The 72089-nt window shown below is 41.2% G+C and overlaps 2 protein-coding genes across 2 annotated transcripts; both read left to right on the top strand.

Moving 5' to 3' along the window:
- Window positions 1-16015: 16015 nt before the first annotated feature.
- Window positions 16016-42483, top strand: LOC132975420 (receptor-type tyrosine-protein phosphatase epsilon-like). The gene is made up of 21 exons (XM_061039949.1): window positions 16016-16269; window positions 24140-24375; window positions 30394-30465; window positions 31307-31403; window positions 31897-31970; window positions 32414-32550; window positions 32721-32811; window positions 32984-33060; window positions 33144-33180; window positions 33284-33381; window positions 33986-34105; window positions 35132-35295; window positions 36915-37050; window positions 37251-37400; window positions 37842-37935; window positions 38305-38381; window positions 38520-38654; window positions 38886-39011; window positions 39166-39317; window positions 40333-40468; window positions 40597-42483. The coding sequence occupies exons 3-21, from the start codon at window positions 30399-30401 to the stop codon at window positions 40669-40671; spliced, it is 2043 nt and encodes a 680-aa protein (XP_060895932.1). The 5' UTR covers window positions 16016-16269; window positions 24140-24375; window positions 30394-30398; the 3' UTR covers window positions 40672-42483.
- Window positions 42484-42690: 207 nt separating this feature from the next.
- Window positions 42691-43955, top strand: gnrh3 (gonadotropin-releasing hormone 3). The gene is made up of 4 exons (XM_061039950.1): window positions 42691-42778; window positions 42946-43088; window positions 43314-43394; window positions 43717-43955. Exons 2-4 carry the CDS (start codon window positions 42951-42953, stop codon window positions 43768-43770), a joined length of 273 nt encoding a protein of 90 aa, XP_060895933.1. The 5' UTR covers window positions 42691-42778; window positions 42946-42950; the 3' UTR covers window positions 43771-43955.
- Window positions 43956-72089: the final 28134 nt, after the last annotated feature.

The raw sequence follows: 72089 nt of genomic DNA, 5'->3' as shown, positions 1-72089 counted from the left end.
AATTACACTTTGCAGGCATTTATCAGCATGAGATGGTGTTTCTTTCTATCTCATTATATGCTGTCATTTCATGAATTAATCATTCTTGCAACATATCTGCCTGATCCAGTTACATTACTCTTTGCATGACCAGTTAATTTGATTTCTCATCCGGGCATACCTCTGACTGAACGTTTAAAATTCAGGCATGTGATGCTGAAGGATGATTCATCAACTGAATAGAGTTGAACTGTTTTTCACTCACACCTTCAGCAGAAAGCCTACAAATAAAACAACTTCCTTAGAAACAGTAACAGAGTTTAACGTCCAAAGTAACAAGAGGTGACCTCCTCGTTAAAAGAGCGCTGACTGAGTTACAGGGAAGTTTCAGTGGTTCATTTGTGCCTTTTAAAAAAAATGGATGGGAGGTCGAAATATTTCCAGGAAATTGTGAAGCATTATCGAATTGCTATTTTTTTGCTAAACAAAACCTCAGTATGTTCGTTAGCCATGTTCGACTTTGTGTTTTGTTCCACATTGTTTATAATAGATTCTTAAATTATCATCTGGCATGTTAGAAGCACATCTGCTGCATTTGCAGGTTGCCCATTTATTGTTTTGTGACAAATGATGCTGCTCTATTGAGCTGGTCTGTTATTCAGTGCTGTGTTGATTACTGTTGTTTTCCAGTCAATGACTTCCACCAATCCATCACGTAATGTGCTTCAGGTTGAAAATCTTGATCTCAGCAACAAAGGACATAAATATATAAATATATGTACGTATATAATGCATTGTACTGTAACAGGAGAGCAGCAGAATAAGATTGTTCCACTTGAAATGACGTCATAAAGAGTCAGCTGAAGCATTGTGCTGCTCTAATGTTAGCTGTACTGGGGCTGGTAAAAGTGCTGATCTTTTTCTTTTCTTTACTTTTTGGTTAATTCCCCTGTGACATCATTAAGGGTGCACGTCTCGTGTAAAATATAGCTGCAGTGGAAACAATGCAATGGTTTTATCAGCTGCTGTTACGAGGTAATATGATGAAAAGCCCCAATCCAATAAGTGTAATCCTCTGCAGGTCATCAGTGTCAGCAAATAACAAAATCGAGTCAAAGTGAGCCGGAACCAAAAACAACAACAAAAAGGAGAAAAACAGGCGATTAAAGGTTTCTATTTAGGGGGATGGCATCAAAACAATATTGTACTGATTGTTACTTAATGACTACTCTATTACCTTGAATGTATCCACATATGTGGGACAGTAAGTCAAGTCAGATTTATTTAAAAAGCACATTTAAAAACAGCAGCAGCTGACCAAAGTGCTGTACAATGCAAAAAAACAGAAACAGTGTACAGGAGTTTACAACAATTATTAGAACAACAAAGAAAGCAAAAAAGAAAACCTGATAGAAACTGTCTATTCAGAACCTGAGGACTCAAAATGCTAACATATTAAAACACGTTTTGAGACGGGACTTAAAAGGGTCAACAGAGGGGGCAGACCTGGAGGAAGGGGGAAGGCTGTCCCACAGTTCAGGGGCTTTGACTGAAAAGGTACGATCACCTTTGATCTTGAGCCGTGAGCGAGGGACAGTCAGGGGGGCCCATGTAGGCAATCTAAGGAGATACTAGGGGATCTAGTAGCACTTAAAAAGACAAACATAACTTTATTTAATCTTGTTTTTAATTTGATTTTTTAAACTTTTAATTACATTTATTTGTGTCCATATGCTTATAATAGTAATTAATTTTAGTCTAATACTGAAGTCCTTGATATTTGTGCATTCAGATTACTATTGATTTGCAAGTTGAAGATTCTCTATCAAACTAAACCATGATATGTACAAGCGAAATGTTGAATTATTTATGACATTGAGATTGAATCATCTATTAATTAAATAAACAAAGAAGTCTTTAAACAAAGCCTGCACGCTTTGTCTTAGCAAAGAAATTTCAAAAACACGTTTAAAGTAATAAAATGGTTTACAACTTAAAGGTCACATATTACATCCTTTTCAACAAGTCTCAGAGCTCCCCAAAACATGTCAGTGAAGTTTCCACTCTGATATTGTATTTGATCAAGCCTATAAGCCCCTCTATTTCAGCCCTGCTCAGAACAGGGTCTGTAGCTGTGTCTGTAGCTTTAAATGTAAATGAGCTGGTTCTGACCACACCCCTCTGGAAGGGCTTTGGGGGCTTGTGTTTTCTTGCTCCATGCCCTATTGTTTAAGATTAGAAGTCAGACTCAGAGGGTGGGAGTGTGAACCACCTGGGGGAGGGGTAACATCCCTTTGTGATGTCATGAAGGGAAAATCTCCAAATAGCCACCCTGAAGAGTGGAGCAGGTAAAAGAGGGAGAGGATGGACTTTTCTCATAATCTGGGGTATGTTGGGGGTTACTGTATTTGTGCATGTTAAACAAATCTCAGTGTGTTTGGCATAATATGTGACCTTTAAAAAGTACACTTTCTATTCTGATTTTATGTAATTTAAATGAGCAGAAATAGAAGTCCATTCCTGGTCAGGGGTCTATTTGGTGTCAAGTGCTTTGATTTGTATTAAGTTGTAAAAAAAATGTGTTTCTCATTTGAAGTCTGATTTATCAATTCAAGAGTCATGATGAAGATTTCCTTTAGAGGAGGATCTACATTTAATTGTTGCCCCAAGGCATATTGTTTAATTAATTCGTCTTAACTCTGCCCTGTTCAAAAATTACATAACTTTGCTCAGCTTATGCTTTAGTGAAAGAGTGTCTATGAGTGTGAGTTTTGCTTTGATACTGCTTGTGTGTATGTGAGGCATTTTTTATATGAAGTAGTATTCTGCTGCTGGATTTCTTACAGAGAAATCCCAGCAACACCTACGATCACAGAGATGTGTATCAATAAACCAGTGAAGGTCAAAACCTCCTTCACTCCACACCAACATGTAGAGCTGCTCCTGATTCCTGGGCTCTCTCAAGTACCAGGGCTGTTTGCCTCTGACCCCCACCCCCCTGTTTCCCACCAGTAAAGTGTCAGAAAATCCAAGCTGGGAGTGTTTGAGTGGGATGCAGATTGTATGGGATGCTCTCTCTCACACACACACACACACACACACACGCACTGAGTGTCAGACTGGGAGTGAGGCGGCATATGCAGTGGGATTTTCTCTCTTCTTGTGTTGGAGCTCATTCGCTGACACATCCCGTACATGAGTCATGCCTTGCCTGATCGCTACTTCATGGAGTTTAGCGCATACTCGCGGTGTTACTAGATGTGAAATCCATTCAATATTTAAAAAGCCTCTACAGCAATCCTGGATCTCGCTGACAAATATGTTAGTGATGAATAATTTAAAGGGAACAATTTACAAAGGCTAGCCACAGCAAAGGTTATGTTGCTCTCTTTTCAGTGGCGTCCTTGTGATATTGAGGTAGAGAGAGACTGGGGAAGAGGATGTGCATGAGTGCTTTTGTGATACAGTGTCTGCACATGCTTTAAAATACATGCTTACATGTGCAGGTGTGCTGGAAAAACATGTGGCATCAAGGGCATGAAGGAATTCCTGCTGTTTGCTGCACAGGCACACTCGATAATGTGTCAGTGTTACGCAACACATTACAAGGTACTATTTCTGTATAAATATTTATGAAAGCTGAAATCCAGGATCTGCTTTTTTGATCAAGAAACCCAGTGTTTCGTTTTTGTATTTTTTTTTTTTTTTTTTATGAAGTCCAATGAAGGCTGTCCAAACTGTGTAATCATTGTGTATGAAACAGGGAGGATGCGGCCAAACATTTTTCAAGGTGAAATGCATATTTCAAAATGTTGTTCATCACAGCAGGAGAAGGAGCTCTGCCCGGTAGACACTGCTTACCTGTAAAATTTATATTTGTCTCATTACACGCTGAGATATCTGGCTTGTAAAAGCATCCTGTAAAACCACTCTCGATGATGGAGCGAGTCATGGGCCAGGAGGTTTATAAGAGACAATGACAGGGAGAAGGTGGGGAAAAGAGAGCGAGAATCTATTTTTCATGCCATTGATTCATTCATACATGGAAATGGAGGCAAAACAGTATTTCATCAGAGCGATTAAAACTCAAGAGGAAGATGGTGCCCCAGTGTCTTCCATTGGCCGCTGCCTATTCATTTGGTTTCATGTCGAAAGAATAATTACACATTGATTATCCATGTCCGACACTGAGGGCCAATCGTTACCATGTGAGCGGAGGAGAAGACCACCAGTGTCTGCAGACCCTGAAAGACAATTACATCCTTATCAGAGGAAAAGAAGGTTCGTGATGAATAACACGTTGAAGACGGTAATAATGGTTTTCCGATGAACAATTAGCGATAATTAATGAATGTGTCCACATTGTAAAAAGGCGACTAAGCTAGTTGGTAGTGTTTGCCTTTAGTAAATAATGTAGTAGATAATTCCGTCACTGAGGAGAGGAGAGTGAATCTTCTTTCTAAATTGCTGAAGCTACATGTATTGCTTTCAATGGCCTGGTAATGCATTCCACCATCTTTTGGGCAAGGTGACCCATTTAGTAATGCAAAGAGTGCGCTGATGTTGAATACAAACTTCTGACACTGGTCACACTTCAGGCACTTGCAATTAAAAAGTTGTTTATCACAGCTCCCAGTCATTGTATTGAAAAGCATAGCAATGAGCTGCAGAGCTTTAATCACACTTAGGCAGTGCTAAGAATTAAACTATCCGGGTGAAAGATGATAGCCAATGCAGCTTTTTACTATTAGCTTCATGACACCCGCTGAATAATTAAGACGTTTTACTAATTACCCTGAAACCGTTTATCCCATCAGTGATCTAGGAGAGAATTCACCTCTGATCTTATTTAGAGCGATCAACAAAGAGTGTGTTGTGTTTGCACAAGTGAGCCGGTAATGGGAGACCAACAGAGGACACTCAGAGATACAGTAGTTAAGAGGTCAATGAGGCAAAGACTTGATGTGGTGCCTCTGCAAAGAAAGCCTAATGATTTGGAGTTAATCGTCATTAGAGGATAAGCTATGATACGTTTGATCATTTAGAAGGGTTTAGCACATTCACTGTTCACCTCTTCAGAGTAGCTAAGAAATGAATAGTTCTCTATTTGGAGAAAGGCGCGTATTTGAAACATAGAGAAGAGTAAGAGTAATCATCAGTCAATCAATCATTATTTGTATAGCGCCAATTCACAAGTGTTATCTTGAGGCACTTTACAAAAGAGCGGGGAAAAGACCTTACTCATTGTTAAGAAAAATGGGATAAGATGCAGGAAGGAATTTCTCTTTTGTATTCCTCGCGTTCCTGTTGTCCACACTTCCTTGCTGCTGAGGTGGAGGTCGGAGCAGGCCGCGCATGAATGAGGACGCCGGTGGTTGTGGGGACAGCACAGTCTGATGGTGGTGTCTGGGCGTCAGGGACGTCGGGTGGGAGTAGTGCCAGATCACCTCCCTGAAGGTAGGGGGAGCTCCGTCTACTTCCGGCCTCTGCTGCTGGGAACAAGGCCTCCTGGGCTTCTAATCAGCCGGTTAGCTTAGCTAAGCCTAGCATAACTGCAGGAGGCAGACTGAAACAGCTACAGTGTAGCCTTAAATAGTGTTGGGCATTTGTAATGTATTAAGTTATACAATTGTAATAAATGGTAAGCTATGGAGGTTTTGGCATTAATGCTAAGCTAACCCAACCATGATTGTTACTTTGAATTAAAGGGGAAAGATTTTTTTTATCTCAGACCATACTTATCAAGTAGAGCTGGGTGATAAATTAATTTTATCCATCAATCAGGTTTGTGGAAAGTAGTGATTTTGAAAAAAGGACTCCGTCACTCCCCTTGGGTTTCCGTAGTTCACATCCTCCCCCGTGTTTACTTCTTACTGCTGGGTGGCTCCAGGTATGTGGTAACCAGCCACATGTATTTCCTGATGTTGCTCTGCCTCACCTGTACTTCAGCTGTACCTTGAAACGGCATAGTGACATTTTAAAGACAAGTTTACAGCTTGCACTTTAACCCCGTAAGAGAAATCAGGTCAATCCGTGAAGGTGATCAAAAACATGCTTTTAGTCAGTCACTTTCTCATTTATAGTTGTTGTTTTTAAGAAACAGAAGGAAACAAATCGATTCAAATCATAAACAGATATTGATGTGAAAAAAAATCTGTGATTTTATTTTGAGACCAAATCACCAAGCCCTACATTAAAACAAATAACTTGTACCTCAGTATTCTAATATGTCATTAAACTATTACCATGTGTTTGACATCTCTTACTATCAACATTACAGCATTTAGTCATATTTTCTGCCTTTTATCTTCATATTCAAGTCTTCGACCTTCCCACACTTATCAGTTTACTTCAGGTCTTTGTGCACAGCTCCAACTTGCAGCATACTAAGTTTTCCTTTCTCTCCTCAAGGACACATAGCTATATTATCTGATGTGTGTCTGTGTGTTTGGGGTTGGCGGTGGGGCGGGTGGGGGGGATATGCAAAAGTCTCTTAATCGCTCTCATTTTGTTTATCTGCCTACATTTTTGGATCTCTATTTTTATCCTGTTGCCGCCTCACTCTGTCATGACACTCAGCAGGGTTTTTTTCTCTCAACCAATATTCTTCATTACTTCTCTTCTCCCCTGCTGCTTTTACCCTGCAGACATCTTTTTTCTTCTTACCTGGCATGTTCTTGTATTTCTCACCCTTCCCTCTTCCCTGCACACAACTCTCACCTGCACTCCTCAAAGCTACAACAAAATGAGTGACGAGGCCGCCTTGTAACTGAAAGTCTTTGCAAACCAGAAGTCAAATCATCATCTGTCACTTACTTCCATTTGAAGCTTATTGACATTTTCTTTCATATTTGGTTGTGATTGGCTGGAGTTTCAGCATTGCAAAAACATATCCATCTATTTTCAATGACAGCTTCACACAAAGCTGGCTAAAGGATGATAAAATCCTCAGTGATGCTTGATTCTATATGACTTGTGTTTTATATTCTGCAGCACATGTCTCCACATTTGGTCATACTTGACGTTGTTTAGCATGTGCTAACAGTAGCATTTCACTGTGGCAAAAAGTTTTAGGAAAATGTATTACATCAAATCATTAGTTACAGGTTTCAAAAGGCATGTAACATCAGCAGCCTTATTTCACTCACATCTGTATTTATGAAATAGCAAATGAATGCATCGCGTGTGAAGAATCCGGATACAGGTTTATATAACAAAAGAAACATTTCCAGAATCATATTCTGCTCTGCCTCACTTCTAGCAGCACCTGTACAGATGCATAAATATCAAGTATGGGCGTCCTTTTTTTTTCCTCATTGTCAGAGGGAAATGTCAAAACTACAATGAAAAAGAGATACAGAGGTTAGAGCCACTAACACAGACACACATAGACACACAAAAAAAACATTCTCTGCTATATTTAATTCATGCTGACTGAACAAACTGTCCAAATGATGGTGCACCTTTGTTTATTTATGTGAAAAAGAACAAAAGTGTGTTTGACACAGTTACAGCTCTTTCATCTCCAATCAGATAGCGCCAGATGTTCAGGTTGGGCTTGTGTGCCATATGCTCTGATGCCAATTTTCATACATTCACTCTGCATCAGTCGTAACACTTTTGCAGCTGCAGGTGTTAATAAACACATCCAAGTTTAAAAGTAAAATAAGTTCTGCTTGTGAACAAAACTGCACCATTGTAAAGGTGAATGTCAGAAGATCGCCTCTACACAGATAAGACAAACTGTGAAGAGCTGCGAGATCTTCAGTGTGGACAAGCTTCTTCTCACAAGCCACTCACAGTGTTACTCCTGTAATGGGTTCAGGCCGTGCGGTGACAAGTCTGCTGATGGATGAGGTGATTATATCCCTCTTTTGCTTCACTCGAGGACAGTCCCCACTTTCTAATTGGTAAGAGAGCAGACGACAAGAGGAAGAGACGTCTCCCCTTCGCTTTCTTTCTCTCCCCTCTCACTGTCTCTCTCTCTCGCTCTCTTACTACTTCCCCCAGTTCCCAGTCATTTAACTAATCTTGTTTTATCCCCTTGTCGACAGGCACAGGACTCGGGCAGTAAAATGGAGTGCAGTAGAGATAACTTGCATGGCAGGGCCACAGTAATTTAATGGGAACAGATGTTTCCCCTGCTAGAGTGACAGCAGATCCTTCTCCAGCTCCCTGCAGGGAGGAGCAGACACATTACAGATGGTTGTTGTGCCTGTGGTCATCATTACTAAAGCCCAGGTTCAGACTGGGCACCCATTCTGTTTAAGATATGATAGCAGTGATGGACAGAAGAGCCCCTGGATGAAAAAACGTCTTTAAAAAAGGCTATTAGCTTAACTCTTGGAACAGAGGCAGTGATACAAAGGCGTGTAAGACGGAGACAGCAATAGAGAGAGGTGGGTAAACTGTTCTGTGTGTGTGCACATATGACACACTGTCTGTACCATCTCATCACTGGAGGTGGCCTCCACAGACAGCCTATGATCAGACCAGCACCGGACACAGGTAATGTAAAAAAAAATTAAAAACAATCCCATAGCAAGAGAGAAATGTGTCTTGAGTGTATTCCTCTTTGCCTTTTTCTCTCTCTGTGTCTCTTCACAGTCAAAGATGGATCTCTCTGCATAACCTTCTCAAGTTGAATTGCTCCCTTTTGTGTCGTGCAAAAATGAGAAAACATTTCATCAAGTCTTTTTTCTTCTGCCTCATGCTTGAAATTCAAGTTGTCAGCTGTGCTCTGCAGGTCAACAAAACAGCCCATTTCCCTGGATGTGGCACTTCTTTTCATAACCCCCCTCGCCCCCTTTCACTATGTTTAGACAAATATTAAGGTTTGAGCTGATAAACATGTATTTTTAATTAAAGCTACTAGAATTTTTTCTGCAGTTTTCACTTTCTCATTGAATGCCAAGTTTCATCAAAATTAAGACCCTAAGCAAAAGCTTGTGTGTAATTAAAAACTTGCATTAATTAATTGAAGTGTTATTTATAGAGAGTCTAAGAGGTGGAGCACCAAAACATACATGGATTAAAAGTGATCAATCTGTTATTCATTGGAAAAAAAAAAACATGATAGGAATAGACTTGAACTCTTGAATCGGCACTTGTCAAGAAAAATAAGAGTACTTACTTTAAACCTTGTGGCCCCTATAGCGAGGATACAAGCTCCATATAAAAACATCCACTCGAGCTCTTTGTTTTGATAGCGCTGCAAGTTCATTCTGTACCGAGATTTCCCGGTGATTGCACATCCTAACTGTTCGGCTGAAAGGTAATCCATTCAAGTAAACAGTGATTTTGGCAATCACTCTCTGTGCCTCTATTCCCAACCCCCCTACCCCCCCTGCACAAATGCATTTTTACGATACAATCTAACCACAGTGTACAAAGAGGGAAAGTGGGCATTTTATTGGTATGTTGTGAACGTTGTGTTTTGCTGTGTGTCTCCCATGTGTGTATTTCTTTCAATATGTCTCCAGCAAATCACTTCTTTCAGGCCAATTGTTCACATAGGGTTTCAAAGTGTTGGGACATTTTAGCTGTAACCTTACAGCTTCTTAATTGCAGCATTTGTGTAGAGTGTGTTTTAGTATAATAATAACAATGACAATACTTTGGACTCAAAAAGCACTTTTCTGAATACTCAAAGACGCTTAACAAAAAATAAAACAATTCTGCATTCTAAATTTACCGTTAATATAACATGACTCTTATCGTTAATTATTCACCACCCGGACATTGAAGTAAGCCATAATTTAGCATAATCGCAGGCATCCGATGGACTCATTTGCCAGAATGAGCATTTTTGTTCAGAGAACTGTGCAGCAGAAAGGCGATCACAATGGGAGCATCGTAAACTTCCACTCAGAGTTCACACTTCCATGCAAAAAGCAGCGTCATACCAATTGTACTGTATGTTCTCACTCCGACTGAAGATGCAAGTTATGTGCATATTAAATGCAAGATCACTCCTGGTTTGGGGGAAGAAAAGCTGTCATATTCGTAAGAGGATGTGCCAATTGGAAAGGTCACAACTGTCTATAGAGAACAAATGAGGCCGGTAATCGTTTTTCTGCCAGCCTTCTACGGGCACATAAAGGACCAGGTGCTTGTCTGAATCTTGATGATCCCCTCTAAGTGAAATCATTGACGCACATCCAGCTCAATTAAGCAGCCACTATGGTGAGCAAGAAATTATCGCATTCTGTAGTAGTTGGTGAAAAAAGTCACACTGCGTGATGACAGCATCATGGCGAGGCGTTGAATTACTGGTTATGATTGGTTGTAATCTCAGTGACAACTCTGCAAGGGGCTGTAGAGTTAAGAGAGCTCTTTAAATCCTGCTACAAAACAACTTTTTTTTTTCCCCACCGCAAAAGCCAGCAGCCAAAGTGCCTCCGACATTTACTACACCTCTGTGAGAACTCAGGCGCTGTAAAACAGTGTGTACTGTAACACCTCAAGGTCGTGCGTGGCAGCGGGTGAGGAGGATTACGAGATCTTAATGGACAGTGCGCGACTCTAATGAAGAGCACTGATGAGGAGGCAGATTGGTCCCCATCGACAGATCAGATACTGCCATCTCCATTTTCATGGGTGCCCTGATGCATCAAGGGGAGAATTTCATGGCTGAGTGCTGATCCCTAAGGACGAATTCTGCCTTTTCACATGTAGTTTATGTATGTGTGTGTGTATATGTCACCAAAGTTTTTGTGTTTACAAAGTCGACTCGGACTAGAGCTCGGCAATATGGCAAAATAAAAATCCCAAAATATGTTCTGTCCATTTTGATCAATATCCACATTTGCCCACATGATAAAACCAAGTCACACAGTCTGAGGATTACCCTTTACTTAGTGATGGGACAATATATCATTGTCATTATATTCTGAATATCCATATTTGACCAGGACACCGACTCAAACTCAACAGGAAGTTAGAAAGGGTAAAACACTATTATTTTTATAGTTTCAGGTCAACTAGAAGACTCTACTGAGCGGACACAGTGTGCCCACCTAATAGTCGTCTAGTTGAACTTTCGGTAAAGTAAATTTAAGTGATGTCCCAAGTTTGGTCAACAATTTCTTTATCTCTGAAGCTAGCTGGAATTAACTTCATTCACTTTGTGCCCTTTAATTACACTTTTTCCCACTTTCTCTCACAAGACTTCCAATAGAGGGCAAAGAGTGGTTTAAGCAGGCAGATAGAGTGGACGACCTCCTTTCTCTCTCCCTGCTTCAACCGCTCTCTGCTGTGGGGGGTGGACGTGTACTTGGGTGTGTACTTAACACACATTCAGTTATAAATCACTGCGTGTTAAGTCATTTTGTCGTCGCTTTTAAATGTGTTAATTAATATTGTGTACAGGAGGAGTGCAAGTTATGTTGCTGTGCCCCCTATCCAGATCAGGACGTGTTTAGACACGAGTTGAGCCGGATTTGTCACATTCAGCTCTATGATCCTGGTCTTGTATCCACACGCTGTCATGCCTGGGAACTCTTACATGTGATCCTTTCAGAAACACAATGTATTGTAAATGGATTTCAGGCTGTAGCTAAGGCAGCTTTACACATATATGGCTTATATGAAGAGTTATTGTAAAGCTGTGAGGACTTCCTGATGAGAAATAAAGAAAGCCTCTGACACAGCTTTTCTGTGCAACCTGGAACATGAATTGGCTCATGGTTGCGTCCATGATACTTAATCATTTTCTTATCAGCGGTTGCTGTCAGAGCCCAGCTAAGGAATGACCCCAAAAGAAAAGAGGAGAAATGAAGGACGGAGGGCACCTCCTGCTCGCCCATTGCCTCCTTTTGAGCTGAGTGCAGTGACACATCTGCCTATTGACACCGGTGCTTTATTCCACCTGAAATCCCCTCCTGATACTCACTCTGTGAAGGTTAATGGGGGATAAAGCATTTCGTCATAAAGCTCACAGCAGCAGCACCTTTTCTTTGAGCCAACAGGCGGGACAGAAAGAGAAATTTATATCACCGCCAGCGGTCACTAGTGAACAACTTGTCATCGTGGCCTATTTGGGGACAATGTACCCGCTGGTGGCAAGCTGTGGAAGCTTCAAGTACAAGGGCACAGCTCAAGATGTGCAGTGCAGCTTTGTGATTGGATGCAGACAAGATATTTCTGTTGTGCTCGTTAGCATTTCTAAATGAGATCAGTTTTGTCATTCACTGCATTCAAGTAGAAAGAAAGCATACAAACTGTGTCATCAAATGCTAAAAAAAAACACACTGAGAATTCCCTCTCTCAGGTATGATAACATGAAGTGATAAAGGTCAGATTGGGTTGTTTCTTTGTCTCTTTGACATGCAGGTGGAAAACATTTTCCTCCTTAAAGGTCTCTTGAGCCTTGAGGAGGCAAATGTACCTACAGCATAGTGCCACTGTCCATCCACAGTAATATTTTTACTCAGTTAAAGCGGTACGTTTTTCATGTATCTGGAAAGTATCATGTAAAATGGGCCAAAGCAATCGAATATCGTATTGACAAACCTTTTGTTTGTGGTTTGTGTTTACCTCAGTATGTGGTCATGATGTATTTGGGAGACATTTTTGTTCTTTTTTTTTTCAGCAGGCTGAAGAGTATCTTCTTTTGAATTCAACCACAGCCTGCCGAGCTCTCCACACGATTCACACACGCTGCATTTTGGTGAATTAAAGCCGAGCATGACGGTCGATCTCTTCAATGTGGAGTGAAACTAAAGTAATTCTATTAGATGATGAGGTAAATTAGGTGAGTGATTGAGTCACACACTCACACAAGCACACACGTATGAAACATAATAAATCCCAAAAGCAGTGTGTACAGCATTAGTGGACGTTTATTCTGTATTTGTGGGGAAACACTGCCCTCAGCTGTAACATGGTGAGAGCTACGCATGCTACAATCTCACTGGAGTGTGATATTCAGGCTGATAATTCACAGCCAGAGATGAAGTGAGGCAGTAAATGGAACAGAAATTCTGCTTAGAGCATTGTTGGCTGGTGAAAGATGACATGTTCTGTTCGCAGCTTTTCAATGAACAGATTTGTTCCATCATCTCAAGCACTGCAAGTTAGTGAGTTGCAATATGGCTGCAATTAATTCAGATAACTTTGGCACAATTATGCATGGGATATAGTTAGTAATCTCTCTATTGCATCTCAAGATTGATTCAGATCACTTCAGCATAAATAACTAAGTCTTCTAGATCAAGTAGCCATCCTTGCTAATGTGAATTCTATATCACGCATTTAACAACAGTGGGTTTCTTGTAAACTCTGACACTTACGTCCAACTTTCTCATCTTTAATCCAAATGATGTAATGTTTTGTGATGCTAATGACTTATTGCATATTTCATTTTAATTTAAAAGCTCAGCTTTGTTTTCAATTTGAGATAATGCCTTCTTGACAGTGATACAAAACCTAAGAAAAATAAGGTTCTTCATTTCCCACTGGCATCCCTCTTTGGGCATCTGTGGCATTAAAATAAAATTTAATTAGCTTTTCTGTTTAAAAGTCTGCATACAGTAGATGTTTTCCAATATTTACATCTGAGCTGCGAACTGTTTTGTCCCGCTTGGAAGACTAGCCTCCATACATGGGGCGCGTGCATCAACCACTGTGCCACCAGAGGCCTGTAAACATTCATTTTAGAGCACATTTAGACTGTTTCATGTATATTGTTGTGGACAGAGGCAGAAAGGATGGGTAGGAAGAGGCGGAAGGATGAGATTTCTGTACAAAGTGAGGATTTTATTTTCTGAGGGCAAGGGGACAAAAATCTTTTTTGTGTGCCTTTATTGTAGAGAAAGGACAGTGGATAGAGTTGGAAATCAGGGAGGGAGAGAGTGGGGAATGTCATGCAGGAAAGGAGCCACATGTTGGATTCGAACCTGGGCCGCCCACTTGGAGGACTATAGCCTCCATACATGGGACGTGTGCACTACCCACTGCCCCACAAGCGCCCTGGAGACAAAGAAATCTTTCCATTTGCTTAGGGCGACTAGCTTTTTACCATCTTTCTTTCTTTCAAATGTTGTTGACATTTGAAGCGTGTTCATGAAGCTGTCACGTGTGGAGTTCAGAGACTGTAGGAAGTGAATGCATCCTGGGGTTATTTTATGAAAGCAGTAAATATGTCAGATCGACACCTGTGTTACTGATGGCAGTGTTCTGTACGTGTACGATATCAAGACTGTGATTGATGAGGATTGCGACAAAGGTTGGTTGCGTGTGTGTGCTGCCTGCGGGTGCAAATGTGTGTGCTGAGCATTCAGATGAGAAACAGACAGGGATACTGCAAGTTTGTTAGTTATTGGCATTGTCTATGGTCTACAGTAGCCTGTGTTCAGTTTAGACAAAACTCGTGCTAAACTGGATAACGTCTTGTGGCTTGATTAAGGCAGAATGCTACAGTATTTTTTTCTCTTGATCAATAATTCAAAATTTCAGACGACTCCTCCTGAATTCCATGCTACCCCACGTGGGGTCAGGACCCCAATGTTGGGAAAGCCTGAGGTAAGTCATTAACTCAACAATGTGCTGAAAAGGAATACAAATCTCAAGGACATGACTGATTTTTGATCGATGGTCGATGTCTTCCATGATGTGTTGAATCTGGACCTCCAATCTTCAACACATTAAAAATGTTCATTACACCTTTAATTATTGCATCACAGTCTGATCTGAGCTGATCTTACACAGACATTACGTCATCATTTGTAAATGATTTCCCCAACCTCTTGAATTAATTTCTTTGGCAGCGGTCCGCCCCCCCTTAAAAGAAGATGGACTCACTTCATTAACTGAATGTAGCGTCCACAAGAGGTCAGCAGAAACATCCCATTTACACTGACTGCTCTGTTTTCATGTCTGTGGAAAGTCAATAAAAGCATGCACAGGGTAAAACCCCACATACTGCTGAACATTTACACATCACACATTTTCTATCCCTGATAGACAATGTTACAAAGACAGTCATTTTTTAGTGATATTAAAAGGCCTCTGAGGACTGGAGATGTGCTTGTATAACTGCACAGCCTGGGAACAAAGTGGCTTTTTCATACAGCTGCCCTTTAACAGAACCGCCCTCCTGTTTGCCTTGAAGCTCATATTTCTGACTCATGAGTCCCTCGTTGAAATGCCACTCGTTGTGCACAAGTATAACACTGTTGGGCACTAAAGCTGTCATGAAGCAGTAGAATAAGAAAGGCCTATAAAGTCTGTATATATACAAAAAAATAAAATAAACTTACACATAATGCCCCTAATATAACTTTCTTAAAATGTTCCCTGAACTCTCGATTTAATATTTCCATGACAATGCCTACATATGAGGGATAACCTCATTTTACGGTTTGATAATCCAATTTACCACTTTTTTTTGGGAGCACATGAGGGCAGCATGACAGGCTCATCATTGCCAGCAGATGGCTCTACTTCAAATAATGGCAAAAAGTGAAACGTTTAGTAAGTTCTTGTTCTTGTTCTTCTCCTTCCTCTCCATCTTCTTCTTCTTCTTCTTCATTATTAATATTATTATTATTATTATTATTATTATTGCACCGTAAAGGTTGTCTATGGGACTGACCTTCTGGGAATTACATTTCCACCGTAGCTCCTGAGGTTTATTGGAAAACACTAAAATAGGAAAACCATGTCTGTCTGACAAAAAAATGGCATCTAACATGCACGTTTAAAACAGATTTGACGTAAAAACAAAACAAACAAAAAAAACGAAAGTTTTCATAAGGTCAATGTTAAGTCGTCATTTGAAACCCCCAGAGGACCACTAGGGGAATGTCAAAGCGTAAAGCCTTTTTTATGTATGTAGGCTATTGGACAAACGTCACATACGTAAATGTCAACCGTGAAAACTAACAAAGAAAAAAAAAACAGGAACAAACTGAGCCTCTTTACGCACTGTTATGCCCTTTTACCGTCCAGTGATGCAGGAATGTGAAGGATGCTGAGTGTCCACCTGATACACTGCTCTGCGCCCGGGGGAGGAGGGGGGGGGGTCTCCACTCTCCACTTCGGCTGCCATAACACGATCCGCTCAGCTCGTGCATGCACGCAGGCGGGCAGGCATCCTCAGAGAGATCTGCCGGGAAGTCCACGATCGTCAGGGGAATCTGAGCGCATTATCCGAGAGCTCCGTGTTGTTTTTGTGTTATTCTCCAAAGGACATAACAAGAGGAAGGAGGTGGATCCGAGCAGGAAAGACAGATATCGACATCACCAGCCGCTGCGCCGTGTGAGGCGAGGTCACCGCAAAGTAGCACGGTAAGATGCGGGGAAAACAACAGCAGAGAAAAAAAACCAGCCGGGCTACTTACCCATCTGTGTATTTACGCGTAAACAGCTGCTGATGTCTGCCTACCTCATTTTGAATCCCACTCCCTGCATGCTGTGTGCTTTTGATGCGCAGTACTCCTCTTAATTCGCTTATAATTAGAAGAACTGCTGCGTTTCGCTTAAAGCAGAAAATGCCACGACAAATCTCCAGGGAGGGGGAAACGAATGCAAAGATGTGTCTGCTTCGTCTATGCAGCCATTCTTGAGCACAGACCAACACGGGCCACATACAGTAAATATGGGTTAGTGGAGCAAATCCATACGCCCTGCGACCACTAGGATGCTATGGGATCCTTCTAGCTGTACCCAAATAACGCTTTATAAACGGACTCTAACAGTGATCAGATACATTTTTAGGTTTAAACCCCGATCAGATGATAACAGGAAGGGGCATGTTGGGTATGCAGCATCCTCTCTGGTCTAGACAGAACACGCGTGGGGGCGAGTAGGCTCCATGTAGTATTCATGTAGACAGGCCTGTGAGCTGCATGCTAAACACTGGATGTTGCACAGGCTTGCAGCGATGAAGGTTGTTTTGTGAAGAGTAATAACGTGACAGTCATTCTTCAAGCAACTTTCATTCAAACAGATTTTTAGCTCTCAAAATACTCTAGACATAGATGCAAAATACACAGCAGTTCCTACATCATTTGCATTCATAGAGTGTGTGTACCATTTTGAATAGGCACTGATAGCAAACCTCTTTAACTGATCATTACAGACTCTAATAATAATGTGAGAGTGACATAAGGCTTTGCTGTAATTGCTTCAGTATATGGGAAAGTGGTGGAAAAAGCCATGTGTTCATACATGAATTATAAATGCCGACATAACCTCATTCACAATAACTTCACCTTCAGCTCTATTCTGATTAAATGGCCTAATAAAATCTGATGTTAATTATAGAATTACCTCAGACTCCACATCTGTGAGCTGGATGTTTGGCCACGTAACCCACATCTCGTTCTCCTGGGGAATACACGAGCTATAGTTAGACCCATGCTAATGCAAAGTCTAATTTCCTGATGATGACTCCAGGTGAGAGTGACGCCCATCCACACTGGCCTGTTTCATACCGCTGTAGCTTATAGGTTAGCATGCTGCCCCGCATTAACCCTGACAACATGAATGCTGGACATTGATACAACTACAGCCCGGGTAGAAAAACATGAGTCACTGTTGAGTCAACGTGGGCCACTTCCCTTGGTTCAAATGTTATCCATCTGCTCGGGGGATAATTCTGAGGTTGCCATAGATGTGCTATCAGGTGACGGTCATAAAACTTAATTCAGTGCTTCCTTGGCGTCATCAGGTGAGGAGATCTTTTTCAGTGTGACTGCTTTAAAAGTGAAAACTAAATAGATCCTATGTAGTATCTTTAATTTTTCCATCACAGAGTTTTGTTTTGAACCAGTTTAGTGTCAGCTTTGCAAAGTCACATCCAGTTTGTGACTGTAAAACTATGTTGTTTAGAGATTTTTTAAACAGATTAAGTTGTTTCCGAGAGTTAATGCTTTGTGTTAAACCCAGAGAATTACATTTTATACAGTGTTGGAAAGCAATTCTTTAATCCTCACTGATTTAAATATCATCTTGATTACTCCATTACATCGTGGCTGGCACGTACAATAACATGTGGGCTAACTAAAGCTTGACACATTTTTCATTAGGTGACTGGATAATTACCCTTTCCTGATTCGCTGATCTTTATTGTCAGACTTTTGTCACTGCTGCCTTCTTCGTGAGTTGTTTGTTGTCCTTTCTGCTGCAGTGGTTCTTGATTTAAAAACACTCTGACTGTCCCTGCAGTGTTGATTATAACAGAGCAGGTAGGATGGACATTACTGTATTTGTCGTTATACTGGATGTAGGCCAGCCTGGTCGGGGATGTTTAACCCTTTTTGTAAAGTTATTTTTTGACCTTTTTTGCAGCTGAAGAGAGACAGGGAATGTTGGGATGAAAGAACGGGGGGGAGACATGCAGCAAAGGGCCGAGTTTGGATTTGAACCTACGGCCGCTGCGATGATGACTAAAGCCTCCGTACATGGGGCATGGGAGATACAGCTAGGCTATCATGGATGTTTAACTCTTGTTACAGCCTCCAGATATGTCCACAGCACCATCACAGCCAAGTTTGAAGAGTCACTTTTGCACATTTTGACTGGAGGCTAGCTTTCAGTTATATTGATTATATTAACACATCATGTGTGTTTGAAGCTCAGCTTCTTTCTTGCCATGTCAGCTTGCTAGGTCGGTGTTTCATAAGTAAACCATGACTTGCGGTGTAACTTGCTCGGAGGAGAAGAAGTTCTTGAGTTCTCGGGGGGGGTAAGGGAAGATAACAGAGTGTTCATTTTGTATGAGGGCTGCAGCATCTAAACTCAAGGAGCTGTGTGAGTAAACACTAACACTGAACGACAGAAAGAAGCATTCACAAACAGGTCAGACTGAAGCAACAAGACTGTTCAATCCTTCGCCACTAACACGTTTTGATATGTTCTGATATTATTTCTTCCTTTCCAGCACCAACTCTGGTACCTGGTAGAGGTTTGCTAATCAGTCACTCCCTGATAAGTGCTAAGGCTAGCTATTTATCTCAGTAGAATGCCAAATAGAGCAACAAGAAATTCAGTCAGTCTCACAGATGACTGGAGTAGATTTAGAATTATGTGCTAATTCATATATTGACTTTGAATCCATGGATTAATGAATCTAGAATCGTTTTGAATCAAAAATTGATTCTGAATTGAATCATTACCCCCAAGAATCGGAATTGAATCGAATCGTGAGACACCCAAAGGTCCCAGCCCTAGTACCTAGACATGCATATTGTCCAAAACGAAGTACCCCAACGATACAGAGAAGATAAAGCAGATCTTAATTTTTACATGTCCATTTTTTCCCATCAACCCTCCCTGGATCTGATATTCATTGCTACTTGGTAATTGGCTAGCTAGGGTTAAACATCTTGTCAAATATTTAAAAAAAAGATGCATACAGAGAATGCCATGAAGCCCTTTTTTCTAGTTTGAGTTTCAAATAAATTTTTTATGACAATAAAAATAAATAAATAAATCCAGGAATATATAAACATTTGGGATCAGCAAAGGAGAAGATTTATTCTGGGCTTACAAATGATAGCATGAGATCAACACATAGACTAATATACTCCCTGATATTGATTTAGGATGCATCAGAAGCTATTTCTAGTTCTAGTATTCGTATCTGAGCATCTTCAACTGTGTAAAAGTCACATATTTAAGTATGTGAGGTTTAAGATAGAGATGATCTAGCACTGTTTGCTGCAGTTTGATCTCATTCTCGCTGGACTCCAGTGAGAGAAACACACTTCCTTCCCCCTTGTGCAGTAGAATGAGTGCTGAAGCTGTAATTGCCTTGATTATTATCTCTTGTCCCTGGTTTCACCTTTACTGTGGCCCAGAAGTGTCATTTCCAGAGTCCTCAAACTTGAGGCTGGAGATTACTCTGCTCATCTCCTGATATGAAGGCGTTAAAATAATATTCCTCGGCTATTTCCCTCGGCGATGACCACTTATTTCACGGCGTGAAGGTTCTGACACGCTCAGTAGACCAGTCAGTGTGGGTTCAGGACTCGTGAGTACAGAGTTATAGCCTCTATGAAGTCTTAAAGTGAAATTCCTCTTCATTGATTTAGCAGAAGACACCATTGTTTAACCTTTTAGTCTTGTTTTCCAGATAATTTCTCTGCATGAACCATCACAGATCAAATAGAATCAAGACACGCCTGAGCCTGTGTGAAACCAGATTTTCCAACCTGACTTACATAATTCAGTCCCAGTTTGCTCACCAAATAAAGCATCATGAATGTAGGTTGTCCTGCATGCATCTGTGCCAGTAGTTCACTCCATTTCATATGAAACAGCACATTTGTCATCTCAGGAAACCTTGTGCTTCTTTGGTTAAGAGTCCCATCAATATTGGATTCATGCAGCAGGAAGTTGGCATGTGAATAGCGTGAATAGCTAGCTTCAGCTTCATTGAATTCATTGGATATGAGGAGTATGCATGTCGCACCAATTCGTGCAAATATTTGAAAAATATTTTTTAAATTCTCATCAAAGGATTTCACGTTATCTCATAGCAATGCTTAGCTACAGTAATCAGTGTTGTCTGTTGTCTTATGAATTAATGAGTGAAGCACAGAGCGCTGGGTGATGACTGCACTCCCATCAATCTTTAATGGCCTGCATGATTCTGCTCTTTGTCAATGGACGGAGCGGCGCAGGAAGGAAGCGCTTGTGCCTTCAGTAATCGCATGTCATGAGGATGTTTCCATCTTCTGTGGGCTCAATGTGCAGGACTGAGTGTATGAAGATGGTCACATTAAATACCTCCAAAGAGTTAAATTAATACACTACATTATGAATGCAAATTGATCTGTATGAATATTTTATACGTTTTATCCTTTAAACCTTAGAGACAAATTGAAAGTAGTTTGAGAGAGAATGCTTCTTTTCCCCTAAAGAATATTTACATTGATACTTCATACAAATATATACATTTACAAAACCTACAGTAAACTCTGCGTACTGTACAAAGAACACAACTTGTATTCAAAACCCATTCCTTCTTCCCCCTTCTATCCCCTTTACCAGACGGAGTTTCATTCTGCTTTAGTTTAATACTTCAACTCTTCAGTAAAAATCAGGCGCATGCTGGAAGTCAGGTTTGTATTTAGGTATGAAAGATCGATAAGAAACAGGGGAAACATCTAAAATAATAAGTAGGAAAGTGAAAACAGGGTTGGAGGGGGGGAAAATAAAACTAAACAAGAATAATAACTTATTTGCATCATATATTGGATTTAGAACTATTATAGTATGTTGCAGTTGCAAAAAGCTGCAGTTCCATTTATCTCAGAACTCTGATCTTGTAGGGGATGACGTACCACCAGAGTTAACCGCGTTCCAGTTGCGAGGCGAACAAGCAACATGGACGACTCCAGGAGTGCATATGTTTTGCCAGCTCGTACCTGACGATAACAACACTCTGCATGATAGTTTGCATGCGGAAATAACATGACAACATGTGTACTGATGGAACTTAAACGATTATTTCGTTGGGATTTATTTAATTATGCAAAAAGAATCACAATAGTTACAGCTTAAACTTTACTGTTAATGCACGTAGCAGCCATGTTGGATCAAATGGAACACACCTTTCGCTCATAGAGGGTGTCATTTCCTCAGTGTTGCACATTACCTTTCTATCTATGATTAACATCTTTATCTCTCTGCTTGGTTACCAATGTTTTCTCAAACCTACTTAATAACAATGAGCAGTGAGAAATGTGCTCACATCCGCTCAGGAACATTTCCTCCAGTGATTCATCTTTGATTGACACATCCAGTAACAAGATTAACGTTTAGCCAGCCGAAGGTCAAAGTCACATGACCTGTGTAGTAACTGTCTTTTTTTCCCATTATATGTTTTTTTTCTTGACCTTCTTCGTGTCGTCTATTCATTCATCAGTTCCACATATATAGAGTATAGCAGAGTGAGTTTTTATTATAATTCTGTTTAAATAGAAAAATATACTTCCTATACTACCTTAAAGGAAGACTTCATAACTCTACACATCATGTTACTGAGCATTACAGCACACAGCCAGTGGAAGCAGTTGTATATTGATTGTCTGTGGTTCAGCGGGAGCCCTGCCTGAGAAAATTACAGAAATTACATCTTTTTGGTCATCTTCTCTCATGGGTGTGGAGTTTGAAATACATGGGTGTTAACCTCGCAGACGTTCTGTGAAAGAGTTACATTAGAGTAGGTGGTGGAACTGCTGTCTTCAGTACTTAACCTATACTACAGCAGGACATGTCTGCTGCTGCTGCTGTATTGATTTCTTGTGCTAAATAAAGTATAACAGATGCAATGATGGTAAAAAAAAAAACATAATGCTGATGGGGCGCTGATAGCCTAGTGGTTATGTCGCGCGCTCCATGCATTGAGGCTGTGATCGTTATCGCAGCGGCTGTGAGTTCGATTCCGGCCTCGGCCCTGTGCTGCATGTCATCCCCTACTCTCTATTCCCCAACATTTCCTGTTTCTCTTCGGCTGTCCTATCTAATAAAGGCAAAAATCCCCTAAAAATATAACTATAAAAAAATAATGTGATATTAATGACAGGAGATATATGGAGCAGTAAACTGTCTTAAATATTATGTCAAGATTTGAAACTCCTCATTAGTAGGTAGATCAAAATTAAGAAATTACATTTCCTTAAGAATAAATGTATCTAATTTAAGGCCTTAAATCACACTACAGAATTGTATGTAGCTTTTATGCTAAATTGAACATATTTTGAATTTGTTTACTGTAGCGGTAAATACATATTTTTCTAATTTTAGTAAAACATAAAAATGTATGTCATTGAGGGATTAGAAAGCTCAACTGTGACTTGGTATGTGTATGAAAGACAACTGGATTTTAATAAAAGCTAATAAAATACCACATATCTTGAAATATGTACTAAATGAAGCATATGGAAACATTAATAAGGATCCATGAAGCCTTTTAGGAGACATAAACTAAGTTAATTATTTTGTGTCGGCTAAAATCATGATTTGTTTACCGTCACAAAGCAGCAGTTTAACAACAGTAACACATCCACATATTAAAGATTGGCCATCATGTCTGGCGCGTGCTCTTTTTTCCACTGTCCTTTATTCCAAAATGAAAAGAAAAAATGTTTCCCAAAAGTCCCCCTCTGCAGGTGCAACACTACACTGCATTCTAAAGCTGCACTTCTTAAGAGCCTTTCAAACAGGCTTACAGTTCTGGGGGTTATAGGGTGTGCTTTTAATGGCAAACATGTTTATGTTCAGATGCCAGAGACTTTGCATCATTTGGAAAAGTTGAGCATGAGCTCGTACAGCAGCGCGGCAGGGGAAGGAGAGGTGTTTTCCATACCTTGTTCATTCATTCTCCTCAGACTGAGTGGGCTCGTCCAGCTGGGTCATGGTGACTAACGCACCTCTTCTTCTCTGCTCTCTGCTCGGCTGCGTCACAGCAGCCAAGAGTTTACAATATGGCTTTGTGTGTCACACCTGTGGGCAGGGGGACTCTGAGAGTAGGCGTGAGGGGGCAGAGGAGGCATGCTTTCTTTTTTTCAGACTAAGACAAGGAAAAAGAAAAACATCACAATTAAGTCTCTGTGTGAATATTGAAGAATTAGTCTCAGTCATTCTCTCAGATATATATGAGGCTGTGTTTAATTAAGCAATGCTGTTTGTTAAACAGCCTTCTCCTGATTACTTCCATTACATTTGAAAGTGATTCTTACAGTCATGATGTTGGAAACAAGTATGCAAACTTCTCAAGTGTGAGAAGACTGATTCAGATACTGATTGGTATGGAATTAGTTTTGGATGACTGCAAATAAATAGCTTGATAATGTTTTTTATCCTGCAGCAGTGAGTCCTGTAAGATGAAACGAATGAGTCGTTTTTTTCCCCTCTGCAGACGAGCATTAAAACAGTATGCAAACATGTGGCATGCACTGAAACAGTCTTTCCATGTCAGCACACACTCTTAACAGTTAATTAAATGCAGGAGTCATTCCCTCAGACATATTGTGCACAGATGCAAACTCCCCCTCATTACTCCTCTCTTTTGTGTATTCATGCATTTCGAGGGTGTATTTGAGTGAGCACTGCGTCGCAGAGAATCTGCTGATCTGTTACGGTTTAATCATGTAATGTGTACAAAAGCTTTTGATTTGTTTCAACTAACTATGGCTTTATTTTTTAGGTTTCCGCCTTCCCCTCTGACTTGATTCCAGCCCAAAGCTCTCTGGCACCGTCAACCTTTGCCACCTCTGCATCCAGTATGGTTATCGATAACAGAGAGAGGATGTGAGTAGGAGAAGCGCTGAGGGTGGAAAAAACCCCCCAAATAAGTCACTCAGAGACAGGAAGTGGGTCCACGTGGCTGCTATGGCCTGACAGGTCAACGGATACCAGATCACACCGGCTTTGCTTGGAAGTGTAAGTCTTTTATCAACCCCTCTGGCGGTCAATTCTCTTTCAGGGAATCAATTAAAACTCAATCAATTCAAAGGAAATCATTAAATATTAACAGTGTTTCCTTTCTAGATGTCACTAAACTGATTATATAGATGCATTTGTCTGACCTTAGCTATGCAGAGAACAGTGATTTACATGTAAAAAGGACTTAGAAGGTGAGATAAAAATAGGAGCATTCCATGTGTAGGAGGAGATGTTTAAAACCCGTGTTTTTGTAAAAGGTATTTGTTGAAAAGCCTCCCTCATATGTGAAATACAACAAACAGCAGAGACTTACCACAGACTGTACAGCTCCATCTTTTTTTACTTCCCCCGTGTGCCGAGGATGTCTACCATTATGGCTGTTATCTCTGAACCCAGAATCTAGACATTTATCTCCTGCAGCTCCTCTCCTCCTCTCTCCTCGTTTCTCATCTCATCTCCTCTCTCATCTCTCCTCTCCTCTCTGCTGCCACACTTTACTGACATGTGTTTGTACTCTCGTTCCATCCTTTTTTTTTTTTCTCCCTGGCACTTGAGAAATAGAAGTGGTGGCTGTTTCTGGTTTTTCTGTTCTTTTTTTTTTTTTTTTTTCTTTTTATCTTCTCCGCCTTTGTTTCGTCTCTCTCTCTCTCAAAGGAGAGGTTTCTTTATCTTTCTGTCTACAACGCATGCCATCCATTCTGTGCCAAGCTCCAAAATGTGGATCTGTCTTTGAGGCGGTATTGATCTGGGAAGAAACTGAGACATGATTGGAAACAGCTATCTATTTGATATATGTTGTTGTTGTTTGAGAAACCTCTATAAACCAGAACATTCTTTACCTTTGTTATAAAGCCAGTTACCAGTCGACAGTACAAAAGGCGTCCACGATTTATCTGTAGTTATCATGTCTCATGCGTGTTTAGAAATTAGCAATCATGAAGCAATATGGCTCCCACTGTTCCAATCAAAAAAAACATAGAGAAATAGGCATTGAATCTTGGAATGCCTTCTGCAGAGTGTAACTGATAAAACATGGTGAGGCGTGCAACTGAACCTTGTCAATGAAAATGAAAAGATGGAAGTGTAGATACCTTGTTGTCAAGCTTAAAAGGGATGGTAGGAGAAGCTTGCATCATATGTATGTGTCTTTACAAGCCTGCATACCATCATGTATTAATCTCTTAATAGTGCATACAGTGAATGATTTATAAGAGATCTTTACGTAGCGCTAATAGGTGATAGTATAATGCCTCAAGTAACTCTGAACACATTTTTGCACAAACAGTTTCTGTGTATTTTTGGGTCTTAAATTCAGCTGCTTCTTTTTTGGTTTTGGCACAGAGAAATCTCCCTGCAGGTCACATCTGTGATTTTCAACCTGTCAGGATTTTTTCATTCGGCTCAAAAAGAAACTTCTCTCACCTGGATTAGTCCAGATTTTTGTGTCTGGTTGGAAAGGGATAAAACATCCGCTTCCCGTGCACAGTTTGGTATAAATTAATGATAAAGATGAGTGAAGAGGCTGCGGCGCTGGCAAGAGAAAAAGAGACATTTCTGTGGTGGGTGTTTCTATTTCTCTGAGTCTTCCTCTCAGGTTTTCATGTGAGAGCGAAGGTGAGGGAGATGTTTAACTGAAGCAGAACAGATTCATTTTATGCTGCTGTGAGTCTACGGTTTTTCAGAGACATGCAGTTTATATCACCGTTTTCTTTTACTCAGGGTTTTTAAGCATGTAGTAGGCTTACATGCAATGCACAATCATGTAAACATGCTCAATTCTATCTCGACTCACAGACACAAAAGCAGAGTTGATCAGTGTTTAATTATGCATTTGTTTGTGCACAAAGTATTAACATTACCCTCGAGGGTCAAACAACATGTGATGCGTTCTGAACTTAGCTTTGCATCATGCATGGATGGTATGGTTTGCTCCCACTCTCCCATATTAAGTGAAGCAGAATAATGTAATTCTCTGGTAACAATTATGTCAAGCAGGTGCAGGAGGTTGATTCCACTGTTTCATTTATCAGACAGAAAAGCAGGGATCTGGAAATATGGAAGCAAACACTGGTTGGTATGGCAGGTTTATTATACCAAAGAGTTTTCCTTGTTAAAAATGGGTTTTTACACTGGATTGACTTTCATTGGGTCTGATGCTGTAATAAGCTAATTCAACTACTAATATACACCCACTGCCACCTCATTAGGTACATGTGTACAATCCAATGTGATCCAGGCTCTGCACTTAGTTTTACTAAAAAGGCTTCTAATTTTTCTACCTTTTAATATGGCCCTAGTAATATTACAGCGAACGTTTCTTATTCATTCGATGGTGTTGAATTGGGGCGGCTGTGGCTCAGTGGGTAGAGACGTTTATCTCTCAACGGGAAGGTCAGGGTTTTGATCCCCAGCTCCTGCAGCCACATGACACCTAAGAAGAAGACACTTAACCCTAAATTGCTCGTGCTGCTTTGTCAGCGGCGTATGAATGTGTATGAATGGGATTAGTTACTTCTGATGGTCTTTACATAGCAGCCTCTGGTGTGTGAATGTGCGTAAATAGGTAGGTGTGACCTGCGGTGTAAAAGCGCTTTGAGTTGTCAAAAGTTTAGAAAAGCGCCTTACAAGCTCAAATCAATTTACCAATTGTTGTGATTTTATTACATATCATTAAATGATTGCATTATTCAAATTGACTCATAAAGTATTATAAGAGTTTATTTGGTTTCTGGTTGTCTGAATGTTAATAGGCCAGACAAAAAGAGTGAGAGACAACTTGATGATGTAGTTACATTTATACCTCTCTGACCATGTCAAATTCAATGAAAACCTAAAACAAAGTACAGTTGTGAGGATATTAATCATAATCAGTCTTAACAATTTCCATAAATCTAGAAATGTAGAATTGTTTAAGTTAATCACAGAAAGTTTAAGTTCAAGTTTAAATTTTAAGTTTATACCCTCTCCTTTTCAGACGTGTAAGTTGCAATATTTGAGAGCTTCTTTTGTATGATGTCGTTCATTGTTTGTACATATTTTTTTCCCCTCCTTTTTTCTCTCTTTTTTTTTTCATATGTCCCAAATAAACTTCAAACAAAGAAAGTTAGAGTCAAAGTTCAAGTCCTGTCCTATCAGAGTCACCATGACTTTGCAGATTTTATCAAAGGACTTGCTTTTCTTAAAGGGACTTACAGTGAGTGCCTTCAACCCATGAATAAACTTCTCTGTAGTTACACGAGTAATGGTTGCAGTAGAGTTTTGACTTCTCCATGTCTTAAGATGCTTACTATTGCTTGCTTGAAGTCCCTCTGTTGGTCAGAGAGCCACACTGCAATACAAACTGAATCAACAGATAGACTATAATAAGCAATCATTTCCCTTCTCTTCTTCTCAGCTGTAAAGGAACAAATGCAATCTAGACCTCAGTAATAATTTTCCATTCAATAAAAGTACTTACACTGACAGAGCATTGACATATTTTTTCATTTCTCTTCTATTCTGTCATCTCCTGGCTATATGCTGTGAATATACTGTAGCTGCCAGGAGATGACAGATATGCAGTGGCTCTGTGCTGTGACCCGTACACCCAGCATGCCTTGCAGCATAGAGCTGTAGGATGGCTCTGTGTGAGTGAATGTGACTTGCGCAGAGGGGTAGATTGGGAACAGGTGCCGACACTGTCAGCTTGTTAACACTGGGAAGAGAATTGGCTCCTTCAACGGAGTGTGGCACATATGCAACACATAGCCTTTGGCAGTGGGACGTATGTGCAGGCATTCATACATGTGATGTGAGAAAAGACAGTGTGTCTTTGTGTTGTGTGTACTTTGCACACAGAATTCTGAGACATCAACATGTAAGAGGCATTTGATTTGTTTCTCTGATGATAACAAGCATGAAAAATAGCATCATGAATTTGGACTGTGAACATTTAATAATGTCAGCATCCTGGGTGTTGTATTTCTACAGAGAGAGGCTGTATAATGTGCGAAACACAGAGCCCCTAATTTGTTGTTCTTTGTAAGTTTTTACATTCATTTTGTTTTGACATTCACATTGTTAGTGCATTATTATTTTATGCTCCATTCTACAAAGGCTTTGGGAGATATAAACCCCCCCTAGTGTTATGTGCAAGGAATTCTCTCAAAGATCACAAATTAGGCCCCTAGATGACCCATTTGTAGAAGATCTAAATTGACACAATGAATTATTCCATCCTGTCTTGTGGCCTCTATAACGAGAAGGGGAGTCGATACAGAGGATAAATTAGGACACTCATTTCTGCTTCTTTCATTTATTCCATCAGAGCCATTTAGGCAGACTTGCCCCATTTGCCCAATTTATTCTGTGATTTCTTACCCTTTTATTTGGAGGACGTGGAGGAAAGAGGAGATAGATGTGATTTTGGAGAAATTGTAAGCTAAATTTAGGAGATAATAGGACACAAGGATAATGTGTCAGAATCTATTTAATTCTGCTTTATTTGAGGGGGTTGACTTATCATTCCCCCTTTTTTTTTGGAAAGACACTCTAGGAGCTCTGCCCCAAATAAATCACTAATAGCTGCCAGCATTAAAGTGAGAGGGAAGAGTGAGAATGTGGTTTAGAATAATATGATGGTTCACTGCAGAGGGAGGGAAAGAGAGACAGAGTGACAGAGGGAGAAAAGGGAGAAACTGCAGTAGAAAAACAAACACCATCTGGCCTTGTTCAGAAAGCCAACAGTATAACCTATATACATATGCTAATTTTCTAACAACACTCTAAACCTGATTAACAATTTAACTTTTTCTTTTCAGTTGCAGAAAAACAAATGTTTATGGCTTTTAACCATATTTACACAGCCGCCATTTTTCTCTGAGATCTTTCCTAGGTTGGCAATGCCATTATGTCGTACTACTGTTTTCCATGCTAAAATGTAGTAAGTCAGACAAATCCTTCTTACTCTTTTTGGATTGACAAGCCTCTAAATAGACATTTCCTTTGAAAATCTGAAGGGACACAAGGTTTACCTCAAGTTAAAACAACGTACAACCCATCAGCGACCAATTGATACAAGCTAACATTAGCATTCAGCCACTTCCTTGCTAGTATTTGAGAGGATGCAGCAAATGCTAACATTACCTGTTGTTACATGTTTCCCCCAAAGGCATATGATTCTAGCTAATGGCGTTAGCCTGGAAGGGATTGAATGCTAACATTTTGGTAATGTTACACCACATGTTAGGAAAGTCATACGTTCCTAGCTAGTGGTCAAGTTAGCTAGGGAGTGGTTGTATGTGAACATTAGCTTTTGTCCAAGGGAAGCTAGTGAGCTATCAAACATGTTATTTATCTTGAAATATGGCTTGATGTCTCCTCATATTATCTTTCTCTGTTGTTGTTTTCAGTTTCTGGTCAATGTGATAGCAGTGACATGATTAAAAAAACCTCATGGGTATATAGGACTAACAACCTGAAACCCATTAAAACTGCAATTTAGCTACCCTTAGCTTAGTGTCAGAAGAAATTTGCCACTTTTTGTATTTGGTCAATTGGATTATACACAAGAAAAATGTCAGAAAGTGTGCCTGCCCAATTGTAAGCATGCAGGCTTCACATCAAAGACAACACAGCAAACTGAGATGGCTTCTAACAAATAATAAAACGAGCTAAACTCCACTGCCAAATGTCCACAGGGGATGTGGTTACTGTCACCTGTGGGTTAGAGCCTCCTCTCTCGTTTGATGTCTGAATATCAGGTTATTTGATATGCTGCTGCTCTTTTAAGTCAGCCTGACAGGACAAGAGTGCAAGCAGATTTCCCATAAGGACTGTTACTGCTCGGCGGAGAGACAGACATGCCTCTCAAGGCTCATCAAAGCTGAGCTCTCCTCTCTGCTCTCTGTATGCTTCAACACGCTTCAAATGTCTCATATTCATTTGGCGCCCTCTAGTGGAAGTGTGCGATATCACAGTGTTAAATCTGTTTTTCTGACCAGTTTTTTTTTTTTTTTTTTTTTCATCCATCTGCAGTGACAATGGTGTTATTTCTGGTTGGGATCTCTATTGCTGTGAATAATTCATCTCATGACAACCAGACTGCAGGTAAGTAATTACTTAAAACAGAGACAGGGTCACTTTAAGAAAGTTTTCAAAGAACAACATTTTTGACAAAGAAAAAAAGTTGAGTGTGTTGATGTAAAGTAATTTAATTAAATGCAATCCGTTAATCACTATTTGTTTTGTATGACCTGCAATTTTAAGGATAAATTGCCAATATTATCCCTGGTAGCAAAACAATAACAAAAAAAGCAATAAACTTTATGATTATTACCGTCACACTCTGGCCTTTTCTCCAACTGAGGCACTATGAAAGTCATATAGTCTTTCTTAAAAGGAACAGTGTAACATTTTGAAAAGCGTACATATTGCTGTCTTGTATAGTGTAAGATTAACACATTTATTCCAAGGTCTGAGCTGCCATTGGATAATGTTAAAGCCTGGAAGAGATGGTTAGCTTTGAAAAAAAGAAAGAACAGGTAGCCAGCCTGATTCTGTCTAATGTAAAAAAGAATTGCTTATCAGAACCTTGAAAGCTATTATCTTGACAACCCCTTTCTCTTGGTTTTTGTAAAAAAATAACTAAATAACTAAAAATAATTAAATAAATAAAGATATGAAGTGTTTTGAGCTCTGAGCTTTAGATTGGATGTCAATTTTTTTTAACGTCCAGATTCAAGCTACACATGTAGCTCCTTCCTCCTGTTTCTAATCTTTTGTTAAGCTAAGCTCACCAGCTAAGTGCATCTTCCTTATTTAATGAACAGATGGCAAGAAAAAAAATCAGTGTGCTTTCTTCTCCAATTTTAAACTTTTCTTCTAAATGGGATTTTGTCACAATCTATGTCGGAATTTTAAAAACATGATCTCTGTGTTTTCTATCCAGAGCACCCCACCCATCAGGGTGCGCACGTGTTGCCCTCGACATTGATCATATCCCTGCTGCTTATCATCGTTGTCCTGTTGACCGTCTACTGTCTGAGGTAAACAAACACATGACATTACAGGTTCACTAATTAATCTGTTAGCCTGTATTTGAGTCCATCTCTCCTTTCTTTCCTCTCTCTGTACCGTTTACCATGGATGTGAGTGTGAGAGTGAATGTGTTGTCAGGTCAGGGCATCAGGGTGGGGGTGGTTTGGAAATGGGCGGTGAGCACAGGCTTATGGGTAAACAGCTGCACCTTCGCGTAAGACTGCAGGTCAGGTCAGGCCACAGACTCTCATTCACTGACCGGCCGGCTCAGATGTCCTCTGCCTAAAGACAACATGAGGAGGAACAGCTTTGTCTCGCTCAGATGGTTGATATTGGTTTTGGTATTTGTTGTTTGTCTACTTTATGTGCTTAACAGGCTCTACAATAGAGATCAGGGTCGGCTCATGCCAACCCCCCCTTTTTAACACAGATTTCTGCCCTTTTCCCTTTCTGACCATTTTCCTTTCTCTTCTTCTCTCTCTCTCTCTCTTTTTACTGTAGGTTCAAAAACCACAGGAAAGCTCTGGTTACCTCGGTCGATAAAAAGCTTCCAAATGGCTTCTTGGAGGAACAAGGTACCGTTGTGCTGGACTCAATAATACCACCAGTGCATGAAAATATAAAGCAGCCTTTAATTTTTTATGTCTTTTTTAGTTTAATTGCAGATTTACGGTCTTTATGGACTGGGAAAGTTTCACATTTTGAAGTCCGAGGTAGCTGGAAAAGGTTTTGGAAGGTCCTTAGCTTTTTCAAGCACATAGGGAGCCATATAAACCTTCACTTCAAGTAGAAAATAAATAAATAAAGGGAAACGGCAAAATTCTGAGTTGAGACAGTTTCATGCAGCAGCAGCAGCCCCACTGTTTACGACTCAAGAAATCATTTTTGTCATGTACCCACAGAAGTAGGAAATCTTAATGGCCATGAGGCCTGTTTTTGCAGGTGCTATGAGAGCTTGTAATGTTCTCTATGGGGAAACGTTAGCAGTCTGACCACCATATATTCCCTTCAAACACAGGAGAGCAGACAGTGGTCCTCCTCCCTAGATCTCCCTCGCCATCCAAGAGGTACTTCCCCATCCCTCTGGACTCTCTGGAGGAGGAGTACCGGATACGCTCGGCAGACGATGGCAAGCTCTTCAGAGAGGAGTTCAATGTAAGCATGAGAATGTGTGTTGTGGATTCTGCTGTATATCTGACTAACATCTTTGTCCTGCAAGCAGACAACAAGTACAAAAAAAACCCAGCAATAAAATGTTGTGTTTGTAGGCTTTGTACCTGTAGCTTTTTTTTTTATCTCATGAGGATTGGCTTCTTTCTTTATAGTCGCTGCCCTGTTACTACCACCACGGGTCCTTTGAGGAGGCGAGCAGAGAGCACAACAGAGAGAAAAACAGATACCCAAACATTTTACCATGTGAGTGAGGACCTTTATTCTGCAGCAGAAACCTTGCAATGTCATTTTTCCACGTAGGAACGCTGCAGTTTTATTGATTTCTTAAATTTAAAAGAAAGGTGAAAGCTGAAATGGATCAAAAGAGCCTATAGTTAATTTACAAACGGTGACTTTTGTCTTTTCTTTTCCACAGATGATCATACGAGAGTGGTGTTAAATCATCTTGATGGACACCTGTGTTCAGACTACATCAATGCATCTTACATAGATGTGAGTCTTAATTGGATTTATGCTTTTAAAGATGATGTTTAAGGTAAATGCAGAGTTTCATTGATGCTGTTTGTCCCACACAGGGTTTTAAAGAGAAGGGTAAATTCATTGCAGCTCAAGGTAAATATAGCTCGGTTAAGTATTTTTGAGTCACTTTATCAGGAGAGGTTAAGATGCTTTTTTTCTGCATTTTTTTAACACTTTCCTTAAATGTTTCCTCCAGGCCCAAAGCTTGAGACAGTGGCCGACTTCTGGCGGATGGTCTGGGAACAGAAAATAGCGACTATAGTAATGCTGACGAATCTAAAAGAAAGGAAGGAGGTTCGTCTCTCTGCACCCTATTCTTTCTAATTAGCAACAGGGGTGAACTTTTCTCCAATCTATACAGCTCTAATGCGCCATTAGTGAAACCCTTTTGTATTCTCATGACCCAAAGTCATGGGCATAATTTATTTGACCCCCTTTACCCAACTGAGAATCTATACAAAGTGTCACCCAGCAGATTAGTTAGCATTGCATTAAATTTAGCCTCAAAGGGATGATCAATTGAGAGCTCAACAGCAGGTTTGATAGGGCAGAATGGAAGCATTGGGGATCAATGACAGAATAATTGTTGATAAGATCCTGAGAGGCTTCTTGATAATTAGTCTGAGAATCTCGTTAATGAGTTGAAACGTCACTGTGAACATCTTATTGACTGACAGCGAGTCGAACAAAGTCTCTGTGATTGCCTTTGAATTAGATTGTGAAATACACGCGTCAAATAGGCATTCCTACACGTACGCACACCATACACACAATAGATACGGGTTCTACATTCATTTCTTTTACACGATACAAGGATGATTCATTTATTAATTTATTTTTTAAATCTGGCTCATATTTCATGACAAGTCATCACTTTTCTGTTTGAATCTCTCTCCAGGACAAATGTTTTCAGTACTGGCCGGAGAAAGGCTGCTGGATGTACGGGAATGTCAGGGTGGCCATGGAGGATTTCACTGTTCTGGTGGACTACACCGTTAGAAAATTTTGCGTTCAATATGTAAGTGAAAAAATGCAGCTCTACACATCAGAACATTAAATGATTAAATAATAATAAAGGCTCAATACAGGATGCATTTTAAAACTATTTGTGTGTTTCATTGTGCTAAACACAAGGCCTGACTTTCATCATGCACATTATTTATAATTAAGTTAAATGGAAACGAGATACAATATGCTTTTATGTAGACTTATACACACACAGTATTAACATTCTTTTTCATAATTGTTCTTAATATAGTTCTTTATTGCTATTAAAACAATATAATCATAACAGCATGATTCTTATTAAAAATGCACAAGAATAAAAAGCTGCATTGAGCTTGTGTATAAAAGTAATGTTTCCCAGGGGAGAATGGGACTGTTTAAGTTAACTGTGAGATGATAGAAAATATCATAAATAAAAACAACAATACGAAAACACATTAAAGAACATTAAAGGATGTGTGCAATAATCACAGCGTGATATTTTGTGGGTGTATTTAATGTACGGTAAACACTGTTTTAGAATGTGCTCATCTTAAGAGGTTCTCACACGTCGAGTACCCGTGTTTCTTTTTTCCTCTGCGTCTTTGACTGCCGACTTCTATCTCAGTGTACTGCAAAGCCTTCAGATTGCAAAATTCACTTTGTTCCCTCTCCATTTGAAGCCAGAGCAGTGCAGATATCCTCTCTGACTGTGTGAAAACTACGAGTGAGCTGAAGCTCTGCAGCACGAGCAGACAGACCGGCTGCTTTCGCATTCAGCTCTCTGAACGCAGAGCAACCGAGTGTTCAAGAGAGTGAAATGATGATCTCCTGAGAGAGCATTCATGAGATGTGAGAGTGTGACAGAGGAAAACCAGTACACATGTTTAATAATGATATTCTGTCACACATTTTGGTACAAATTGTTCTGTTAATTTGTGGTTTCTCTTCCTGAAGGTTACACTTTTTACTCAACTGTACTTTACAAAAATACAGACCAAACATCAGCTGATTAATATGTGTATGTAGAGAGAATATGATCTGTGTCTGTGTTCCACAGCAGGGCAGCGATGGTCCCCGGGCTCCCCGTCTGGTCACCCAGCTCCACTTCACCGGCTGGCCAGACTTCGGGGTGCCGTTCTCACCCATCGGCATGCTGAAATTCCTCAAGAAGGTCAAGGCTGTCAATCCATCCTACGCTGGACCCATTGTTGTGCACTGCAGGTAAAAAACAAAAAAAAAGTACAGCATGATCGAAGCCAGGAGAGAGCATCTGAGAAAAGACATACCAAAATAGTAAGAGGTGATTGTAAGTCATTGTTCAGGATAAGAAAACACTTCTGAGAAAAACTGAAATAAAATAGATGGAAAATGAAATATTCTTCAGACCTTTTCAAACATAGAAATGATTTCACGTTTCTTCCTTTCTGTACATTTAATTTCATTTAAAAAAAATCTCTATTGAGAGGGAGATAAAAAGAGCAAACATAAAAGAAAGATGTGTGGGGAATCTTCTCATTTGCTGACAAGATGATGTTTCCTGCCGTCACCTGCACCAGGATATAAGGACAGACAGTGCTGTGCTCAGGACATCCACGCTTGTAAAAAAGAAAAAATGTATTTGGGCATATCAGTATGAAAAAGTGTTAAAACACATGGTTGTCCCAGCGTCCTCTTCTATACTGCAAACGCTACAAATAAGCGTAATTACATACTGTGACAAAATCTAGAGGATTTTTTAGTTAAATGAAAAGCAGAAACGTTTCCATAATTGGAGAAATTACATATACATATACATATATATATAGATATATATATATCTATATATATATATATAACGGTGCACTGCAAATACTCACAACCAAGTGGTGATTTTTCAGTGCACTGCTTTATATGTATTCAATTTCTCCAATTATGGAAAAGTTACTGCTTTCATTTATCCAAAGAAATCCTCCTTTCCATTACACAGATTTATTTAGCTGTATCCGTCCTTCCTTTCAGTTTTGTGTTATTTCTCTGTGTCCTTGCTTTAATTTTTTACTAGCCATGAATTATGTATTTAACACAGAAAGCACGCTTTCCCTATTCACCCCATCCTCTCTCATTACACCAAGGTACAGTTTCTTTAAATCATAATGATTCCAAGGAGCAGGATATTTTTCAAACTTCAAATATAGTAAACAGTATGTACATATACATTCGTAGACATATCCTAAAAGTATCAGAGGGATTGGTGTCCATGTGCCTGAAATGTAAATCCTGAGTTTCAGCAGAAGAGGTTACAATGAAAGTTTAGATATCATTTTATTTGATAACACTTAAAATGTCAGTCTCTTTATGATGTTAAATACAGTAAAATGTGGCATGTGCATGTGTTTGTCCAGTAAATCACTGTAAGGCATCAGCAAAGAAATCTGTAGCCGATTGTAGCGACTGCAGCAACAGGTGCTCGGGGAGAGGGACTGTTGTTCTTGAGTGGGGCCCATTGAAGAGGCTTCAACACCCCGCTGTGGAATCTCTGCTCTGTGCTCCCTGAGGTGCCGTCCGCTGAAATGACCCCTGTAAATCTATTAGGAGTGAGCTTGAGCACTTTTACACATGCTTGGGGGCTGTCCGCCAGTGACGTCTAAGTTAAGAACACAGAGACAGTATAGAAATATGTCAGAAAAAAAAAACATTTTTGAAATCCTAAAATCACGTCTGTTTTTTGTATTTTAAGTAAAAGCAAAAATGTTTGTCTTCTACTTTGATTTTTCCCCCTAAGAGTTTTTATTTGGTTTTGTAGCCACACCTGGTTTTTGTCACTGAGAAGACCTTGTGTCATGTTGTTTGTGTTTCCACAGTGCCGGGGTTGGGAGGACTGGGACGTTCATTGTCATTGACAGCATGATCGACATGATGCACATGGAACAGAGGTTGGATGTCTTCGGCTTTGTGAGCAGAATACGAGAGCAGCGTTGTCAACTCATCCAGACAGATGTAAGTGTTGACCCTCTCTGACCTGATGTTCTTTGGACTGACAGCTTCACTGGCTGCTCTGGTCGGGGCATAAACAAGCTAGGACATGTAAAAACAACCTTGTCTGTGATGCAAAAAATGCGAGGAAATAGTTTGGCAAACTTTTTTTTTTTTTTTTTTTTTTTTTTTTACATTTTTTCCGTCTGTGTCTTCCTTCTTAGATGCAGTACTCCTTCATCTACCAGGCTCTGTTGGAGTACTATCTGTATGGAGACACGGAGCTAGATGTGTGCTCTCTGGAGGGCCATCTGCAGAGGCTTCACAACACCAGGGCTCCCCACGACAGGCTGGGCCTGGAGGAGGAGTTCAGGGTAGGAAGAAAGAAGCTCGCTCTTGAACATTTTCAGTGTGTAATGAATCGTCCCCATCACCCTGCACCCTGCACGGGTGTGTTTTCATGGAAGAATTTGCCCAGGGTGCCACTCCTGGCAGTAGTAACATAAATAACAATGCTTTGGATCAACTAAAACGTTATAAAGCAGAACCATCTGCTGCACAGAATTTTTTTTTTTGTAGCTAGCTGAAAATTTCTTATTTTTTACTGCAAAAAGTCCTTGAGTTCCTGAAAAGCAAATAGAAACTGGATTCTTCTCTACTTCATGCATTTTCCTTTTTGCATTTCTAAAGGTCGTCTGTCTTTGAATCAATCGCTCAAAAAAAAGTAAACCTGCTTAAAAGCCTTGTACTGCTCTGTCCTGATAAAAAACAAACTTTCTGATCAAACAATCCACTTGTGTTTCCCCCCGCATCAGAAGCTGACCAACGTGCGCATAATGAAGGAGAACATGAGAACCGGCAACCTTCCTGCCAACATGAAGAAGAACCGTGTGCTTCAGATCATTCCATGTAAGGACCGCTCGTATACCCTGAACAGTTTCATAATACATCACATCCTAGTAACATCAAAGTCACACACTCGGTGTGGTTTTAAAGATGCCGTACACAGATATCTCGCTAATCAGTCCGTGTATCTGTGTGATCAATGACATTTCAAATCAGGCTTGTATCTTGGCTTAAAGTTACGGCTCTAGAGCAGGGGGGAAAAAAAGAGTTCAACTATTTTACGATGAAAGCTGATATAGGCTCTGGCGTGTTTGGTCTTAATAACACAGCTAAAGTTTTACTTAGCTGTTTTTCTTTCCATCAACCTCTTCAAACTTTTATTTTATTAGGAATCACTTGCGGAAAGTTTCATTTCCCTTTTTTCTTTCGCAGATGATTTCAACCGAGTAATACTCTCAGTGAAAAGAGGACAGGAGTTCACCGACTACATCAATGCCTCCTTTATTGATGTAAGCACTCCCTCCTGAACCCCTGTATAGATTTCCCATAAAAGTATATATAAAGCTCATTGTTTCCTTTACAAACAATGCAAAATATTATGTTTGCCGCACTCTCAAGTGTTGTTTACCGGATGATCTGCCCTCCAGGGCTACAGGCAGAAGGACTATTTTATCGCAACCCAGGGCCCCCTGTCTCACTCAGTGGAGGACTTCTGGAGGATGGTGTGGGAGTGGAGGTGTCATTCAATCGTTATGCTCACCGAGCTCAAAGAGAGGGAGCAGGTACAGTATGCTGCTCTTGCAAAAGTACAGGCTGGAAAGTAGAGTTGCACTCAAAAAGAAAATTCCTTTTCATGTCGCTATTTTATTGTCTTATATTTCCTGACAGGCTGTGTGTGTATTTCATAGTTTAATGTTGTTTTTGTGGTGCACCTTGAAAATAAAACAACACAAAAGGGCAATAAATCAGTCAAATGAAGCCTAATGGCATTTCCATCTGACGTCCCCCAACAGGAGAAGTGTTTCCAGTATTGGCCATCAGAGGGCAGTGTTACCTTTGGAGACTATAGTGTGGAGTTGACTGGAAATTCACAGTGTGAAACCTTCACTCTGAAAGACATGGTGCTCACCTACAGACCAGTGCGTAACACTTTATTTCAACAATTAAAAAGCAGTCAAATGCATATGCATTTTTTTCCTGCAAGATTTTTAAACAATTCATTATTTAAGAGGAATTTAATTTACAGTTATTATCTGCCTGAAAATAACAAGAGTAAGCTCTCCATCTCACCAGGAAAAGAAGTCTCAACACGTCCGACACTTCCACTTCCACGGATGGCCTGAGATCGGAATCCCAGTCGAGGGAAGAGGGATGATTGACATTATTGCCGCTGTGCAGAGGCAGCAGCAGCAATCTGGAAACCGTCCCATAATTGTTCACTGCAGGTGAGGAACAACAGTTTATCAAATGTGTCACGTTATTCACATCTTCAGATGAAAAATATGAACAATGAAAACATCCTTCTTTGGTCCAGCCTTGCTTTTAGCACGCCTTCTTTCACTTTCACTCTGCTTTGCCTACCTGATCACCAAAATCTCTGCGAGTGATATTGGAAGGAATTTCATTTTTTCTTATGTCTGTTACAATAAATTTTACATTTTGCCTCAGTAGACCCGGTGTTCTCTGCCTAAACCACTTATGTGATCCCTTATAAAGACTTAGCTGTGAAAGCTTTGATCAGAACCTAGCTTCAGGTGAAGTGATTCTAAAGCAGCATGGCCCTGTGGGATTGATCCAATCCACTGATTCACAGTCAATTAAAACCTCTCAAAGTGAAATCTCCTCTGACTCCCACTATGATTAATCTGATAAGATGAGCTAACGACAGGAAATGGTGTCATCACTCTCTTCTATTCCTTCATCACCACTTGTCTAAGAAGGGCTTTTTAAAGCTTTTTCTCTGCCCATGGGAAATGGGGCTAACCCGCTGCAATCCCAAACGTCTCTCTACACTTCTCCGAATCGCACATCACTCTCGCTCTCGCTCCCCGTCTCTTCCTCTCTCTCTCTCCATCCCACCATCATTGTAAACATTGACTCAGTCAAACACTGAGCTTCCAAACTGATTAGTGTTAGCGTTTGGATTAGCCTCTCTTTAAGTGGGGATGATTATTAGCACTATTACACAAAGGTCACCTTTTCTCTTGCAAACTTCTTTCACTTAAATGGAAAGAAAGGATGTGCTGCTTTGCAACTCATTACAAGAGTTTCATGGCAGCATTTTTCCAAAGAAGTGCTGAAAATGATCAAATTTTCTGCTTCCCAGCTGCATTTCCAAATTGTCTGTAGCTCTTCCAGTTCTGCAAAAAAAAAAATCACGATTTCCGAAGGCCTTCCAGTGTGTGCATTATGTGATGTGCTTGCTGATGGAAATTGTGTTTTTTGTTTCCCGTGTTTCAGTGCTGGTGCAGGTCGGACCGGCACCTTTATCGCCCTCAGTAACATTCTGGAGAGGGTGAAAGCTGAAGGCCTCCTGGACGTTTTTCAGACAGTCAAGAGTTTACGCATGCAGAGACCACACATGGTTCAGACTGTGGTAGGTGGAAAGGAGATCATATCAAAGCTGCTGTGCACAAACTGTCGGCTTATTCCCGTTAGTGTTGTTTGGAAACCATCCCTGCACACTTATACACTCTCACTCTTTTTCTTTTGTTTTCCTTCCAGGAGCAATACGACTTCTGCTACAGAGTGGTACAGGATTTTGTCGACATCTTCTCAGACTACGCCAATTTTAAATAACACAGACCGCTCTGTTTACTTGTGTCAAATGAACTTATGCATTTTTTGTCTGAATGTTATTTTCTAAAGCAAGCTCTTTTTACATTTTGCACATGATTGCAGATCTTAAAAAAATGTTGTAACATACTGTAATATAAGGGAAAACATCTGTGCTCCAGGAGAGTCTGTCTCTATCAGGAATGTGTGATCTTTGAGTATCCCACTGTAAAATATAGACATTATGGCTTTGTCGGGTTTTTGATCATGTAAAAAAATAATAATAGAGTTTCATGTTGCCAATGTAGAGCATTATGGGGGATAATAAAATATTTAAAAATCTTTATTCTAGCTTTATCTATATCATGTATATAATGTAATACATGTTGCTTACCATCACTTCCATGTTGTACAGTAGATTGCATTGACTTTTATTTTTGCTTGAATTAGTCCCCGACCACAATGCCTTTGGTTTTGGTCTTGTATTTATGCTGCCCACTCAACATGTTTGATTGCTATGAGGAGAATATATTGTGTGTTTTATAAGTAGGTTAAATGATTAATGTGTAGTCCGACACGTGTTGATAATATGTATGATCTACTTGTGGCTCAAACAAAAAATCATAGAACTCAAGATACATTTCATTCTGCAATACGCTGCAAATGACTTCCCTTCTGTCTGTGAATAACTTAACAGCTGCTGCCTGTTGCAATTTCATTCAACTTCAACAACTTTTCTTCTGTTGCCTGTGGCAATATTACTGAGGAGATTGGCGCCTGACGCTGCAAAATGCAATTAGCCCACATTGGAACAGGCAGAGAATGATGTAGTACCACAGGAACCCAAATGTATTGTTCTTACACATGTTAAGCAGCCCAGCTTCACACCATGCTTTAAATAAATACCATTTTTATACACGCTAACTTTACACTTGCATGTTTGCATAACGTAGTGCCATATTGATTAGAAAGACTCTTCTAATCTTGACAAACTGGTCACCAAGTGACACAATTTTAATACAGAAAAGCCAGATGTTTATGTTGAATTTAATATAATATACACATTTTTTTAAGGATATTGTTTTTCCTGTATGGAACATGTTTGTACAAACACCCTTTCCAATAATATAGGGTTAACAGATGTACAACAATTTGAGTTTAAATAAGTGTAAGTGTGTAAAAGTGATTGGTGAGGAAAAAGGCAGAAATGCACATGTTATTGTTTTAATGAAAGAGTTGAATGAAAGTGTTGCAGTTGGACCTTGTTCATCCTGAGAAACTCAGATGAAAATGTTTGGAATCGTTATTTGATATCAAGAACCAGTGCTCAGCCAAAATATAAAATATGCATGTAAAAGCATACGGGCATATTTTGGCTGTGATAGTCTTAGTTTCATATTTAAACAAGGAAATTCAACATTGCTGCGAAATCAAAGCATATATTTTTGCAAGGCTTCTGCATACTTCTTTTTAGATCAGCAAGACTCGAGTTTGGGTGAAGAACTTTCTACTCTGTTTGTACTTCTATTATTACCAAGTCATAACAATTGGTTTATACATAACACGCTGATTGATTGATTCCTTTATTGTACATCAACTCTTGTGCTCATTGATTACACAAAGTTTCATGCATTGTTGACTCCATTTTAATGTGTTGTCATGCTGAACGAAGAAGAATTGGGGGTGCTGACTTTGAGGCCTTTGCAGCTGATGTAAATGCACAAGCATCTTGTTTCAATGATGTTTCTGCCTTTTCAATGTGTACAGATCTGAACTGCTGTTTGTTTGCTAAAAGCTGATTCCAATAAATTATAGATGGAGAGAAATGTCACATTTTATCTCTAATGTTGTCTGTTTTGTCCGTAGCCACACAGACGCATCCAATGCATCTGTGAAAACACAAACACAAAGACGTTTTGGATATATATATTTCATGCAGCTTGAACCCTCACGGTGATGTCAGCATATGTGAGCACTTAGCCGGCTCCATTAGTTGTATTTTGTGTCCCATTAGTCAGTTAATGTGTCACACCTGCAGAGAGGGGATTATAATCCTGACAGCAGCCTTCTACAACACCTATAAAATCCCCCTCTGGCTAATGCACCACATGCTAACAAGGCAAATACAGAGGTGAGGCAGTCCGCAATGAAGTTTGTTCAATGTTCATTAAGTTAGAATTACACTTCTTATTAATTACTACTTAAAATGCTGTTTACTTCTGTTCTATGACGGTGTGTGTGAGAGAGGAGACTGTGACTTTATTATTGTTTGTGTTACTAATTTGGCTTCCTCCGCAGCTCTAATGGAAGCGAGCAGCAGAGTGATGATGCAGGTGTTGTTGTTGGCGTTGGTGGTTCAGGTCACCCTGTCCCAGCACTGGTCCTATGGGTGGCTACCAGGGGGGAAGAGGAGTGTGGGAGAGCTGGAGGCGACCATCAGGGTGAGTGATTTCGTTTTCATATGTTTGAAAGTTTCAGGAAATGTTGTCTCTTTGTGAAAATTACAGATAGTTTCAGAGAAATTCTTCTTTAAAACTGGTCAGTTAGGCCTGTCTGTGTATTTGAAAAAAAAAAAAAAGCAGTTCTACAACCCTGTGTTGTACTAGGTTCTGATTTCATTACCGCATTGGCTTCACCCTCTGAAATCTCAGTTTTATTGTGTTTAGATGATGGGCACTGGAGGAGTGGTGTCTCTTCCCGAAGAGGCGAGTGCCCAAACCCAGGAGAGACTTAGACCATACAATGTAGTAAGTGCTTATTATACATAATTTATCACCAATGTCTACTTCAATTGTACAATATTAATGTACAATACACCGCTGTGTGCCATTGTGTTCCAAAGCAGCAATGACACAATACATACCGCTCAGTGACTGTTTTTATTTTCCCCTTTTTGCACAATTGAATAGGATTTTTTTTTTATTTGTATATTCTTTAAATGTTGGCAAACACATCCAAGTCATTTGCTCAGACTTGTTTGACATCTTTTTTTGTTTGAAATTTAAATATTTGCTTTTTAATATATAAAGGACCAAAGTGTTTATTGAGATTGACTTTCATTCCCTTCAGCTAAATGAGGATTCCAGTCATTTTGAACGAAAGAAAAGGTTCATGGATTACTGAAGAGCTATAAAGAAAATGATCAAAACAGACTGTATTTGCATCAACACCAGTGACGGATCGCCAAATTCAACAAATCATCACATTTACCGCACAGATGTCATTGTTTGCATGTCTGAAACGTTATATCCCGTTTGAAATTGTAATAAAAATCTTTGAAAACCGGTAAAATTATCAGACATTTTGTGATAAAGTGCAATTTTCCTGCGTTTAAGTGTTCATTAGAACAGAAATGATAGACTTAAGAATGCTTTAAAGCCCGTGAATAGATGATATTGTCTTTGCTGAGCAGCCACGACCGACAAGCATGACAAACTTGTGACACAACAATCTTAGCATGACAACAGCTGGTGATTAAGCCAATTTATTAGAAATCAATGACTTAATTGAATTTGTTACAGTTTTGGTAATTCCATTTTCTGCTACAGCAGTCATGTGCATGTGCGATGTGGGAAATTACGCCATCTGATTGTTGTGTTCCTACCTGAATGTTGATTACTGAGAGACACTCGTCTGAATCTGTTCTGCATGTGATGTCCACAACAGCTTTACGCTCATTGAGGATCTGAAAACTGAAAGAGTGCACAACTTCCCCCCCCCCCCCCATTCTCCGTACAGGAAATTGGTGTTCATTATAAAAATTGGAATTTCATATCGGGAAAGGAAAAGAATCAGCAGGGGGCATATGTTTTAAAGAGAACTCATTTTCTGGCAAAGCCCCACAGACGGAGCACCATACTAATCGCCTGGTGCATTAGGGGCCAGGATTCATGAACTGTGCTGACACCGTGGAGGCCCCGCATTGTTACAGCGCCGTTGTAATGCACACCAATGAACCCCAAACTCCGCTTGCACTACTGGGAAAAGGTGAACATTATAAAAGCACATAGAATTAAAGAGAAATTAAACCACATTCCAGTGCACTTCCAGAACAATGCTCGCTCATTTGTGATACTTCACATCGTCCCTTTAATATTCATGCTTGTAATTTGCATAACACAATCATTTCCTTTGACGGGGTTAGACTGCTTTTTAAAAAAAAAAAAAAAAAAAAAAATCTGCTTTAACTTCTTTGACAAAGTTTTAAAAAAGCAAATGTTGTCCGAGGTATTTCATTTGAAAGTCACTATGAGCCTCCCTTGAATTGATTTATACGTCTCTGTATGAAGTTTTCAACAAGTTTGCAACATCCTCCTAAAAGATAATTATGCTTTTATAACACCCCCTAAAATATGGTTTTAATTCAATTTGTGTGAGAATAATTAATGTTTACAGATAAAGCATAAAATCCCATAAATTCCCTTCAAATAATCCCAAAGCGTTTGCAGTGAAAGCCAACTTTCTCCCTCCCAGTGTCCTCATCAAGGACCTGCCTAATTGCACGTATATCAGGACAACAGAACCTGCTGGTATCTATGTTTCCAAATTTGATTTAACCTCACTTTCTCCTTCCCGGACCCCCTGGTGGATATTCACTTTGTTTACCTCAAATTAAACTTCATATTGTTTACAGCCTCCTGGTCCCTGAACATTTTATAGCATTTTAGAATTATTTCTTTATTTATTTTTTGTAATGATTGTAGAGTTGGGATTCATTTGAATGTTTCCCTCATCTGCATGAAAATTATATAATTAACTTTTGATTAACCAGCTCAGTTGAGTTGGTTCCCCCATGCACACTGGTGAATAGTACCCACCGAATTTTAATGACTGTTTTCCAATTGAGTGGCGACCTTTTCATCAAAGAGCCACAACTGGGGCTAAACAACGGTAGAAAATAATCATGCTGAAGACAATAGCAGAGGCCGACAGGCTAGGATGTCATCCTTAAATATAACAACAAAGATGAAAGCAACCTTGCTGCACGTCGTGGCTGTGGCGAGGAGCCAAGTGCTTCTGCTGCTCGATGCTCCATTGTTAAAGCTGTGGAGGTCACGTCCATTGGCTTCTAGAGAGGGAAAGCACAAGAAGGCGAGAATGGCCCATTGTTACATGTCCTTGCTCAGAGGGAATTCCATTATGAAGGGCGATACATTTTTGATACTTTGATTTTTGTGCCATTCATCTGTTTGAAAAACAGAACATATTTGGATAATGGCTTCAGGAAACGGGGGTCTCAGAGCTCCTCCATCCAAGGCTACTGCACTGCATTAACACACCTGCCAATCAAGCGCAGCAGATGTGCATCCTCGCACCGCCCACCATCAAATAAGGATTCTATCATATGCATAATATAGTTTTCATTTCATCACAATTATGCTCCCTGCACTGTGTGTGTGTGTGCGTTTCCAATGGGTCATAGGAAACTTTTATTGAAGCGCAGGTGTAATAATAAAGTCATTTTCCAGGTGCTTGTTGTGGCTCTTATTATGAACAGAATGATAATTTCCCCTAGAGGAATCCGGCACTGCATATCAATTGAAGTTTAGTGTGGGTCTTATTATGTTCCCGCAGGCTATAGTAGAAGGCAAAGTCATCTTCAGAGAGAGTCTAAATGTCAGGGAGGTCTTCAAACACTTTTTTTCTCCCCGAGCCTTACTGAAGAGGGGTCTTTGGAAGTGCTACGTCTTGGAATTGATACAGTGGAGGTGAGGTAAAGAGAGAGGCTTAATGTAAAGCAGTTGACATGAAATTTAATTGGAAAGAAATATTTAAAAAAAAAAACAATAAGGAAGGGGGTCGTAGAAGAATTGAAAATATGACTGCATTCTCAGGTGAAGCGTTTGCTCTCTGCTGCTGGTGCTTTGTCGTTTCCACCCCTGTCCACATGGTGTCACTCTTGAGCTGTGTGTTTTGAATCTGCTGCCGGCTGCTGTCTCTCAGCAATTCCATCACTTCAGTTGCAAAAACTGTTATTCCTCTAAATCTTACAAAGACTTCAATCAATCATCTCTTACTCTGAGAAAACTGTTAATTTTTCTGCTCCGTGCATATGGAGTTTGTCTTTTTAACAAAAAAAGTATTTTGTAGTGTTTTGCAGTCGAGCTTTGCATGGCCTGGAACCACACGTATGTGGAAATTTATGTAAAAGCATTTCATCTGAAGTAAGTCATGAATTTCTGAGGTCTTCTTAGTTTTGCATTTGCAAGGCATTAATTTATTTTATTCTAATTTTTACTCTTTTTTTTGTGACTAAAGTTGAAGTGCGGTGTGCTATAGGCTGGCATGTACAGTTCTACAGTGGATTGGCCTTCCTTCTCCATCTCCGTCTTTGGCTGGCAGGGAACCTTCCTGTTGTGATCCGACTTCTCTCCTTTGATCAAAGAACAGTGTTAAAGCACTGGGAGAAGGAGGAGGTATGAAATATGAATGAATACAGCTGTGTTTTGATGGATATGTCTCAAAGTATCCCAGTAAGAGACTGCTAAAGGCCAGGAAATCTGTTTGTGTTGTGGAAATAGGCTCCTTCCTCGCTTGTTTCTTTACCAGCTTCATCTTGGGTAGCTTTTCACTTCATATTTTAGAGATCCTTTGTTAGGAAAGAGATCAACCCCTCATCCATGCATTTGTAGGAAACCGTTCTAAGAGGGCCTTAGTTCATAATATATATCATTAATGACACCATTTCCTTTGTTTGGTCTTGAAACCACCTTTTGAACAAAATGAGCCGCAGCCATGAGACGGGGATATTTATTATTTTTCTGGGGTAGACCCAAAGTTCTCGCAGATGGAATGAGATCTTATATGAGGTGATGGAGGCTTTGTCACTAGTTATGTCTGTGATTCCACATCCTTTTTCTGGAGCCCCACCGGGAGCTGTGACTCATTTTGAAGATGGAAGTTGATACTGTGGTGTAAAACTCGCGCTCCCATCTGAATTAGGAAACTATCAGAGCTCAAACAAATCTGAGATTTTCAGAGAGTCAGATGAACTCATCTCTCACGTTCCACTTCTTTAATAAACACAGATAATAAAAAAGGGAAGACGCTCATAAAAACACAATTATTACGAGGGATTGTAAAATGAAGATTGGCGCCTATAGATGTCTTTTCAACACACTGCGGCTCCTCTGTCTTATTAACAATCATTAAAAGACCCTGTGCAGTCATTTAGGACTATATTAACTAAGATAAAGCCTTTGGACCTGTGGCAGGACAATGTCTCTGGACTATACTGCAGGTTCAAAACTTTCTGCCCGGGCTTTATTAGCCTCACTAATAGCTGGTTTCCCCAAATGCCAGGGTCCACCTCTGCTGGGAGGTAGGGGGCTCAGATCCTGTCAGAGAGGGGTCGCATTAACCAACTGTAATCTTTAGGGTACTCCACTCCCGCTGACCTAGATCTAACGCCGGTTCCATCCCTCCCGCTTACCCCCGACCGCTCTCCTTTCCCTCCCCAATCTGGTCTACCCATCCCACTCCAGTTATGCCACCCTCGGCTCTCCCTCCCACATCTTACCACCCTTGTGTGATAGTATCCCCCCCACCCGGACCCGCCCCATGCCTGTTCCAGGCTGGTCCGGCTGGCCACAGCGAGGAGCATGCCTTATCCTGTGGTAACGGCAATTAGCAGCGTAAAGCAAGCTGTGGAGAAGACCGGATCCCTGTCCACGTTTCAACCCTGGATCACGAGTCTCCAGCACAACTTCAAGGCAAAGCATGCAATTAGCTACAATAATGATAATGTGTTGTAGGGGAACAAAGAGAGGCTAAAACAGACTACTGGTGTGAGGCAGAGTGGGGTGCTAATAGTAGGGGGGTTATTTGAATACCCCGGTGCAGATAGGAGACCAAATCAGACTGATTATCAAACGTATGATGAATTATATTTTTCCTCTAATTATCCGTGCCTTTTATGTGCAAACCAACTGAGTTAATTTTGCATTCTAGACATCTCTGGTCAGTGGTCTTTGGGCATCACACTGGGGTTACATCTTTTATTTCCTCCAAGAAACATACAAGGAGTTGCTCATGTGGCTAAGCTGATGGGAAAGGGAAGCGATGCGCTGACAATATTTCTTAGTTGACTTAATTAGATACTTTGAGAAATATTTGGCAGCGATACAGTGATGGGGGGAAAAAAAAAAGAGGAAGTGTGTGGTTTTGATGTTTGACTATCGCAGATGTGTTGACACAGAGTCAAAACATGCTGGAAACAAAACCACAAAAACCCAGACCACAAATAAGAAACATTTCAAGTCAAGGTTGTGAGTAGATACAGTGGAGAATCAGACTCACTGGAACACAAAAAGTGCAGCGCCTATTCTCTCCGCTGTGAGCAGAGACCATTCCTGCAGTCTTACATCCAGAGGTTTTATAGAGGATATTTCGCTGGGTGTTGTGCAAAACGAAGCGTGTCCCCAGAGCAGCAGCAACTTCACCTTGGCGGAGTAATGCTGTGATATTCTGTTTATTCTTCACTCACTTCATTTTACTCAGAGGAAATCCTCTGGAGATGGCTTATCTTGGAGCTGGAACAGGTGCACTCTAATTTACTCCTATTGCTTGGGGAGCCCAGGGGCCCCTGTAGAGAAGAAAGTAGCGATGTAGCACACTCCACTGTAAAACACAAACAGCCAGAGAAAGAGCATTTAATCGAAAGAGAAGAAAACTGTGAGCTTTGAGTGCAGCCGTATCATTTGGATGCAGAATTTTTTTTGTTTTTGTTGTTGTTGTTTTTCCTGAGGAAAAAAAAAGGACCCTTCGTTACATTTAACTTTCATTTGTTCAACACTGTTAACTTTGCTTGAAACTGTCATGCTACACTTGGCAAAGCAGCAGATGATGTGTGGGACCTGTTGTATTACCCCTGCATAATAAAACACTTCTTCACCAGTCCAACCTGAAATATCGACAGCATTTAGGGCTAAAAAATGGTTTATAGCATCTCTGATATGTGCCACTTAAGCTTAAAGTGTGCATACATTCGACTGCTATTGCCTATTTGTTTCTGTAATGCTGCACATTTTCCAGCCAGGGAAAAAAAATAAAAAAGTTTGTTTCATCTTTCACCCTCATCCCTGCATCCACTGCGAAAGAGCTAAGCTTTCAACTTTGAATTTACTCTCCAATTCCTTTTTCTTAAGAGCACTATGGTTTTGAAGAGTGGAGCTGGTATGTTATTTGTTCGGTATATTATAAGTCTGAATTCAGTCAGTATTTTTGTTTTGTGTTGTTCGTCTCTGGGGAATTATGCAATCAAAGCAGATGCCTCAAGCAGTCTAGAAAGCGCCCCTTGTGAATAAGAGAAAATCTTGTACACAGCATTTTTTTGTATGTGTGTATGAAGAAGGGGAGGGGGGGCATGACAACAAAGCAAATATATGGCATTGTTCTCTGTATATTATACCCGTATTCTGCACCTTTTCAGTTTAGGCATTAAACCATCACACCTGTACTTATTTAAAAAAATTATAATAATAATTCCATTTGACTTTATTCAAATCCAGATTCTCCACCACTGATGAGCTGATAACTAAAGTTTGTGCTCTACTTTGACTGATGCAATGGAGGTTCAACCGTCAATGTGCTGGATCTCTATTATGGAAAATAAGGTTTGAAGACTGTGTTGGTGGTAGACTTTCACAATCTATAAACAGACATTTCTCACTCAGAAAAAAAAAAATGAAAAAAGCAAACAAACACCAGAGAGACAAAGGCTTTTTGCAGAAAAAAATGAGTAAACACATAGAGAGAGCCATACAAGGACAACAAGAGAAAAAATCATATACACTTTTAATGAGTGTGCCTGCCCCGAGCTTCTGTTTTTAATCACCTTTCCGTGTGACATAATTTGCTGCAAGATTGTATATGCTTGAGGGACTTTCAGTTCTTGTCAACTCAAGAGCATTTGAACCAATCAATACCTGTCTATCCTGTGGCACACTCATAGTTGGCCATTAGGAAAGAGCTGCTTAAAGTAAGCTCAGCCAATACCATTAGCCCTAGCCTAAGGGCAGTTCCATGCCTTAGTCAGGGTAGGCACCTGCCCCCGTCACCCCCACCTCACCCCCTTAACCCCCCTCCGCCCCTCCCCCCACCATTAAGAACGTCCCCTGAGACATCATTTGGACACATCGGCCAAAGAGCACTTCTTTATTCCCTCTCTTTTCTTTCCCCGGCTCCACCGAAAATCAATACATCTCCCCTTTTTCTTATTTTCACAATTTTGCCTCAATATTATTCTCTCCTTCTGCCAGAAACCAGCGAACTATCCTTTTTTTTTTGTCTTTTCATCTACAATTTCCTGTGACTAATGTCTCCACACCTAGTGTTTTTGGAGGAAAAGAATTGGATAATAATTTAATTATCTTGTCATGTTGATAGCAAAAAGAGAAAAAGAGAGGTCCCAGTGTGTGCTGAGAATTTAAAAAACAGTGAGGTCATCCTGCATTTATTTCTCCTTTTTTAACCTTATGGATTTCTTCTTTTTTCCTTTTTTGCTTTACCAACTCAGCTTATTTTGTAGTTGCGCTTAAACCAAGTCATTGGTTTTTGACACTCAATAAGGGAGACATCAGCGCTCAAATATCTCCACAGTAATGAGTGAACTTCCTCTGCGTCAGTGTTTTTCTGCTCCGACCATGTCATAACACCAAACCCCAGAGAACAGAGCGCCGTTCACAGTAATGCTTCCTGACTGCTTCTAATTTTATTGCAAGGCGATGACTCCACACAGTGCAAAGTTTCCTAACAAGTGATACCATATAACGTCCTATGAAGGGCCTCAGTCAATCACTTATTGCCCTCCCACACCCTCCTCCTCCAACAGAAACAGCAAAAGTGGGGTTCTGCCCCTAAATCTTGGCCTGTGCTGTTTACGTTAATAACTCTGAAGAGTGATAGCTGGTTCCGCAGCACTGGCGATTTCTGTGGCCGCCTATATCGATCGGGGGTCCTAATGAGCAGCCGCGGAGCTGTGGCTAATGGTGTTGTGTCTGGTGTCCGTAGTAAACGCCCACGTTGAGATTATCATTCCCAGGGGGGGCTGAGAAAGGTTTTGCCAGCCCAAGCCCTCAGGGTGCGAGCGACACACTTCAGGGGTCAAGGTAAACTATCAAATGAACAGCCGGGCCTTTTCTTTCCTTTGCTTTGAGGTCTATACAATCCGCTGCTACAGTGCAGCTTCAATCTCTATCCAAGTCTATATGATAAGCTCAGGCATCTATAATATCTATCCTCTTTCTGAATCTTGAAGGACAGAAAATGACAACTTTCGTTAGCCGGAAATAACTATATTTGCTGTTCTGAACGTCGTTGTTGAATTCAGCTTTTACTTTTCTTCTTGATTGTCTGCAAGGAACAACCTACAGACTGAGCTTCAACGTTTTCCTGAAAACTCTTAAACATGTGGTGAATTTATTGAGTCCAGGCTGTCTGAGTGTAAATGCTTTAGCTGAATTAATTCAAATTAATGTTAGCCCCATGTAGGAGTTTTCCTGGAAATGTTCAAATCTCTGTGTTTCTGCTATTCATTAAAGAGGATATGTCTGATGTCAATGTGGCAAACTTAATTGAACAAAGTTAATTCCTTTTTCTGGTACTGCAGCACATACGCACCAAGGGATTTGACTAGAGAAACACACCACCCTGTTGCAGCTTTTACTTCGTCACTTCAGCTCTTTGCTAATTCCTCCACAGTAGTTGTAAAAAGCTATTACCGAGGCATTGAAAGAGACTTCACTAAACTGCCTAACTGTTATTAAGAGACCTCAATGAGACCTGGCTTGACAGACTGATAATGGCTTATTTGACTTCAGAGATTGCCCTGGCACAAACACTCTAGCCCCCTTCAAGCACCCATGGCAGCCATTGTCCTTTGCTATGCTGCGGCCGTTCTGCCAGTCTTGAGTGACATCCAACAAGTTCAGCAGATTCACAATGTAAGTGCACACCAGACAGTACATAGAGTCTTCAAAGAAAGGATCTGAAACAGTGTCATTGTGATGGAGGGAGTAGTTGCTGCCTTCATAAACCTGACTGGGAAATGAAACCCTGCTGTCAGCTCACACATGGGGAAGGCGAACTCTTTCTGTGGACGATTAAGTTAGGATAAAACGGCAGCGGAAAACGCATCTTTATCACCACAAACCACCTCTGCGTTCCAGCAGACGATTCCTCCATGGATTATCCTTGATGGTATTCAGCTCAGGGTGTGCACGGAGCATTAGCAGGGCACAGTAATGAAGTCAACCCAACGCACGGCACCTCTAGGAGTCATGCCCTGTTTGGAGTCACACTTCCATGTCCTGGCAAATGCTGAGCATGTAAAACAGAACTGTCAATTATTCAACATGAACAGGAGGATGTATGGAGTGACACGGGGGGTGGACAGGGGCCGACTAAGCCTCGGGCAGATAGGGGGTACCACTTTGATGTGAGTGTGTGGGCCTGCAGAGTTGAGCAAGGTGCACTGGGTAATCTGCTAGAACACCCCACCACCACCACCACCACCACCACCCCAACCCCACCCATCCGTCCATCCTTCGCTCATTTCTCCGTTTTCCTTTCCCCTCCCTCCCAACGCAGAGCCTCTCTTCACCCTTTATGTCCTGCTTCATTTTTCCCCTCTGACATGCACTCTCTCTCTCTCTCTCTCTCTCTCTCTTGCTTCATCCATGCTTCACACATACATAAACAAACCCACACACACACACACACACACTTACACACACATGCACATGTGAACACACACACGACGACATGAAAGCCTTTGTCTGTTAACCAAACAAGAGCTGGCAGCACTTGTTACAGATAATAAAGTTGTGAATGGTTGATTTTTTGGAGGAATCGCGTTGTTGCAGTGTCAGAGGAACTGCATTACTCATTTATACAATGAACACTAAAAGTTCTCCTCTCCTGAGCCTCCTCTCGTAGTCATACAATAGCAAGCTTAATTACATTAAGTTCTGAGAAGAGGCAAGTTAATGGATGACATTTTGCTACACCATGAGTGCTCCTTCCAATAACAATAGAAACCCAAATAAGACCTAATTAATATGCATAGCGGAGCCAATGAACTTAATTGTCAAGTTGCTTTTATCAACCTGTCAAAGGATTGACAATTAAAACAGCCTCCGTTAAAACTTTAATGAGAAGCAAGTAGGAGAGAGGGATGATGAGGGAACAAAAAGACACCAGCTTCATCCGTCATGAAAGACGCTACAAGACAACTACCCATTATTATTTCCTATCAGGATAAAACTATGCAAATCATATTATGCATTTTTAAATAATGAGTCAATGAGTAATATTTAATTTATCACCTATACTCTTAGAATGAATATTTAACGCTGTTTTTAAGCTGATGAATTCATTAGATAATTTAGTGGTGAGCTTCAACAGCAAGTTCTTTTTTATTTTATTTGAACTACTCAGTATGTCCTTCGGTTTTTGTCCTGAAAATCCAGAACAAGAAGATGTCAAGTTCAACAAGTAAACTTGTAAATCGTCTCCAGAAAATGTCATCTTCTTGGATTGTTTGTGAGCCGAGCTGATGCCTTACCTGGACCTGAACTGTGGAAAAAGCAGTGATTTTGACTCAAGTTTTCATCCCCAACATTGACACCAGCATGTCTGAGCTCCAGAGGGGGCTGAAAAACTGCTGACTCACTCCCAGTGCGCTGGTTGTTGTTCTCCCTTACAGATGTGACCGTTAATAGGCCTGCATCCATAATCATTAGTGTGTCTCAGTGCACAGGTACCCGATGGGCCCCGTGCGTCTGCCATTTGGTCTCGGTTCACTGTGCTCGCCTGCAGATGTGAGCGAGACACACACCTGCTCTGGGGCTCTCAAACAGACCGCCGCCATCCGTCACAGCTCACGCTACGCTCGCTCTGTCGGAACAAGGCCTTGGTTCCGGTCCAGCGGCCCTCAGACTGTAGGTCAGCGGCCGTCTCTCGTGATGAACCCACCCTACCATGAATCATATCCTCTGGTCTCCTCATACCTGCTCCTCTCCATCCAACCCCAACCCTCATTGGCCCCGTTCAGGGTTTGCTTTCCCCCCTCACAAGCACTCGAGCGCGCCGAGGTAGCTCAGGTGAGCCAGGTAAAGACAGCACCTTAAAGAGAGACATAAACTAATGATCGTGTTTCCCCACATCATACACTCCCCCCTGCCCAAAAGCCACAGTGCACTTCATAAAAAATGAAAAAAAGGAAAACTTCCGTGTGGGTCTTTCACGGGCATCAGGCCACGCTTCACACTACATTTGTTGATGTGTGCATGCATGTGCACGTCTCATGCCAGCCCGCCTCCCATCAAGTCCTAATGAGGCCAGCTGGCTCTGCGCTCGGACCAAACCAAACTGGAGAGACGGCACAGTCCTGGCTCTTTCCGTCTTGTACACCCCACCTCCCCCGATGCCTACCGCCCACCCTTCTCCTCCCTCCTTCCCTCACTCTCCTACAGATATCTTGGAGAACCATGGACGGCTGAGCACACACGGCAGATTTGGAAATGGACAGCGTGTTTGTTAAAATCTCCTCTGTCTCCCAGATCCCCTTGGCCGGGGCCTGAATTAGAAAGTCCACGGCTCCAGCCCCCAGACCTGCCTCTGTGGTTGCTTACAGTGTTTCCTGCATCTACAACAGCAGCGGTGGTGTTGAGGTCTGCTGCTGAACAGCGGAAAGGAGGAGATATACCCCGAGGCACAGTCAAGGGAATATTGCTCTTGACTATGGAAACAGAAAACACAGCCAGTGTTACATATACCTACAGTAACTACAATAAAAACTCAGACAGATAAAACAGATCCCAGACAACACGTCATAATGTACTTTTTTAAAGAGAAAAATAATCCAACACACACATCAGTAGCCATAGTCTCTTAAAGTTACATAAAGGTTAAGCCTCTAAAACGGACTTTACATGTATGTGTGCATGTATGCACATTATTGCTTACATCGCGCTGTTGTATCTTTTTGCACTCAGCAAATCATACTGTGCATTTCTTTACCTACATGTCATTTATTGTCCAGTTTTTACATTATTATTATTTTTTTTATTGTCTAATTTTTGTAAGATTCTTGAAAATGGTAGTCGTTCAGTTTTCTTGCGTCCCATTCTTCTTTTTTGGTCATTGCTTTTGGTGTTTGTCACCAAGGCAACTAAACATAGTTCTTGCATGTGCAAACTTTCCTGGCAATAAACCAGATTTTTAATTCATATTTCAACTTTAGTGTCCATTATCTCCAAGCTGCTGTCTTTTTAAATTTTTTATTATCAGGGAGATCATTTCTTATTAGGCTCCAGCAGTTAATTTCACTGCAGACTAATTAGAGGCATTTCACGTTATTAACAAGCATTATTGTTGATAAGGGCCGCAGAGGTCTGCAGAGAGACTCGTATTGTCCAGGCTGTTACTTGGCATGCACTTGTGTGCATGTGGGTGAGTAATTCCAGCTCCCTTTGCAATGTCTCCTTGACAACTAACAATAATATACCTCCTCTTAGTAACACAAGGAGTCATGCACAGCATTTGTTACATGCATAGCAACATGTGCATGCATTAGCAGCTACACAAACACACATGTGGTTGCTCTCACACATGCATAATGTGGCCACATGTGCATAAGCATGTGTGCATCAACGCTGATTTGTGTAAAAATGCACATAAACAATGCAAAAACATACTCCTGGCTGTCCCCTTTCATCCAATCAGCATCCAGATCTTGTTCACTGCAGACTGCATGTGAGTTTTTTGCCCAGGAAGAGAGACCGGACCAGGGGGAACACCTTAACAGGTAGCCCTGGGGTGCTTAGCAGAGTTCGGGCAGCCAGGGGGAGCGAGTGGCTCTGGGAAGCCCTACCACCACTATCCTCTCTGTCCACTGATTATGAAGCAGGTCCCAGACGGGTGCCTTTAGGAACCCCCCAGGCTACTCACAGTCTCCCTCTCCTCTGTTACAGGATCTGTCGCTGGGGGATTCGACTGAAGTGTGAAGAGGGGTGTATGTGGGAGACGTGCAGAGAATTCCAAATATGTTCGTGCTTATTTCATTTGTTCTGTTCATCTTAACTTTTCTTCTGGTAACAGATTTGATTTTTTTTTTTTTAAATCCACTTTAATATCTGCAAGGAAATTATTTCAGATCATTTCCATTCAAGCTGTGTATTCCCCAGATAACTCAGCATATCTCAGTTGTTGAAATAGTCCATCTCCAAATCAAAGATGTCCTGTTTTGTATGTGCTACAAGAGCTGAGAGGAAAAGGTCTCAACACTTGGGCTCAACTCTAACCCTGTCTTGAGTTATGATGACGTCCCAAGTTTGCAAAAGCCCTCTGGCTTCAGCTCTCTCTCTGACATGTTGTGCATGTCTGTTTGTGTGTGTGTGCTAACTCCTTGCAAAGTCCAAAAAAAGAAAGGAAAAAAATCATAACTAATGAGCCCATTTAGCGCCCAGCACCTGACTTTGGCCCGTGATCTCCGGGAGACATTAGAGGCAATTTGCCATCGACTTCAGGGCTCGTGTCCCAAACGTTATCAATGAGCTTGTCAGGTAGAGACCTAACCTCCCTTTGTTTCCTCCTCCACCCCTCCCTCTGCTCCGGTCCCCCAGCCTGCTCCCCGGGCCCCTGAAGAGGAACCAGCGGCATGATGTCACACACCTGTTTGGCTGGAGGCTGCGGCCCGGCGATGCTCGCAGCCATGGGTGTCGCGTTGGCACCCCTCGCTCCCCCCTTGTCGCTGCCTGCTACGCCCCGTGGATGTGTCAAAATGGCAGATGATGGTTGGGGTGTGTGCAGCTGCTTGGGAAGAGGAGTGCCAAGGGCGCTCATTTCCTGCGGTGAGTTTTAATTTGCTTTACCCGCTTCTTCTTCATCTCTACCCCCCCAACACACACACACACACACACACACACACCTACACACACTAACACACATTCATCTCCTCCTATAAACATAGATCTTCAACACCGTACACACATTTGCAATAAACACACACATACTGTATACAAATCTGCCACCACCCAAGAGGGGCCAACAAAAACCCCACATGCCCAAATAGAGGTGAGTGCAGGTGGGGGAACAGGATGGTGCCAGACTTTCTTTCTGACTTCTGCAAGCACACTTTTCTTGAAACTTGAATAAAACTCCAAACAAAAATGTGTGCCGAAATGATCTAACTGGTGCATGTACAAATCACTTCTCAAAGGCGTTCAGCTGGGTAAAAAGAGACAAGTAACAAAAACCTGCTGATAGAAAATGCGGCTAGCATTGCAACAGTATGCAAGGGGTCTATGTCTCTTGACATCTGCTGTGCAGTTGTCACCGGTAACTTAAATCCCCATTGATCAGACAGCTAGAGTGAATTTGTGTTGATGTTTTTTTTCTAACTCCCACTTTGCGAACAAACCCATTTTCACACGGGGCACACGCGTATACCTGACAGTTACACCCAAACAAGCCTCGCTGTTTACTCGAGAACAAACACATAGACGCCAACCAGCAAATCTATTCTCAATACACACATCACCCCAGACGTAAAGAGATTCAATTTTCGCCTACCGGGAGTGTTTCCATTTTTTTTTACGCAACAATTTTTTGCTTTCTCTCCTGTGTCAAGACAGCTAGCTTTGATGTTAGCATCTAATATACAGGGCTAAAAAACTATAGTTTGCTGTGAGCTGACAGATAAAACAGTGCAAGACGCCATTACCCTGCAAAGCGGAATAATGAGGAGACCTGAACACACAGAAGACAGGAGCCCAGTTGAATTACCGTGGTCTCTCATCCAAGGTGGGAGCTTTTTGACAGCTTTCCAGGCAGCACAACACATTACCATACTGACGCTGCTCTGTAGTGCCAAAGAAAAGCTTTGATGAAAACATAACTGGGAAACTGGGAAATCTTTATATGTGTGTGAGTGCGTTTCTGTGTGTGGACGCATGTGCGTGCATGTGTGTGCTTCTGCATGTGTGTGTGTGTGTGTGTGTGTGTGTGTGTGCACACATGCAGGCGCGTGCTTACGTGCATGTGTCTACTATGTGTGTGTCTGTGCATGCCTGTCAGTGCATGTATGTGTGCGACAACAAAGCCCGGACAACAATGGGAAACCAAGCAGTGTCAAGCTGCAACTTTATGTTCTCTAATTACTAAGTGGATACTGTATTCTTGAGTGTGCTCCTATTGGCTGAGATACAAGGGCTTATTTTTTGATTTATATTCATGTTGATGATTCAGTCGAATTATCAAAGTATCAAACCCGACTGACAATATGTCTAAAAGAAAATCCTTCAAGTGGAGAGTAATGCTGCCAAATTTATTCTGCCGTTTCATTAATGTTGCTAGCTAGTTAGTTATCCATATTCTAACAGAGTAGGCTTGATGTTAGATCTTTGGCAAGGACACCCTGTACTGAGTTTTGGCACGGTACTGTGCCGCAGTATGCTGCTGACTCTGGGTCTTAACGACAGGCTAAACGAAGCGGGCGTTACGGCCCCCTGGATAGGTCATTACTCGTCCGTGGCCAAGAGCTAAACTGGAGCAGGGCTTTTTAAAGAGGGGAGCAGGTGTGTTTCACCATAGGGGCTGGAGCCGGCCCAAGACCAAACAGCCTTAACGGTCTTTATCTCCTTCATAATGAGGCCACGCTCTCCACACACCCCAACTCTGCCCACATGGGCTAATGCTGGAGGTATGGAGACCCAACCCTCCCCCCGGTTAAATGGTGACACTTTCAAAATGACCCATGCCCCGAGCAATGGACGAACAGTGGCATGTCATAAAGAGTCCATAGACACAAATTGGAGGTGCACTAATGTGTGTTTCTTAAGAATTTCCCCCACATTAATATCAAGAAGTGGTTTGCCTTCAATCAATCACCTTGTCTTTTTTTTTTAAGTAACATTTTGAATATTGTTATGAACTGGATAAGGCTCTCTCAAAAATCACCCCTGCCTCAGCAATGGAGTAACAGTGGCATGTCAGAGCACAATTTAGATGGGTGCTGAAGTGTGTTTCTTAAGAATTTCAGCATTTAAATGAATGAAAAGCCATAAGTGCCGACAAAAATGATTTGAATAAGGGAGTCATCTACAGTGTAATGGTCTAATGAAAAAGAACACTGAACAGAATATGTTAAAGAGAGATGGGAGACAGAGGGTCATCTTTCAATATTAAGTGAAAGCTGGTTAGACACGTTGATACCTATATGGAAATGCACAAACTCTCAAGCGTGGTGGGACTTTGTTTGGAAGTGTTGCATCTGATTTTTGTCACACCGAAGCAGAAAGCACATTTTTCAGGAGGGAATACTACATATTGGAGGCAGTGTGGATTTAAGGAAGAAAACCACTGGCATCTTTTCTGGCAGGGCTTTCTCGACATGGACCTGCGACTGCAATTTATCACATTATATTTAGGAAATGTAGATTTTCAGGCAGAAGGCACTCATAAATAATGTTTGTTTGCCATATTGATCTCTTCTTGTTCGATAGCCATTACTAGGAGCTGATACTTCCAGAAGCCCCCAAAATACAGAAGTGGATTGTAATTTATATGAATGTTTTTGAAATTATCACTTTTTCTTTGCGTCTACAGAAAGATTGTTAAACTGTGGACCAAGTGGGTTACCTGTGTGAGGTCTCTGCAGACTGAGACACCCAGTGATGTTGTCTTATCTTTGCAAAAACTTCATTAATTTCTGTTGAACTTTTCTTTTCTCCAGTCTGTTTTAATTAATCCTGTGTAAGCGCTTTATCTCTCCCACATTGTACTTAGTTCTTAATATAAAAAGACAAATGAAAGCGGATGCCTGCAGAGGAAATTAAGATGTTTCTCCGTCTCTATGCTGTGCTATATTGATGTCTGTCTAAAAACTCAAAAATCAATTAGTGACAGTTGGCTCAAAATCATGTAAAACCTTTCAGTAAGCGAGTATTGTGTTGAACTTTTCTTGTCTTAAAGTAAAAGTTTTAATAGGTGTGGGATGTAGAGGGGCTTCCTGAAAAAGACCCTAAGCAATAGAGGAACAGTGGCATGCCAAAAAAAAAACACAAATAAGAAGCAACTCATGTTTCGGATCTGGAAAAGGCCTCTTCAAAATTCCCTGTGCAACTAACAATTGAGGGACAATGGCATGTCATACATCTATTGACACAAATTGCTGGGATACTTATAAGTGATTTTAAAGTGAATTATTATAAAAGGCAATTACTTTTAGTATGCAAGCAGCGTGCCCTTGGTTAAAAGTAAAATGTTTAAATAACTCTGAACCGCATCAGGCCTCCTCTGCATGTGTGTATGTGTGTATGTGTGTGTGTGTGCGACTGTGTGTGTGTGAGTGTGTCTGAGTGGTATTGTCCCTCTCCTCTTTCACCTGTCTGAGTAGGTTCTCTAGAACGGTCCCTGCGTTCCCCACAGTCTTCTCAGCCCTGTCAACCGAGTTGAACTTGATCAACATCAAACAGCATAGCATTCAAAAGTATTAGTGTTCTCTGTTGATGGGCCCTCTTGCTATCACAAATCAGTCCCCAAGCTACTTCATTATTTATCTCTAATTCATCAGTGTTGTCTCCTCGCACACGGGCAGTAATGCACACACATACACTGAGTGCCAACACACACACACACACTCACACTCTCACATACAGAGGACACATAGTGCACATCAGCACATTAATCTCTGCTTACCTTCAGCAGAGCTTTTGTTTTTGTGATCCTCTGTGTCCTCACCGTTTAACTAAAAAATACAAATGCAATGTTTTTCTTCTTTTTTTTCCTCTCTCTACCTTTCTCCCCAGGTTAGTGCACAGCTTTTAAAAAAAGATATATTCCTGAGGAGTGATTAGACTCATGCTTGTACTTTTAAAATGCTGATTATTGCACGGACCCGACAGGCCTTGTGTTTTTCTCCGAGCATTCTGGGCATGTGAGTCCGAAAGTAGCCCCCATGGTGCCGTGGCCTCTGACCTAGCGTGGGCGATCCCACCAGATGTGGAGTGTGTGCTGGGACAGTGGCGAGGGGCAGCTCGGTCTCACGCGGGGAGGCCCTGTCTCCCCAAACTGCCACAGAGAGCATGGCCAGAGGGGTTCTGTCAGCACCGTTATCAATCATACTCCCTCCCTGTCTCTCTCTCTTTCTCTTTTTCTCCCACTTTTCCTTTTCTCTCCCTCTCTCTTTCACACTGTTTCCTTTTGCCACTGTCTCTCACTTTGCCTTATTCTCTATTCTACTCTACACTTTTGTTTTTCTCTCACTTTTTTTTTCCTCTCAGATATCCTCTTTTCCACTTAAGCTCACCAGCTCTTTGGTTTTCAGTCACACACTGTACCCACCCCCCCCCCCCCCCCCAACCCCTCCCCTCCCCCCTCACTTATACACACTTTAACCTTCCTAGCGTGACTTTTTTTCTCTTATTCACCCTCTAATCTGTTTCACCCCTGCCTTTCTTAAGTTTAAGCGCACGCTTTCACTCAAAAAAAAGTTTTTTTTTTATTTGTCCTTTAGATTGGCAAAGCAGATGCTCCAGATGAACGCGATACCTTGTTCCAACTCCAAAAGGAATACATTCACCGTGATTTATCATACCCAGGGAATCTGATTTAAAGTGCAGAGGAAATGGAGAGGTGGACAAAAAGAGCAAATAAAAAGGACAAAAATCAGCATCAGCGAAAAATATATGGAGGACACCCAGAGGAAACCTTGCAAAGATTAAGTTTGAATAGAACTTTTTCTGCAAGGAGTGATGCAGTGTAATAGGAGATGGAGGCAGGGGTCACAGTTTGAGGAATAGATGCCAGTTGTCCTCGCCATCCGGTGCGAGGTGTTCTCTGACACATGGCACTTTGAAGGCCCCGGTCCCTCCTATCGCTGCGATCCTTTACATCTGCAATCAGGGCAAATGGGTTACAGCCAGCACAACAGACAACAACTAAATAAACAACATACCTGGGGTGGATCCCCTCCAATTCCGGACTGCCAGTCTGGCTTTGGTGCATTTTTAAAACATCACTAGGTAATTGAACTCGAACGTTCACACTGACACATTTGCATGGGGTAAAGGGGGGTTGGTGTAAGCAATGGAGCAGCTGGTATGCACCAGTACGACTCCGGCTCAACCAGTCCTTCTGACTTCATATGTAGCACTTAATTGGTTCCCAAGGCAAGAATGAAATATTTAGCTCGCACGTCCTTTAAAATGCGATTGATTTTGATCTGACAGCTGTGCCTGTCCCGCGCGAGGGAGTGAGTGAGAGAAAGTGAGAGAGAGGAGAGAGAGGGAGAGAGAGAGAGGAGAGGGTGAGGGCTGTCTGGGCGCGCTGCCTGAGAATAGCGCGACAACACCCACTCAAGCGCACACAAACACCAGTATAGGGCCACTGAATGTAAAGGATCACTCATGGATACCATATGCTTTCAACTAAAGCCTCCTTTTAAACCCCCCTATTTAACCTCTAAGATAGAACAAGCTTTGAGCTTTGGACCATCATGAGTGAGAGCTGTTTTTTTTTATCTGTGCAGGTTCAAAGCACAAATGCACAATGTATAGTGTGCATGTGGAATCTCATATTAAAAGTGAAACATGGTCATGTATATTGTCAAAATTATCAGGCTTAATTTCGCATGCAAAAAGATGTGTTTATTTTAAAAGGCACCTACAAACTTTGAGGAGATTACTCACACTTTGCAGAAACCGTGCAGAAAAAATTGGTGCAGATTTCATTTTCCGTTTCATTCACATGGCTTAACACCATTATCACTTGACAAAGAGCTTGAACCTAGAAATAAATTCATTATTAATGAGACTAATAAACTTTCATAGACTAGATCATACCTAGAAGGAACCTTGTTTTTTTAGATGCAGATTTTTTATAATTTTACATTTTATTCACATGACTCAAAACCTTAAGCACAAGATCATGGAGCACAGAATCACAAAAACAAAAACAAAAATGTAACGCATTTATGGGCAGTTGACCCACTACAGAATATAGGTGGATATTCTTTCATTTTCATTTAATTTCCATTTAAATTTCTCAACATCATGATCACAAAAAAAAAATCAGTTTATGATAGTCTTGATATCATTTGGCAGAAACATTGTCTGCAAAAGTGGAGATTCTATCACTTTCATTTTGTTTTACTAATGTGACAAAACACCTTCATTTTATGTTAAAGAGGGGGGAAAAAGAATAAACATGTGCTCTTGAATAATACTTTTCAACTTAAATAGACTCAGTCACATGTGGCAGGATCCTTCTCTGAGTAGGTGCAGATTCTAAAGCTCCAACCAAAGTGAGGCAGATATCCAATCAAATTGGATTAATGTCACTAATTATATGACAGAAATGAGCGTTGAGAGGCAATGGTGTGGTCACGCCATAACATGATAGAAATGCATTAAAGGGAAACCTGCACGGGATCCATGGCGGGGAACCTCCCCCCTGTCAAATTGACTAAGCTGCAAATTACGTACAAACGGATATATCCTTTATATAACAGCAGTGATTTTCTCCACTTTATCCTACCTGTCAGGCTCAGAACATCACAGGCTAATTCTTTATTAAGTGAAAGGGCATCGGGGACCAGATGATCCAATTTAAGTACATTGGGCAGAATAGAAGACTAATTAAAACCCATATTTTTACATTATTAATTTTGGAACTTCACTTTTAATGAATGTGAAAAGACAGGCCTTCCATTTATACACACATACTCTTTGGGCTGCTCGACAGGGGAATAAGAGTTACGGGTATACTGCAGGGGCTGAGGAGAATTTTTAAGCATCCATGACAGACTTAATATCAAAGTTTAGACAAAGGTGTGTATGGCTAACTTCTGCATCACAAACATGGCTGTTAATTGAGTACATAGGTTTCGAGGCTTTTTGCTTTATTTGGGTCCGCTGTGAGGCTTGAGACAAAAAAGTAATCAGGACGACTGTTGCCGGGGGTGCAACCTTGTCATTTAGCCCTCATTCTTCCTCTCAGTACCTGGAGAAAGAAAACGACAGAGAGGAAGGAAGAGAGACATTTAATGATGTGCCCCATTTCCAGTCACCTCTGCTCAAAAGCAGTCCACAGTTTTTAGCCACATCACTCTTAATTGTCCATCATGTGCCCTCTAATCAGATCTTTAGGAACGTGACCCGGTTTTAGAGCGAACTTTAATTATCTGTATAAAATCAGACTCTCTCTGCATGATCCAAACTATAGCTAAAAGTCAAATGCAGCTTGTCCCACACACTATGGTAAGAAATGAAAGTATTTGCAATGCATATTACAAGATGAAAAATAACTGAATGAGAAGCAACAGTTTGAAAAAAAAAAAACAGTTGGAAAATGGGGAAGGTGGGTCTTGTGTTTACCCTTCGTAAAACACGATTCTCTCTATGCACTCTTCATTCCCCACAGGCGTTCGCATCCTCACATCCACAAATAGGCACAAGTCAGAGGGCAGTGAGTTTGTAAAATTGAGTCAAATATACAAAACAGCAATATTTAATGACGTTTCTTTTTTCACACCAAGTGACCCCTGCATGGAAACCGATCTTTTTTTTTTCTTTTTCCTCCGGTTTCAGGAAACTCTTGGAAGGCAAAAGCAACATCCTGAGTTGGTGAGGAGACAGGAGAGGTGCTGACATGCCGACAGGCAGGGGATCCTGGGAAAAGCCACAGACAGGAAGAGCCTGACTGACTTTGACCCCCGAGGTCAAGGCTGGGGGCTCGGCAACTGAAAGATGTTTCCAAGCCACACTCAGACTATCAGAGAGTTTTACAGGAAATAGCTCAGAAATACAGTATGCTGTGAAAATGTGGGAGATCTTTTTTATTGCTTGCTCTTTTGTTTTGCTCTCTGTGACATAAAATGCATTTTGGCCCTGAGCTATATTTGACTTATTTGTTTGAGGGTTACCGTATGTAATTGAGTTGAGCTTGAGTCCATTTCTCATCTGTATAATGTGGAAAACAGTATTTGTTCAGAGTGTGGATGTGCCGTGACTAATAGAATTACAGATAATGGGAAATGTGGAGATTTAGACTGGGACAAAAATACAGTGTTACTCTCCTGCTCCAATTTCTGACATGTGTTTTGAATTGAGTTAAGTTTCTCTACTTTCTAAGGCTTGGTGTGGTTGGTCTCTGAAGGCCTTTTACAGTTAAACCAAATTGGGTGAGAAGAGATTGTCCTTTCCCCAGCTTTGCAGAAGGAACCATAAATCAAGGCGTCCATCGTTTGTCACACCGCTGTCTCCCAGCTCGTGGCGCAGGCCCACCACGTTCCAACTCGGAGTTTTTACCGGCACAAATGTATCCATCAACCCCACCGAGTGGCCACCAGCCGCCAAGCCGCCTCAGCGATCGATGGGTGCGATGTACCCTCCCTCTCAGCCTGCGCGTCGCTCTCTCGCTGCGTGGGAAGGGGTAAGAGGAACCTCATTTTAGCTGGTTTTAGCCTCGGGCCACTACTGTGATTTTACCCCATGCTCCTGGCCTGACGTCATTAAAGATGCATGATGATGGATACCATGAAGTCAACCTCTCCGAGGGGGTTTTGAGGTGAAAAAAAAAAAAAAAAAAACCTTGCTTGTTTTTCAGATCACACTAAGAATAAATCAAGACTGTTTAAATGTAGAGGTTGCAACTGGATGCATGTGACTAATCTTTCAATGCACATCAGAAGAGAGAGGAGGCAGGTATTTAAAGGTGATGAGGCACGTTTTGACCAGTTGGTGGTGCTCCTGTCACAGTGAATTCAGCAGCTCAGCTCTCACTGTGATTCACATAAATACACTCTGCTGTTTCCAGACCCGGGCTGGAGAAACACAAGACAATGGTGCAAATTTAGATTTGAAATCAAGACATGCTTGAGAAATTGTTCCTTTTTCCCCTTTTTTTTTTTTTTGCAATAGAAACTTGTATTTGCTGTTGCTAATTTTAGACTCCTTTACTCCCATTTTCATAATCTGATCCCCATCTTTCTCCTCCCACTACATGCACATGTTTATGAGATGATGGAGGATATTCATGAGGCTTTGCTTCACCATATTCTGAAGAATCAAGAAAAAGTGAATCCATATTCATATGAATGTGGAGTTATTTTTTAAATTCTGGAATTCCAGTATAGTCTTAAAAAGTTAATATTTCTCAGTGTGCAGCACAGTAAAAGGAAACATAACCTTGAATTTGCTTCTCGAGGTGTGAGTGCCTAAGTTCAATGCACAAATCTGATAAAAGTGTGTGTGAGTACTTCCGTGGTTGCTGGGTGTGTGTGTGGAGTCTTGTGAAGAATCAGTGCGTCTCCAAAGGGAATGACAGGGAGACATTTGACAGCTGTGCTCCTTAGGTTAAAAGGTCATGTCAAGTCCTGGATGAGCCCAAGGTAAAATGCTTCACAGGGCCTGTACCGGTCAATGGGTATCGTTTGCCTCGATAGCAAACAGGGTTTTGGCGGTAATGGGACCTCAGTCAGATGTCAGCGCCTGGAAGAAAAGTCAAATACCATGAGGCCACATTTATAGCCTCCCAAAACAAAGGAGAAAGTGAAAAGATTGAACTTTTAAACTCCCCAATTTATAGCTTAAAGGTGTCATATGCATGGGGCAACTCTCTAGGTAGCGTCCATTATCAGTCAACACCTCTCTGTTTCTCCTCTCCCACTTTCTCCTCTACTTTCTCCCTCCTCTCTTGTGCATTTCAGCTCCAACTGCAGTTTCCAGCGTCAGCCTTAACCGGCACACGGTCCATGCCGTTCCCTGTTGGGGGAGTAGAATCCAGCCCCCTCACTGGAAGACCCTGAAATAAGGCCTTTATCAGCCAACCCCACACAGTATCAGGGGGCCCCCCGGCTCCTACAGAAGCCTCTGATGTGAAGGAGAGATGGACGGAGCTCTGTGGTCCTCTGGTCGAGCACCAGAACAGGATTCAGCCTATTGTAGCATTCAAATTAAGCAGGCATCAAAAGGGAAGAGGAAGCTGTTGTTGATGTATTGTCTCGTGTTATTTTAACCGGCTTAACTCAAGCCTCTTCATGGTGGAGTGTTGTGGCGCTGGATGCCGATGATGATAAGTGCTGGATTCTCTGTTAAGACTGCTAAGCTGCTGTGCTGGCTGAACAGGGGGGCTCTGGCTTGCTTGGCTGTCGTGGCTGATTTTGGCTGTGGTTGAACCGTTTCAATAGGTTACCACGGATTTATCCACTCAAAACCGCTGACTTGGCTGTCCGTGTACAGCCTCTTCATGTCACCAGTGGGACCTCTGTTTATTTCATAATGCTGGCATTTTTTAGAGGAGATTTGATGAAAAATTAAAGTTCAACCCAACAACACAGAAACTTTTTTTTTGTGTTAGTCAGACAGTTTTTATACTGCAGCCTCTCATTCAACATCTTAAAGTCCCTGTAACTTTGTCTTTCTCGCATTGAATTAAAAAACTATTCAGCTTTTAAAGCGTCTCGACTATTTACAGTGTTATAAAAAGGAACTAAACGCTTTCTGGGCTTTCATATTCCAAACAAACGCACAGCCCTTTTTAATAATGACACCAATAACATGTAAATAGCTGCCATAAACATGTGAGAGGAAATATGTTTTCTATAGAGTTGAATTGCAGTGTTTTATTCACTGGCCTGGTAAATAATCCCCCCTGTAAAGACAGTTCAGTCAGCTCAGAGTACTTGTGAATAGCTCTCTCCATTCTGCGCTGAAAGCTGTCTATTTAATTTCTCTCGTCTGTCCTCAGAGCAGTAGCTATTAAGTGCCTTCATATGTCAAGCCACTGACACCTCCTCCATTCTCTTCAGCTTGTTTAAGCGTGCCCCTGCATTGTTGCTCGCCGTGCTTGACGTGTTAATAGCTTAATAACGTAATCTGGCAAATAATGACACCTCATCACAAAGACCGAGGCCAAATGTTTACAAGGAGAAGCGTAATGTATGATGACAGTAATCTGAATAAAAATGAATTTACAGGCATCGTCTCATTTGCAGTAAATTTTCACTTCTTCCATGCACAACTGATGCTCCGCGGACACCTTTTTTCCTTTTTTGCTCTCTAGCTGTCTCATTACCCGGGCCTTTCAAGTGGTGGGAGAAAGGGAGAAAAGAGATGGAGAAAGGGGTGAGAGTGTGAGAGAAAGAAGTGGGGGAGAGAAAGGGGGTAAAAGGAAAGGAGACAGAGAGGGCAAGGAGGAGAGAGGCACTGATAGAGCTTGTTATTTTCAAAGCCCATCTCCTCTCTATTGTTTGGAGCGGGAATAAGGAAAAAAGGGAGAAGTTCACACCGATTTCAAAAAGTCTCACTTCCTTTTTGACAGATGTGGTGTCAGCTTTGCTGTTTAATTAAAAGGAAATGAAGGTGATGATTGCAACACAGACGTGATCTGATATGATAATGTATTTACAATCATCAAGATGATCGTCATTAAGGATGTGTCAAGGACGAATTCATTGTGGGATTTGGGGTCCTGAGCTGTCAAGTGTATTTTTCTGAGGCGGCGGTGAGATTGTCAGGAGGATGCCGCGACTATGACAGTCACAATTAATAATTTGCTAAAAGAATGTGATTGAGTTTTATACACAGTTTTGTCGTGGCCATTTCCAAAGCCCAGGACATCACAGCAGCAGTTTGTGTGTGAGCGAGTGAGAGAGAGCAAGAGAGAGAGAGAGAGAGAAAAAAAAAAGGCCCTGGCAAGACTGAAACAAGAGACAAAAATACCCTTGATACATATGCTGTATGGAATTCTATTATTAAATGACTTTGAATTGTTTTATGCACGCTAGCTTGCATTTTTCATACGAGGTGCATATGGAAGGTTCATCAAAACAAATTGTTCGATTTTGACAATTACTACAACAATCACCGCCGTCTTTGGCTGCACCTGTTTGAGAATGAATAATTTGAAGTCATTTTAATTGCTTATGTGACAGCTAATCATCAAGGCATTAATTTATTTATCGGGCTTCATTTGAACTTCCTCCTTAGTGATAACATATCCAGCCTTACTCTCTAGAGTAACAAGATACTGATTAAACTGTAGCATCCTCCTTCAGTATTATGCAGATGCCGGGGAGTGAGGGGAGAGGGGAGAGAGGCATGATCCGAGTGAAGTCGAGATGAACCATGCATTGGTCATAAAACGCAGGAAAGAATAGCTTGTTGATTTTAATCACAATATATTTTCTACTGTCAGTATGCAGCTGTCGAGTTTAATTGTGATCATCCTCAGTGTAAAGATTTCAAATATGCCTTTAATGCTGTTTTCATCAGGTGACCCAAAATCTAACATTCCTAAACACTGGCTTGTGTTCCCCAAATCAAAAGACAAACTCGACAGTGTCGAGTTATGTGACGGCACACACAAAGTGAGGAACATCTGCCCCAAAACTCTCCGAGAAGCGAAGCATTAGCCTGAATGTTTCTAGCTGCTGGTGGCTCATCTGCAGTTGGTGGTGTGCCGGGATTGGTGCGATGGCTATGGGGAAATCAGCCACTGTTCTCTCTCTCTGGGTCCCAAGCATGGCCATTAACTGACTGCCAGCAGCTCTGGGAAGAGGAACAACAGATGCCAGCAACTGAAAAGCCTCCAGCTCTTCAGCTAAACCAATCCCAACTGAGTCGGGACGGGCCTCTGTAGATTTTTGGACATACAGCGAACAAATGTGGACATGAAAGGGGGAAGAGGAGGGCTGTTCTGGAGGTAAAGATTTGTTAACCCTCTTGAACTTGACAAGAGACGGGACCGAGGCACAGATTAGCCCTCTCAAAGCTGGCTTTTTCGCAAAAGGTTGCTGTGTGAATATGTGAATGTTTGGTGTGAAGTGGCGTGCGGGCGTGCACATATGTTTGAGCGTTTGTGTGTGCTTGTGTTCAAACAACTTTGCCTGTTTGCACATTCTATATGCAGACACGTACATGCATTATGGCAGCGGCACATTAAATGGCACATAATTACAGCGGTGAAACCATTTAATTACATTGTAATTACATTTTACTTCTCTGCCATTATCATATCCGTTCTACAGAAAAAAGATTTCCTTTCTTCATGGATATCATTGTAACCATTTGGCTGAGTGTTGCTAAGCTCCACCTCGGTTTAACTTTCATTTCTTCCCCAAAAGAAGGAGGAAATAAAGGGGGAAAAAAAGTCCCCACATGTTTAAATGATTCCAAAACTTGTCTTCTGGCTGGAAATACGTAATGAGGCCTAAGTATTAAGGTGCTAATGCTGCCTCTGGGTGCAGAGGTCATGTGCTTCAACATTACATTACACTTAAGCAAAGACACATGAGAGAAGTCCAATGATTTGGACCACATCAAGCTGCGCAGCAACAAGGAAAACTGGGAAATGACGGGATGGCGAAGTAGGAAGTGGAGGTGGGAGATCAGGGTGGGGGAAGCAAGAAAGCACAAAGCCTGGGTAAACACAGCTAGGTCTGCATCTGGAACCAACTAAAAAGATGCTTAATAATGCAGAGCCGTGCAGGCGGGCCCTGTGCAGCTGTTGTGTGCGCAGGACCATGAAAGACTCTCCATCTGACAGCTGGCTCCATCTAGCTGGCTCCATCACCCTCTCCCTCTCTCTCTCCCTTTCTCTTGCTTCCCTCTCTCCTCTGTGGTCCAGAGTGGCAAGGAGACAGCAGATTAGGGATTAGCCAATCCCTGCCATCCTCATCTGTCCCATCTGCCTGCCAGCCAGCCAGGCTTCTGATTCCAGGGAGAGATGGGACATTACTGGGGAAAGGGGGAGGAAAAAAGGACGTGGGACAACAGAGGAGACAAAGAAGGACTGAAATGTGGAAGCAGGGAGAAGTGGGACAATGAACATTTAACAGAAAAAGTGGATGCTGGAATGTTGAGATGAACAGTCGCGTGTCGGACACATGAAGACCGTAGGACTTGACTGAGATAGACAGAAACACACTCCTTTGCAGTTTGGGGAATAAAAGATTAGAGACCTCACCCTTTCGGTGAACTTCAGGCTACTTTAACAATTTCAGTCAATGCCATGATACATGCCACGAGTCTGTAATCTCATGAAACATTCAGAGGACCTGCCACTCTGCATATTCAACAGCTTTCCGATGTAACCGCTGTATCTTAATCTGTGACTTTTCTCGCTACAGGCAGCACATGAATGTACATTTTTTTTTTTTCTGTGCAGAAATTTCACCTGAACAAAGCTGGCAACCCTTTATCGTTGCTAAAAATACACCCTTGTATTTTGTCTCGCTATCAAAGAGACCACTTGTCTTTTTAATAATCTGCCAGCTCACATTTGGCAGAGACCAGAAAGCGCACTCAGAGAAATAATTGCTGTTATCTGTTAGAGTCAATAAAACCTCTACAATCGCACTATTTGAGATAGCAGTGCGCTCCCTTGCCATGTGTTCCCCCCCAAACAAAGTCCCTCTAAATGATTTAGATATACGCTCA

Source organism: Labrus mixtus, chromosome 6, assembly GCF_963584025.1.
Source record: "Labrus mixtus chromosome 6, fLabMix1.1, whole genome shotgun sequence".
Lineage (NCBI taxonomy): Eukaryota > Metazoa > Chordata > Actinopteri > Labriformes > Labridae > Labrus > Labrus mixtus.
Note: the sequence above shows the minus strand (reverse complement) of the source record. Positions and strands in the feature narration are given on the sequence as shown.

Bases quoted from the DNA above. Each gene is read 5' to 3' on its own strand.
- gnrh3 (XM_061039950.1), top strand. From the start codon at position 42,951: ATGGAAGCGAGCAGCAGAGTGATGATGCAGGTGTTGTTGTTGGCGTTG. The intron at 43,089-43,313 runs GTGAGTGATTTC...TATTGTGTTTAG, and splicing joins AGCTGGAGGCGACCATCAGG to ATGATGGGCACTGGAGGAGT. The intron at 43,395-43,716 runs GTAAGTGCTTAT...CATTCCCTTCAG, and splicing joins GACTTAGACCATACAATGTA to CTAAATGAGGATTCCAGTCA.
- LOC132975420 (XM_061039949.1), top strand. From the start codon at position 30,399: ATGGTGTTATTTCTGGTTGGGATCTCTATTGCTGTGAATAATTCATCT. The intron at 32,551-32,720 runs GTAAGCATGAGA...CTTTCTTTATAG, and splicing joins TCTTCAGAGAGGAGTTCAAT to TCGCTGCCCTGTTACTACCA. The intron at 37,051-37,250 runs GTAAGTGTTGAC...CTTCCTTCTTAG, and splicing joins GTCAACTCATCCAGACAGAT to ATGCAGTACTCCTTCATCTA.